The sequence below is a fragment of the Arachis ipaensis genome, chromosome B3, assembly GCF_059453495.1.
Source record: "Arachis ipaensis isolate K30076 ecotype BB chromosome B3, ASM5945349v1, whole genome shotgun sequence".
NCBI lineage: Eukaryota > Viridiplantae > Streptophyta > Magnoliopsida > Fabales > Fabaceae > Arachis > Arachis ipaensis.
In genome coordinates this window covers 131601016-131665675 of record NC_142438.1, presented here as the reverse complement: position 1 = coordinate 131665675, position 64660 = coordinate 131601016, and the positions used below count along the sequence as shown (strand labels likewise).

General features: G+C 34.2%; 3 protein-coding genes, 1 long non-coding RNA gene and 3 pseudogenes across 4 annotated transcripts; 5 read left to right on the top strand and 2 right to left on the bottom strand.

Annotated features, from left to right (window-relative positions):
* Positions 1-14275: 14275 nt before the first annotated feature.
* LOC110270338 (uncharacterized) lies at positions 14276-17896 on the bottom strand. The gene is made up of 5 exons (XR_002359760.2): positions 17767-17896; positions 17128-17553; positions 16263-16328; positions 15481-15526; positions 14276-14682 (listed from the first exon to the last, which is right to left on the bottom strand). It is a non-coding gene; the product is annotated as an uncharacterized LOC110270338 (long non-coding RNA).
* A 4747-nt stretch (positions 17897-22643) lies between these two features.
* On the top strand, positions 22644-24474 carry LOC107631048 (uncharacterized). The gene has a single exon (XM_016334365.2). It carries the CDS (start codon positions 22853-22855, stop codon positions 24329-24331), a length of 1479 nt encoding a protein of 492 aa, XP_016189851.1. The 5' UTR covers positions 22644-22852; the 3' UTR covers positions 24332-24474.
* A 17763-nt stretch (positions 24475-42237) lies between these two features.
* LOC107633637 (uncharacterized) lies at positions 42238-42894 on the bottom strand. The gene has a single exon (XM_016337244.1). The coding sequence runs from the start codon at positions 42892-42894 to the stop codon at positions 42238-42240; it is 657 nt and encodes a 218-aa protein (XP_016192730.1).
* An 8031-nt stretch (positions 42895-50925) lies between these two features.
* On the top strand, positions 50926-54623 carry LOC107634642 (oligopeptide transporter 4-like). Its single transcript, XM_088509456.1, has 3 exons — positions 50926-51542; positions 52750-53752; positions 53822-54623. The coding sequence occupies exons 1-3, from the start codon at positions 50926-50928 to the stop codon at positions 54434-54436; spliced, it is 2235 nt and encodes a 744-aa protein (XP_088365582.1). The 3' UTR covers positions 54437-54623.
* Positions 54624-55760: 1137 nt separating this feature from the next.
* On the top strand, positions 55761-57770 carry LOC107633638 (L-type lectin-domain containing receptor kinase IX.1 pseudogene; annotated as a pseudogene).
* Positions 57771-58991: 1221 nt separating this feature from the next.
* Positions 58992-60885, top strand: LOC107633639 (L-type lectin-domain containing receptor kinase IX.1 pseudogene; annotated as a pseudogene).
* A 1219-nt stretch (positions 60886-62104) lies between these two features.
* Positions 62105-64069, top strand: LOC107633640 (L-type lectin-domain containing receptor kinase IX.1 pseudogene; annotated as a pseudogene).
* The last annotated feature ends 591 nt before the right edge of the window (positions 64070-64660 follow it).

The window sequence follows — 64660 nt, the reverse complement described above, 5'->3', positions numbered from 1 at the left end:
TTTTTCCTTTATCTGTTATATTCATTGATTATATTAATCTTCTATTACAATATATATTTTATTTATTTCACACATTATTTATTTTACCTTCTTTTACTTCTTTTAATTGTTCTCTTTATTTTATTTTTAATTTTTTATTTTATTTTTACTCCTTATATATAAATTTATTATAATTCATCACATGAATGTTCTTTTTCAATTTAAGTAACTTTTTTAGGTTATATTTTATCATTGATGCTCTATATTGTTTAGTGTGTTTGTTTTTAATTTTTTAGTTATCTGTAAATATATTTATAAAAATATGATCTTATTTTGTCCAGTATTTACTACCACATTTAGTAGATAAATAACAAAATTTTTGTTTATTGTTACATTGATTGAGTTTGAAGATTTTATTTCTATTTTTATACATTTGTTTATATTGTATGATTTGTATTTGTGTTAGTGATATCACGACAGTTCATACATTTTAATATTTGTGTAACAAATCTTATAAATTATTTTTACAAGTTATAATTTATTTTTGTTTTATCTGGATATTCAATTTTTAATAATAATTTTTATTTATTTATAAATATATTATTTCCTCTTTTTATTTAAAAAAATTATAAAATAGTAAATATAAAATTTTTTATTTTATCCTTAATATTTAAATTTAATTTTATTCTTGATATTTTAATATGTTTCAGTTATACTACTAAATAAATAACATTAAATATAAATAATTAATTATACTAATTATTTGATTTGACCAAAATAAATATTAAATTATTTAATAAATAATGAATAAGAAAATAATATAAATGAATTTAATTTAAATTTTTTACCTATTATTTTATATATATATAATTAGAATGTATTTATACTTTCTTTTTCTCTTTTTTTTTGTACTTCCGTTATAATCTTTGTAATTTCTTTATTTTGCCAAAATTTTCTATGATTTTGTTTTATATATTTTTTTTTATGTATTTTGATTAATAGTTTTTAAGGGTGTTACTATTTTATGAGAATGATATAACTTGAACTTTGGTTATCTAGGAATTTACTAAGTGGCTAGAGTAGTTTTATGTCACAAACCAACAAATGCTAGCAATTGGAATGATAAAAAAAGACTAGCCAATTTGGGACTAAATGGGGATCAGTAAAATTTTTTTCACTTATAGACTAGGATAAGGACATAGGTACCTTTTTCAAGGGACCCATTAAATCCACATGAATATAAATTACTGATTTATCCATATATATATATATATATATATATATATATATATATATATATATATACACAGATTTATATCATATTTATTCCACCATTTTATTTTTATTATTCTTACCAAATATTGTATGCTTGAACATTCTTCATATGCTGCTGAATCATATTCCCAGGTCATAATCCAGCTTATTCCCATAGCTGCTATAAATGAAATGAATTTATACTCTTGTAAGAATGATGACTTGCTTTTAAAATATTCATACGCCATGCTGGCTTCTTTTGGGAAGAAGGCTTCTATTGGTCCAAAATTCTGGAACCATGATTGGAACCATTTGAAAAATTGTAATGAGATCCCTTTTCTAAACCATATGAACCAAGAATGGGGACTTGGTGATAGGAATAAGATATGGTTCCATGCTTCTTGGTAATCATAATAGGTATAGTTCTGAGGTTCGAATTTCAAAGAGAAGCTTTTAGACTGATATGGGGGTATTTCTCACTCTTGTAGAGATAGTATTTTCATGATTTTTATTTTTGAATAAACGGGCTGTTTTGTATTGGAGTCTCTATAATGTGTTAATTCGATAGATCCGGTGTCTACTAATATGAATTCATAGAATTTTTGGGTTTTTTGTGGGTTAATAGGAATGTAATGAAAGGTATTTGAGAAAATAGTCTTGTATAGGGTTTTCCTATCTTTTTTGAACCATTCTTTTTCAATGGTTAATATTTTAATAGGATTGGACTTTTCATAGTAAGGAAACTGTTCTTTCAAGGGTTGAGTGTTATAGAGATCTGATGGTTGCAATAATGTAAATTTGTTATTAGTAGTAATTAAAGAGCTCTTAGAAGGTAATGATGATGATGATGCTTTTACAACCTGTGACATAGTCATAGGTCTTAATGATAATGGTTTTGCTGGTACAGGGGTAATAGGTAATTTTGCTTCTTTTATTTGGTCAAAAGGTTGACCATAATCTTCATTGGAGGCTGGTTTTTGTTCCATCTTTTCCCTGCAAAAATTCTCTAGTAAGAAAGTCAGGAAGTGAATTTAGTTCTCCTTTTATATGTTCAATAGTAAAATCGAAACATGATAGGATAGCTTGCCATCTTGCAAATATTTATTTTGAAACTAGATTTTTGACATCATTCTCTAAAACATTTGGGGCTGCTTTACAATCAGTTCTGATTAAGAATGTTTTGTTAAATAAATCTTCTTGAAATTTTGAAACACATAATACTATGGCAAGTATTTCTTTTTTAACTGTTGGGTAATTCTTTTGAGCCTGGTTCCAAATTCCCGAATGATACTTTACTATTTGCTCTTTTGAACTATTAGGAGGTATTTGTTTAAGAATTCCTCCATATCCTAATTCTGATGCATCTGTTTCTACAATTAATTTAGCCGATGGATCTAGTATACTTATACAAGGTATTTCTTTTATTGCATTTTTTATCTTTATTATTATGGAAGTCATTTCCTTTGTCCATGGAGGTGGATTTTTCCTTAATCTCTTATAAAGAGGCTTGCATGTAACTCTTATTCCAGGTAGGAATTCTGCTACATAATTTAAACATCCCAAAAATCTTTGGAGTTGTTTTTTGTCAGTTATTTCATTTGGAAATTTGTTTGCAAATTCTATAGCTCTTTTAATAGGTATTATGGTTCCTTGATAAATTTCATATCCTAAAAATCTTACTCTAGTTGTAAAAATTTTCATTTTCTTTTCTGATAAAACTAATCCTTGTTCTTTTATAATATCCATAAATTTTTCTAGATGATGTATATGTTGCTTTATTCCTTTTGAATATACTAATACGTCATCAAGATATAGTATGGTAAATTCTATATGCGGGTAAAATATATTATTCATTATTTCTTGGAATTCGCTTGGAGCATTTTTTAATCCTTGAGGCATTACATTCCATTCATAATGTCCAAAGGGTACTATAAAAGCTGTTTTATATCTATCTTCCTCTTTTACAGCGATTTGATAATATCCTGATTTTAAATCAAATTTTGAAAAGATATTTGCTTTATTTAATCTTTTAATTAAATCACTTTTGTTTGGTAAGGGATATCTAATCCATTTTAATACCTTGTTTAGAGGTTTATAATTGATAACTAACCTTGGAGCACCTCTTTCTATTTCAGATGCTTTCATCACATAAAAGCCAGTACAGCTCCAGGGTGATTTTGAAGGTCTTATTAGTCCCTTATCCAGATATTCTTGTATTTCTTTTTTACAATATTCTAGATACTCTTTGTTCATATGTATTGGTTTTGCCTTTGTTGGTATATCTTTTTCATTAAACCCATCCTCATATGGTAAAGATATTTCATGTAATTTTCTATGCTGAAAAGCTGTGGGGTTTAGACTACATAATTCTTTCTTAATTTTTTCTTCAATTGCTTTTATTTTATCTTGTATTTCTGGAGTTTGTAATTGTTCTTCTATTCTTTTATGTGTAACTTCTTGGTTTAAATAGTTAATTTGTCTTGTCTTTCTTTCTATAATATTAATTTGGAGTGGTAGATTTAGAATTTCCTCTTGGCTTAAACAATTAACTTGTTTTGTTTCTGTTTCCATAACTCTAACATGTGTAGATAGGTGTTGTAACATATTGAGCTCATGGTGTTTTGGTCTCGTGAGAAATTCGAAATGAACAGGATGATTGGAAATTCGTGTACATGTTATTCCATCGATATCGACATTAAAGGGGTATAATAATAAAGTAAAAGGATTTCCTAATATAACTTGATGAGATATATTTCTTGCCAGAAAAAATGTAGTGGCAAAACATACTCTATTTTTACAAATTTTTGCTTTAGATAATTTATAGTCTATAGTCATCGTATCATTTTCAGCCATTAGGACTCTTTCTGTAGTTTTTTCGTAATATTTTGTAGGTATTAATCCTTCTTGTATACAATTAACATCAGCTCCTGAATCTACCATAGCTATAAAATCAAATTTTTCTTCTCCTACTATTAAAGTTATCGTAGTAAACCATTTTTGTCTTACTAATAAAGTTAGTACATTTATGTAATTTTCTGTACCTAAGTTAATATAATTCTCGGGGATTGTTATGTTACTAATTTCCTCTGGTTTTTATCATTATTTTGTAAAGTTTGTTCTTGGATTTTTATTATATTTTCTCCTTCTATTTTTAGTAATCTATAATCCATATTGATATTTTGTTGTTTTAATTCTGAAACTTCTCTTTTTAACTTTTTTATTTCCTCTTTGAGAGAATTAAGGGAAACTTTTTCCTGCGGGTTTTTAAAACGATCATAAATTTCTTTTATTTCTGTTGGTCTTATTTCCTGCTTACTTTCTTCTTCTTTTTTAACTAATTCAGCTAATTGTTTTATGAAATCATCTCTTAATGGAGTATCTTCTAACTTGTCTATTATTTTGACTAGTGTAGAGGTTTGTTCCCTAGTTAAAACATTTACAGTTTTTTCACAATTTCTACAGTTACATAATCCTATTCCTAAACAATTATTTTGTTCTTCTTTCCCACTATTTCCTTCTGAGCTTTCTTCTTCTGTTATAAGATCTAATTGTTGTATAAAATAGTCTTCAGTTTCAGAAGAATCCTCATAAATTGATTCTTCTTCTGATTCTGAATTGATTAATATTGCTGTCAAAGCATGTTTAATCTCTTTATTTTCTATTTTATTTATTTTCTGTTCTGTCGTACACTTATTAGCATAATGTCCTTGTTTTTTACATTTCCAACATGTCACTTGTTTTTTCTTATTAGAAGATTTAGGTTTTCCTTTAGGAGTTTTATGGAATTTTTTATAATATTTCTGTTCATAATAGAGGGGTTTGTCTATATTATATTTAGGTTTTTTATAAAATTTTTTCCTTTTAATTTTATGCTGTCCACTAGATACTTTTTCAGGAGTTATTCCATATTGATAACAAAAAGTGCCAAGCTCTCTTTTTCCCGTGATACTTTCTTGTTTTATTTTCTGTTGTATCTTGGTATCTGTGCATATTTCTATACCTGTTTATAATATTATATTATGCAATTGTCCAAAAGTTAATGATTCATAAGGAATCTGGGTCCCGAACTGTATTTGTAGTTTTTGTAAAACTTTTTCAGAAAATAATTTTGGTAAGGCTGCTACGAATCTTTCTTTCCAGAAAGGTGCATGCGCATCATCTCTTATCATAACTTTTGACATAAAGACATCTTTATACCATCTATAATCAGATATGGTCGGACATCTTAAATTCATTAGTTGAGTTCCTATTCTATCTTTAAAAGTACTTGGATCTCCTACAAAGTTCTTAATAATGGTATATATTAAAGTGGATGTAGCATCTGGTGACTGATCTTCTTGTTTAACACTATTAATAATTAATTCTTTTTCCTGGATGCTGAGAAAATTATCCCACCAACCTTTTAATTGTCCTGTAAATCCTTGAGTTATCATAATTGCTGCTTCTTTATCGGAAGCTTTTCTCATTTTATAGGCAGTTGCAGCCATAGTCATATTACACATTTGGTCTAAGATGGTTTGCTCACTTAATCCATCTATATTCCATTCTATTAAGTCTGATCCTGTGAAGCTATTTTGCACTAACTGTGTTCTTTCTTCTAGGCCTACATCTACTGGTGATGGTCTAGAGTAATAATTTCTTGTTTTAGGATAATCTCTTTTATGGGATATTTTATTTAGTTCTAATTCTTCTTCTCTTTGCAATGTATTAACTGTTAATTTTCCTAGACTAATACTTCTAAGTTTTTCTTTTAGTTCTTCAACTTCTGCTTCTACCTTAGATTTTAAACTAATATTATCTAAACTTTGTAACTTATATATAGGTTTTTCTACCTTAGTGACCTTTTCCCTATTTTCCATTCTTCCTAATTGGTTTTTCATTATATCTAACATGGTATTAGTAAAGTTTAATTGTTGATGTAATTTCTTAATATCTCCTTTTTCTATATTTTCTTTTGCATTGCTATCTTTATAAGGTGTTGCTTCAACTTCTAAGTCTTTTCCAATTGGTATTTTGATAGTTTCTTTAGGAGGATATTCAGATTCTATTACTGATCCTGAGCTTGTTTTCCAAACAACAGTTGATTTTGTTAAAGGACATAATTTCTTATCGGGTTTAGAGTAATAATTAACATACCAATCAAAGAAGTATAAACTAATTCTATTTTCTTTCATAAAATCATAGAACAGTTCTCTTAGTCTAATAACTTCATTTTCTGAATGATTGGTAAAATACCAATCTCTTAGTGGTTTATTATAATCAGCATTAAAATCTTGTTTTATCCATTCTTTATCAATATCAAATGGTTCTTCCTTAATAATTACTGATAAAACTTGTGATTCTCTTGGATCAAATTCTGAAGGTGATTTGTATACAGCAGTGGCTATATGTGGCCTTCTGTTGTCAATTCCTATGATATCATCCATGTTTCCTATTGATGAGTTATCTATGGAATTTCTATGACTAATAGTTTCAACATTATCAGGAATTCTTAATGATTGAGATCTATTCATTCTAATTCTGATATCTGGTCCTTCTCTTATTATTTCTCTTATTCTAGTGTTTTGTATTTGTGGTTCTTCAATACCATCGGGTATTACCCATTCTTCAGGCATTCTACTTTTTAATTCTTCATGTCTTAATCTTCTAGGGGTTTGTATATTAGATCTTTTAAGATTTGCATGCATAATTATCGTTTCTTCTTTTGAGGATTGTCTTAATGCTTTAAAATCATAATTAACCTTAGTAATTTTATAATATATTCTATAGATTATTTCGAATGGATCATATTTCTCATTTATAATTGTCTCATAAGATCTTACTTGTAATTTTAAGGCTTGCCATGTATATTCATTTTTTAAATTCATAGCATAATTTGGGTAACAATTAAAAAAAACCGGACCATCATGACAGTTGCTTTCTAATATTCCTATTAATGAATCACTGAAATTTTGGAATCTGGTATCTCTTAATGTTAATAATATAGGCAGATTAATTCCTATTCTAAAATTAGGTTTTACGGCTACTTGTATTAATCCTATATGAATGAAGTTATATCCTTTACTGCTATGTTCTTTCAACTTATCTTCTTCTAAGATAGTAATAATTTTATTACTACTTGTTCCTGGTTTACAATATTCTAACATATGAATTTCATAATTTCTTCCTTCCCAGAAGTTTCTCTTTTTATATACTTTATCTTTATCTATTATAGGTATATTCCAATTATGAAAACTTTCTTCTAGCTTAGCTATTTCTAATTCATTTTTAGTTCCAGAGGTGGATGCTTCATCATTATCTGTTTTTAGTTCCAAATGTGTAATATGACTATGGCTGCAACTGCCTATAAAATGAAAAAAGCTTCCGATAAAGAAGCAGCAATTATGATAACTCAAGGATTTACAGGACAATTAAAAGGTTGGTGGGATAATTTTCTCAGCATCCAGGAAAAAGAATTAATTATTAATAGTGTTAAACAAGAAGATCAGTCACCAGATGCTACATCCACTTTAATATATACCATTATTAAGAACTTTGTAGGAGATCCAAGTACTTTTAAAGATAGAATAGGAACTCAACTAATGAATTTAAGATGTCCGACCATGTCTGATTATAGATGGTATAAAGATGTCTTTATGTCAAAAGTTATGATAAGAGATGATGCGCATGCACCTTTCTGGAAAGAAAGATTCGTAGCAGCCTTACCAAAATTATTTTCTGAAAAAGTTTTACAAAAACTACAAATACAGTTCGGGACCCAGATTCCTTATGAATCATTAACTTTTGGACAATTGCATAATATAATAGTACAAACAGATATAGAAATATGCACAGATACCAAGATACAACAGAAAATAAAACAAGAAAGTATCACGGAAAAAAGAGAGCTTGGCACTTTTTGTTATCAATATGGAATAACTCCTGAAAAAGCACCTAGTGGACAGCATAAAATTAAAAGGAAAAAATTTTATAGAAAACCTAAATATAATATAGACAAACCCCTTTATTATGAACAGAAATATTATAAAAAATTCCATAAAACTCCTAAAGGAAAACCTAAATCTTCTAATAAGAATAAACAAGTGACATGTTGGAAATGTAAAAAACAAGGACATTATGCTAATAAGTGTACGACAGAACAGAAAATAAATAAAATAGAAAATAAAGAGATTAAACATGCTTTGACAGCAATATTAATCAATTCAGAATCAGAAGAAGAATCAATTTATGAGGATTCTTTTGAAACTGAAGACTATTTTATACAACAATTAGATCTTATAACAGAAGAAGAAAGCTCAGAAGGAAATAGTGGGAAAGAAGAACAAAATAATTGTTTAGGAATAGGATTATGTAACTGTAGAAATTGTGAAAAAACTGTAAATGTTTTAACTAGGGAACAAACCTCTACACTAGTCAAAATAATAGACAGGTTAGAAGATACTCCATTAAGAGATGATTTTATAAAACAATTAGCTGAATTAGTTAAAAAAGAAGAAGAAAGTAAGCAGGAAATAAGACCAACAGAAATAAAAGAAATTTATGATCGTTTTAAAAACCCGCAGAAAAAAGTTTCCCTTAATTCTCTCAAAGAGGAAATAAAAAAGTTAAAAAGAGAAGTTTCAGAATTAAAACAACAAAATATCAATATGGATTATAGATTACTAAAAATAGAAGGAGAAAATATAATAAAAATCCAAGAACAAACTTTACAAAATAATGATAAAAAACCAGAGGAAATTAGTAACATAACAATCCCCGAGAATTATATTAACTTAGGTACAGAAAATTACATAAATGTACTAACTTTATTAGTAAGACAAAAATGGTTTACTACGATAACTTTAATAGTAGGAGAAGAAAAATTTGATTTTATAGCTATGGTAGATTCAGGAGCTGATGTTAATTGTATACAAGAAGGATTAATACCTACAAAATATTACGAAAAAACTACAGAAAGAGTCCTAATGGCTGAAAATGATACGATGACTATAGACTATAAATTATCTAAAGCAAAAATTTGTAAAAATAGAGTATGTTTTGCCACTACATTTTTTCTGGCAAGAAATATATCTCATCAAGTTATATTAGGAAATCCTTTTACTTTATTATTATACCCCTTTAATGTCGATATCGATGGAATAACATGTACACGAATTCCCAATCATCCTGTTCATTTCGAATTTCTCACGAGACCAAAACACCATGAGCTCAATATGTTACAACATCTATCTACACATGTTAGAGTTATGGAAACAGAAACAAAACAAGTTAATTGTTTAAGCCAAGAGGAAATTCTAAATCTACCACTCCAAATTAATATTATAGAAAGAAAGACAAGACAAATTAACTATTTAAACCAAGAAGTTACACATAAAAGAATAGAAGAACAATTACAAACTCCAGAAATACAAGATAAAATAAAAGCAATTGAAGAAAAAATTAAGAAAGAATTATGTAGTCTAAACCCCACAGCTTTTCAGCATAGAAAATTACATGAAATATCTTTACCATATGAGGATGGGTTTAATGAAAAAGATATACCAACAAAGGCAAAACCAATACATATGAACAAAGAGTATCTAGAATATTGTAAAAAAGAAATACAAGAATATCTGGATAAGGGACTAATAAGACCTTCAAAATCACCCTGGAGCTGTACCGGCTTTTATGTGATGAAAGCATCTGAAATAGAAAGAGGTGCTCCAAGGTTAGTTATCAATTATAAACCTCTAAACAAGGTATTAAAATGGATTAGATATCCCTTACCAAACAAAAGTGATTTAATTAAAAGATTAAATAAAGCAAATATCTTTTCAAAATTTGATTTAAAATCAGGATATTATCAAATCGCTGTAAAAGAGGAAGATAGATATAAAACAGCTTTTATAGTACCCTTTGGACATTATGAATAGAATGTAATGCCTCAAGGATTAAAAAATGCTCCAAGCGAATTCCAAGAAATAATGAATAATATATTTTACCCGCATATAGAATTTACCATACTATATCTTGATGACGTATTAGTATATTCAAAAGGAATAAAGCAACATATACATCATCTAGAAAAATTTATGGATATTATAAAAGAACAAGGATTAGTTTTATCAGAAAAGAAAATGAAAATTTTTACAACTAGAGTAAGATTTTTAGGATATGAAATTTATCAAGGAACCATAATACCTATTAAAAGAGCTATAGAATTTGCAAACAAATTTCCAAATGAAATAACTGACAAAAAACAACTCCAAAGATTTTTGGGATGTTTAAATTATGTAGCAGAATTCCTACCTGGAATAAGAGTTACATGCGAGCCTCTTTATAAGAGATTAAGGAAAAATCCACCTCCATGGACAAAGGAAATGACTTCCATAATAATAAAGATAAAAAATGCAATAAAAGAAATACCTTGTATAAGTATACTAGATCCATCGGCTAAATTAATTGTAGAAACAGATGCATCAGAATTAGGATATGGAGGAATTCTTAAACAAATACCTCCTAATAGTTCAAAAGAGCAAATAGTAAAGTATCATTCGGGAATTTGGAACCAGGCTCAAAAGAATTACCCAACAGTTAAAAAAGAAATACTTGCCATAGTATTATGTGTTTCAAAATTTCAAGAAGATTTATTTAACAAAACATTCTTAATCAGAACTGATTGTAAAGCAGCCCCAAATGTTTTAGAGAATGATGTCAAAAATCTGGTTTCAAAACAAATATTTGCAAGATGGCAAGCTATCCTATCATGTTTCGATTTTACTATTGAACATATAAAAGGAGAACTAAATTCACTTCCTGACTTTCTTACTAGAGAATTTTTGCAGGAAAAAGATGGAACAAAAACCAGCCTCCAGTGAAGATTATGGTCAACCTTTTGACCAAATAAAAGAAGCAAAATTACCTATTACCCCTGTACCAGCAAAACCATTATCATTAAGACCTATGACTATGTCACAGGTTGTAAAAGCATCATCATCATCATTACCTTCTAAGAGCTCTTTAATTACTACTAATAACAAATTTACATTATTGCAACCATCAGATCTCTATAACACTCAACCCTTGAAAGAACAGTTTCCTTACTATGAAAAGCCCAATCCTATTAAAATATTAACCATTGAAAAAAAATGGTTCAAAAAAGATAGGAAAACCCTATACAAGACTATTTTCCCAAATACCTTTCATTACATTCCTATTAACCCACAAAAAACCCAAAAATTCTATGAATTCATATTAGTAGACACCGGATCTATTGAATTAACACATTATAGAGACTCCAATACAAAACAGCCCGTTTATTCAAAAATAAAAATCATGAAAATATTATCTCTACAAGAGTGGGAAATACCCCCATATCAGTCTAAAAGCTTCTCTTTGAAATTCGAACCTCAGAACTATACCTATTATGATTACCAAGAAGCATGGAACCATATCTTATTCCTATCACCAAGTCCCCATTCTTGGTTCATATGGTTCAGAAAAGGGATCTCATTACAATTTCCCAAATGGTTCCATTCATGGTTCCAGAATTTTGGACCAATAGAAGCCTTCTTCCCAAAAGAAGCCAGCATTGCGTATGAATATTTTAAAAGCAAGTCATCATTCTTACAAGAGTATAAATTCATTTCATTTATAGCAGCTATGGGAATAAGCTGGATTATGACCTGGGAATATGATTCAGCAGCATATGAAGAATGTTCAAGCATACAATATTTGGTAAGAATAATAAAAATAAAATGGTGGAATAAATATGATATAAATCTGCTGAGTAAAAGAGCTATTGATCAATGGTTATCAACATCACAAAAGCGTCCAGCAACAACAGCCTCAAGCGCCACCAATGAACAAATAGCATATAAAAAAGAAACTCAATTCTTAGCACAGAAGCGACAAATTATGGCAGCCCTAGCAGCGGCAACCTCGGAAGAAGATATCCAAAGCTCTCTGCAAGCAATACAAACAGTACCTCTTGGAGAAGACGAAGAGGTACAGTCCAGCCCAGCCCACTATTATCAAGATTCTCAAGATCCATTTGAAATGTAGTAAGAACTATATGAAATCCATGTAAAAGCCCAATCATAAAAGAAAAATGATCTCTGTAAAAAAAAAAAAAAGAGTAAAAGTAAAAAGTAAAAGTAAAACAGTAAATGTCGGCAAAACAGTAAATGTCGGCAAATAATAAAAGCAAACAGTACTGTCGGCAAATAGTACCCAAACAGTGATCACTTGGGGTCTATAAATACCAAAGGCCTCCTTCATTCATGATCATCATATACTTGAAAGCTCAAGGATTCTCTCTACTCTTAAATCTTCTTACTTCATATATTCTCTCAATATTTATAATCATTATCAAGTTTGTATCAACTTTGCAAGCAATAATAGTACAAGTTCATCTCTGTAAGCTTACTATCTTATGCTTTCTTTTCTTATAATTTCTTTATTCTCTTAGTTATTATTTCTATTCTTATAACATGAAAAAGTTTCAAAAAAGGCTAACTTCTTTAAAGCTTGTTAGAAGAAGAATGAAAACAAGAGTCAGGCAATAAGAAGGAAAATAAGAGAATTAATAAATGAATCTTCAGAATTAAACGTAGAAATAAAGAAGATAAACAAGAGAATTATTAGAACTATAAAGTTACTACAACAAACCAAAACCATAAAATCGATAAAAATCCTTAGAGAAAATATTAAGAATAAACGTATTCATCATGTTAGAAGGATGCATTATTTTCATGTTCAAAGTATGATACGTCTACATGCTATACAATCACAAATACAAGTAATAAATATCCAAACGATACAACCTGACCCTCAGCCTTTACAAGATCCTTCTTTACCAATACAAGATCAACCAATTTAAATATATATATATATATATATATATATATATATATATTTCTTAAATTTAGTAATCCTAATTTCTGTCTCCAATTTAAACTCTTTTTTCTTTCTAAACTCATTCTTAGTCTTAATTTTGTATCTATTCTTCCTCTAACTCACTTTTTCTGCCTCTTAAGTTCGTCATTATGTTGCTTAGTCTCGTTCTAAAATATTATATTATGTTATTATGTTGGAAGATGTTTTTATATTTTTTTAAGTGTTATTTTTTATAATGAATATATTGAGTTGTGTTGAATTATATTGAATTAATTATTTTATTGTTATTATTATTATTATTATTATTATTATTATTATTATTATTATTATTATTATTATTATAGTGTTCTTTGTTTTTTTTTTAAAAAAATTTTCAAAGAATGTCTATAAATAATCGTGGATATCTGCATTCGCTAAGGGGATAATTAAATAGGGGGACTTGCGACAAATATGGAGAGCAAACGGGGGATATATATATATATTTTTTAAACGGGAGCGAAGGACGGAAAAAGGGGTTCACCGTCGTACCCACACGAGTATCTATTATTATATCTAACTAACAACGAAAATTCAATTTGAGCCGATTTGAGATAGGACACATGAACTTTATCTGCATCGGGTTTTAAGACAATGAATCTAATTCGGATTTAAGATCCTAACAATAGACCTAGGTTGATCTTACTCACTTGACTTAATATTTTGAGTCATTACCACTACAGGAAACATCGTTAAAATCGACGGCCAAATCGACGGCTAAGCCGTCGATAATATTAAAATTCGACAGTAAAATAGACAGCGGAGTTGGTCGCTATTAAGCTTGTCGATTTTTCAAAATGCTAATAAAATCGACAGCCCTACTGTCTATAATATGAGTTTGAGAATTTTACACTCTTACTAAAATCGACAACATCGCCGTCGATAATATTATATAAAATCGACGCCATTTTTATCGATATTTGATCAAATAAAATCGACAATATTTTTGTCTATAATATGCTTACTAAAATAGACAACGTTGCTGTCGATATTGGATCCAATAAAATCAACACAGTTGCCGTCGATTTTATTATTCATATATCGACAAATTCTGTGTCTATATTTGGGTTTTCTTGTCTATTTTAAAATTAAAAAGCGACAACTATTCCGTCGATTTTAATAGATATGTTTTAAAAAATAGTAAACAATAAATAAATAAAATAGAAAAGCAGCATATTTTCTAGTACTCACTAAGAACTTTGATCAAACATGTGGCACGCATCAGTATCAGTGTAGCTACAAATTCAAACACGGTCTCCTATCTAACAACCCATTCATTATATTCAAAAATATTTCTACCATATTCAAAACAATTAGAAAAACAAGAAGAAGAAATTGTGAATGCTGGTGGTATATTTGACCTGGGAATATGAATTGAAGGCTCTTCTTTCTTGTAGAAGAAGAGAGAGAGAATAAAGGTTATTGAAGTTCATGGACATGGGAACAAAGGACTTGAGTATGTGATAGCATCTGCCACCGTCATTCCGAGGAGGAAACACCACACAACATGCTTGCAAACTCAGAAGCCATTGCCAACTGCCAAGTAGAAAAAAGGAACTCTAATAATAATAACAATATACTTAGCTTATAATATACTTAGCTTCCAACATCGTAAAGCTAATAATAAACCGTTTCAAACACCAGGAAAGACGCCAATTCCATATTGTCATGTTTGTTCATAGTTACAAAACAATTGCAGTGGACAAGCACAAATTCATCATCATCTCATCTATAATATAAATTGGAGAAATAGTAATTAACTAAATCCTAAATTCCTAATACTAATTATAATTGCCAAACTTTTAATAATTTCCTATATATTAGTAGCAGTCATCATCATATATACTTCCATATTTCAATTACATCTCTATTTTCAATTTTCATTCATAGATACTAGCCTTACTGTTTAGTAAAGCATCCAAGCAAGCCCATCTCATTAGATAAGGTTATGTGCCTTGAGATTAGAATTTATATGATACCAAGATGTTTTAGGCTTTTGATGGTTTTATTAAAAAAGCTGAAAAATTGTTAGCTTATAAAGAATGCATAGTATCTTTGGGATTAGAATTTATATGATACCAAGATAAGGTTATGTATATATATTATTCCTCTACGTAATTTAATTAATTAATTAATAATATTATTAGCTTATAAAGAATACATAGTATCATGCAAAAACAAAAGCAAATTATTAGATGATAAGAATTTATATGATGCAAGCCAGGAAAATCACAAAAAAACTAAAAAATAAATAAAAAAGCAACAGCCAATCCCAAATCAAAGCCAAAAGCAAAACCAAATCAACAGAGTCAATGATGCAAAGAGGATGCCTACCTTTGTCGGCAGCAGCAAGAAGGTTGGGAACTGGCAGAAGAAAGACCTTGACAAACAGAATGAAACATTCTAAGAAAAAAAGGAATAAAATAAAAACTACAAAGAAAATGTCTTCTTTCATGAGTCAACTTCTATTTTTTATAAGCTGCAATATCAAATAATCCATTGGAGATGCACAAAACTCAAGAAGAAATACAAGACTGAAAGGAACAAATAAAATGATACAATAACTAAGAAGGATAGATCAAATAAAAGACTGAAAGGAACTAATAAGTTACTTATTGCTTCCTAAGGTTCTATGTCTGTGTTTGACTATTTATTATTTCTTCATTCTTTTTTTCTTTTCTTTTCACACATACAAATGTAATACTACACCAATGCAATAAAAATTTACATTTTCTCATTCTGCATGTGGTTATCATTACTTTGACCAACATTGTGGCAGAGATACATACCATGTTCCTTTACACATGTCTAATAGTCTAATTTATACTGTCACCTATCTGAATTCCTAAGTACAATGATAATAATGTTTTCCTATATATCTGAATTACCCACTCCTAACTGCACAATTTTGATTGCACTGCGTCCTTATCAATAGCTTTGTAATTCAGCATCGCAATTAAATGAAAAAATATAAGAATCTACTATTGATTCCATGAACACCAAAAATAAGAATCTGCTGGAATGAAATGAAAAAATATAAATCCAAGCAAAGCAAAGCGAAAAGCGAAAACCTCACAACCTGCTTTATGCAGAGAGAGTAAAGAGAGAATACTTACGGTGTTGCTGAGACCGATGGAACGATTGTTGAGAGCAGAGGCAAATCAACGGCAATGGCGGTAAGTCTGTTGCCACGTGTAGCGACGGGATCCATGCAAATTAAGAGAGTATTGAAAGTTCAATATCATAAAAGGCAAAGTCCAGTATACATATAACATGCATGTATGAAATTAACTGTTCTACTAAAAATGTAAAAAATCTGGTGTCTATTTAATATGCAAAATTGCAAATAAGATGGAACAGACTACAATACTAAGGCAACAATGTGGGAGTGGGACATTCAGCAATTAACTAGGCCTTATCTCATTCGGGAGTGGGACATTTTAAGGGGTTTGGACTTCTATGTTTTATTTCTTCTAGAAACTTCAATATAATATAATATGATACATCAGTGTAAATCCTAAACCCTTTTAATGGTAGTTACTTATATGGAAGTCTTTTAATACCTTTTAAAAGCCATATATATGGATAATTGCAGAGAAATACTAAGAATGCAAGCATGGAAAAAGGGAAATTAAATTCAATCTCTTCTCTAAGTCTCAACTAACTTGATCTGTATTAATCATCATCCATGTTCTTAGAGTTTATTCAGTACTTCTCTGGAGCTTGTGTATTAATTGTTGGTCCCATACTCAAACCATATTCCTTGTACTAACATATAAAAAATAGTATGTTAATCTATTCTACTGTACATGTTTGAATCTAATATCTATTCCTATTTATGCGATCTAAAGCATAGGTTAAGGTTTGGAATAAATGGCAGTACTAATATTCCACCTACCCCAAATCTCTATCATTTCTTTGGCCTTCTATAATATCATTTAAATCTTCTTTCTAAAACACCAAATTAAAAGCCTTCATTACCAATAATTAAGTAGAAGATGAAGCAAGCTCTATTTTCCTTGTCCCTACTTCTAGTCCTCTTGATTTCTTCCTTGAATTCTTCAGTCACAATGGCACAGGCACCTGCATCAGCACCATCGCCTCAGGCTCCAGATTGCTGTGACTCAACCCTATATGACATAACCAGAATCCTTGAAAAGGAAAAAACATTCATAGTCCTAACCATGCTGCTGAAAATAACAGAGATCATGAAGAGCATCAACAAAGAGCTCATAGCAGCAAAGAGTAGTAATGGCCTAACAATCCTTGCAGCAGATGACAATGCCTTCTCAGAAGATAAAGCTTTTGCAATTCCACATCCTACCCGAGTGTGTTTCAAGCTCATCAGGCTTTGGTTCTCTGAGCAACTCTGTGGAAACAATGACAGGTAAAGGCACCAAAAGGCTTCTGCTGAGAGTGACAAAACATGGTAAGATGATCAGTGTCAACATTTTCATCGGGGTGGTGAATTATACGAGAACCTACACTAATTTTATATAAATAAGTGATTGATAATATGTAATTAATTAATGCTTTTAAATTGTAGTGTAATCTCGTACTCTGCAAAACCAGTGGCCAAATAGTAAAAGGGAAGGGATCTTTTGTGTCTGTTGTTTTTACCTTGCAGTTTTCACTTATTCAAATGGCCTCTTGGGAGCTATTCTTGGTAACTGTTGCCTATAAATTATACAGTACAGGGGACCTTTTGGTCATTGACTTTTCAGGAGCGACCAGAAACGCAGGTCAAGAAGCATGCTACAGGAAAGAGAGAATACTGTTATCACAACTAATACAAAGAATTGGAAAAATTTTTAAATGTATTGGTATATCATATTTTAATAAATTTTAACTCTTAATTTTAATTATAAAAAATATATATAATATATATAATTAAAATTAATGGTTAAAAATTACTGTCGATGTACTAGTATACTGAAAAATTTTTCCAAAGAATTAACACTAACCATTGGTATGTACAACTCATGTAAAAATAAAATAAACAAATAACCCTTTTTCTCTTTCATTTTGTATCATTTGCATGATACATATAACACACTGGTTTTTGACATAACTAGCAAGGAGAAACAAGAATACATCAATGGCCATGGGACACAGTTTCATGGTCGCTAGGGAGCATCTTTGACCCACATTACTTGCCAAATTAGGATAAACAGAGTCTAGTTTGGTAATTCACGAGCAGCTTTATTCCTTTCTCCACGGGCATCATGCTCAATAGTTGAACTTCATAGTTCATACAATAATAGTTTTTTCTTCAATTTTTTGGTTACGGAGCTGCATTAATTTTATACAAATTTGATTATGAATTTATGCATTGATGCCAGCCCTTTTGGTATCTTGGTGTAGGTAGTGTATAATTAATTAGGTTAAAGCTAAATAATTAGACTCTTCATAATTAGTTGTGTACAATGAAATTGTGTGAGGCAGTACAATCATTTATACAATTCTGCATAGTATTAGTTGACAAGTACATCAACGCTGTCTCACCTGTCTGCATAATTTTGCCGTCATTTAGCTCAAAGTAGGTTGAGATTCCATAATTGGGCCAGGTTTATTTGGTTAATGTCTGGGGCATTTATTAATAATGGAAAATTAGTACCAACGAGAGCTACGTGCGGATTCAGCTACATAATTGAGGCAAGCCAAAACAAAATTGACATGCCGTGCAGCAGTAACCAATCTTTCAAAATGTCCACAATGATCCAGGACTAGAACATTAACAAAAAGAAGAGAAAACCAGCAATACCAATTACCAAGTTTTCATTTTCCAGAACCACAGTCCACGTATTAATAGAAGCAATAGCAAAAAGAAAAAAGAGTAAGTCACATAAAAAAAATTTTGGATGACTAGACTAATACTTTTTCTTTGTTTTTACTTTACATTTGAATTAATATTAGCCAATTATCTTCTATTTTACACTAAAACTATTATCTCCTAACATTTTTTGAAATGATTAATCAATTTGAGCCATTGAACATGCAGGCAACTTGGTTGTAATTGTAGTTCTACTACTATAGATAATTATTATATACTAAATAAAGTAACTATTTAACTAGGCAAAAGAGGCGGATAAACTAATAGTTTGAATAATGAGATGCCAGCCTTACAAGGCACACAAACATCAATCAATAATAATGAATAAAAGTTCAGTGAGCTCTCTGTCTGTATTAGCATTTAGCACACAAATAATTCAAATCACTTCCACACTAAAAACACCCTCTTTCCTTATCCATTATAACTTAGGAGAACTTTTTTCCTTTTTTTAAGGGAATATGAAGATGGGTTACCCAATAATTTTGATATTTGTGAAAAGGAAATACAATATGGGCATACACTGAACTTTCAAACACAGTATCGAAATGAAGCTAAATTTCATGTGTTGCATGAGCGTGATCCACACAAGTTGCTTGCTTGCCCTGTAACTGAAGGCAAGGGCGCAACCGGCAAGCAAGAGTCTAATCCCAGTCAACAACACATCGATGGCACTCCTAGCTTATCTAATATATACATTATACATCCCTTCCTTTTCATAATCAATGCCATGAGGGTCCCTCATCCCGTAAAAAACTCCAGTTTCCAAACAGGCTATGCTATCATCACCACCAACAACACGCTTCTCCCAAACCCATTCCACTCAGTATTTTGCCACGCGTCCCAGTAACCTACCCCCCAAACCATATCATGTCTCAACTCAATGCAAAAATTCTTGAAAAAAAAAATAAAAATTTAATTATTATTATTATTTTTATTTTAGTAATTTTTTATTTACAAAATTTGACCTGATATTATTATATACATGACTAACAGTTTCACGAGCATGAGCATGTTGTGTCTAGACCCTAGTGTCTACATATTTTTATCTAAAAGTGTTTAATGCAGTTTGAATGAATTTTATGTCAAAAATCCATTTTATCTAAATATTAATTTTACTAGTAGCGCAATTTAGATTTGATCATTATTTTTAGATAATTCGATGTAATTTTAAGTAGTTTGAATTAAATTAAATTTGTGATTTATAAATTAAAAATAAATAAATATATATACATATAAATTTTTAGCAATATTTTTATTGTAAATTTGTGAAGAGAAAAGTCTTAGAATTGGCCTAAAATGGTTACTCCACTTCAGATATCAAGCAGATTGTTAATAATTTAACTTTTATTTTTAAATTAGAGAGGATGCTGGGTGGAGATGATGGTGAGTAGCAGCTAAAAATGTATAATGCTAGATAAAATTATAGATAGTTTGTAAAGAGAAAATTCAATTGGGATATTTATATCAGTTGATAGTGGTTATAGAATTTTAATATTTCTGAAAAAATAAAGTTTAACATTTATCTTGGGTTATATAATGTTCTTTTCATTGAAATTCTCTGTTACAAGCGGTAGTTGTCTAACTCAGACATTTGTCAAAGATGTAATGAAGCTCCAAAAACTATGAAATATTGTTTGTAGGACTGCAAAAAATCTATTTTAATTTGGCAAATATTAGATTATTCTTTAGTTGATTCAGTTGGTGGAAGGTCTCTTGTGTCTTAACTGCGTAAGGTTATGTCTGACAATGAATCAATTTTTGGGACGGGATTGTGGTGGTGTGAAAAAGTAGATACAATTACATTTTGAATGTTCAGAGTCCTTGATTTGATTACAAGGTGGTAGCGAATGCTAGATCATGACTAACTCTATAGGATTGCATGCTAAGAAGTCTTGTCTATTTCGATGTTTAAATCATAAGATATTTTAAAAACTTTCGTCAGCTAACTTTTTTTATATTAATTGTGATGTTAGTCTGGTTTGTGATTTTTAAGTGGCTGATTTTGGATGTGTAATGAGAGATTCTAATGACTATTGGGTAATGGGTTGTTCGGGTAGCATTTTTTCTTGGTTTATTTTAGATGTGAGTTATTTGCTATTTGAAAAGAAATTATTCTAATTTAAAAGTGTGGCATCAAATATATTGTCCGTGAAACTAGCTGTTTGAATATCTTGCATCTTCTGCACTAAATATAGTGCTTATGGTAACATGTTTGATATTTCTAATCTAGTTGCTAAGATTAAAGAGCTCCTGGTCAGACCATAAATCGTTCATTTTGAATAAATTGGTCGTGAAACGAACAAAATTGCAGATTGGTTAGTGCGTTACGGAGCTTTAGTTAATCCAAATCATGTCATTTGAAATTTTCCTAGTGAAGACCTTGAACAAATTATTTACTCGGACTCAATTGAGTTAGTTTGCTTTGTTTTTTTATTTTGTTTAGCCACAAAAAAAAAATAAATTTTAACATTAAATCTTAAATAACTAATAATGAGATAACAAATTTTAATAGTATTTTAAAAATCAATAATAACATCACAGTAAAAATAAATTTAAAAATTGATTAAATAAATAAATAAATTTTGAATTTATAAAATATTTATTAAATAATAATAATATATGAATAAGATAAAAATATATAACAAATTGAATATATTATAGGTAAATTTTTAAATATAATAAAAAATAATAATATTAGTATATTATATCGTGCAATTTAAATTTAAATTGAATTGGATCATTTTTGAAAAATATATCTAGAATCTGATTTTATTTATATGCTTTGCCAAAAATTCAAACAATCTAAATTAATGTTATTTTAATTGATTGTCGATTTAAATTAAATTAGATATGTGATTTAATTTAAATTATTTTAAATTTTGAACACCCTTATTTTAATCTTTAGAATAAAAATATACAGTAATATCTTTATTGTATTTGAAGTGATTTAGAAATTCTGTATTATATCTTTAGAATAAAAATATACCATAATATTTTTTTTTATTTAGAAACTCCGAAGTACATGTGAATATTTTGTATTCGGTATCAGGGGTGGTGTTGTGGCTGGTTGTAACTGTTATTTCTTATTTGGTTATTGTACTATGCTTGTAGGTTTATGTTGAACCGTTTTTCTTGTGCGTGTGTTCTGGAATTCCTTACCTTTTAAAAATGAAGGCTATTATTCTTAAGTCTTAATAAAGATGTATATAAGTTGATTAAAATGTGGCCAAAACAAAATTGTATGTTACACATATATTAAAATTAGTTATTAGTATAAAATATATGTTATAATATAAATATATATTAAAAATAAATTAAATTATATATAAATAATTAATTTTAAAAATTAATTTTAATATATAAATAATATTTTTGTTATTTTTATAAAAAAATTAAAATAAAAATAAGTATATTAATTAATAAATAAAAATTAAATATAAAAATTTTAATTAACTATTTTTAATTATAAAATTATTATTTTAATATTTATCTTTTAAAATTTTAAAATTAAAATTTAAAATAAAAATTAAAAAAATTAATTAATATACTAAAAAAATTTATATATAATTTATTTTTACATGAAATTAATATTGTAATGATTTAATAAATTTAACTAAATTATCATTTAAAAATTTTTAACTATAAAAAAAAATGCAAGTTTTCATCTAAAATTTATTCTTTAATTGAAGTCATAAATAAACTCAAATAAATTCGAAAAAGTCTAAACTATAAATTTAAAAATAAACAAAAATCCCACACTCACACGCAGAAGAGAGACTCTCTCTCTCTCACTCTCTCTCTCTCTCTTAAGTGAGTCACTCTCCTCCATTGAAGAAGTAGAAAGCTTAACTTCCTGGCACAAGATAGTCTTCGATGGAGAATTATACATATCCACCGTATCCTGAATCCAGCGAGTCGTCGCCGCGGTCGAGGGAGGTCGACTTCGAGAATCCGCCGCCGTGGGACGAGCAGCAGCCGCCGCCGACAAATTTCAAGGCCAAGTTCATGTGCAGCTACGGCGGCAAGATCCAGCCGCGCAGCCACGACAACCAGCTCTCCTACGTTGGCGGCGACACCAAGATCCTCGCCGTCGACCGCAACATCAAGTTCCCCGCCTTCCTCTCGAAGCTCGCTGCCCTCTGCGACTGCGCCTCGCCTGAGAACCTCACTCTCAAGTACCAGCTCCCCGGAGAGGACCTCGACGCCCTCATCTCCGTCACCACCGACGACGACCTCGATCACATGATGCATGAGTACGATCGCCTCTTCCGTGCCTCCGCAAAACCCGCCAGGATGAGGCTCTTCCTCTTCACCGCCTCAACTACCTCCGCTCCACCTAGTTTCTCCACTGATCGCGATCGCTTCGTTGAGGCTCTCAACTCGGGTCCCGTTCCGGTCCAACCCGATCCGGTCAAACCCCCTCCTGTTGCTCCTGCCAACGTTGATTTTCTATTCGGGCTTGAGAAGGCCGCGCCTCCTCCCCCTCAGCCGGCACCGCCTCTCGCCACCGTCAAGTTCCACGATCCTGTTCCGGAGCCTGTGGCGCCGCCACCGGAGTACCAGACGCGCGCAGCTGTGAACGATCGGGTTATTGGATCGGATCCCACCGTGAACCCGATCGACGTTCAAAGGCAGTTGCAGCAAGAGCTGCAGCGGTTGCAGATCGCGGAGGCTGATCAGTCTATGTACCGGAGGAGAAGTGAGGATGGCTTCGCTGGAGGTTATGGCGTTGCTGGGGGCGGCGATTATTACATGCAGAAAATGCCAGAGAAGGTTCCGATGTCGAATTCACCTGCTACTGTGCCGCACCCCGGGAATTACTGGCCGGAGAAGCAATTTTCTGGCGAAGGTTTCCCCACGGCGATTTCGACGGCTCCCGGAGGTGGAGACCAACAGTTTTACGTTGTTCCGGCGCCGGGCACGTTCTATCATGCTCCAGTTGTGCGTCCGTCGGCGGCGCCGGTCACTCAAGGTTACTACGCTGTGCAACGTATGAGTTCTGATGGATACCGTGAGCAGCCAGTGTACGGCGGCGCGCAGCCAGCTAAAGCAGCTTTTTCGTCTGCGGGAGCCACAAATATGGCACAGGCTCCACCGGTTAAGGCCCCTGGTTATCCAGAAGGATACGGCGTGGTTCGGCCAGCTGGAGTGCCGGATAATGTGGGGTCTGCTGCGTACGCGCAAGTTGCCTACGATAGTGGGAGTGGGAGACAGGTTTATTATACTGCGCCGGCTGGCGTCATGCACGCGCCGCAATATCAAGGAATTCCTCCACCGGTTACTGCTGCTGGCGGTTCGTTGGGCCAGGATGTTAGTAAAGTGGTAAACAAGGCTTCCCAAGGTTCTGTGTGATTATTGTTGTCTTTTAAGTTTAAGATTGTGATTATATTAATTTTGAAATAATACGCTTAATATGTGATTTTCATCGGCTTTTGCTTTATATAATACTAGTATGGTTAGCTTCTATAATAATCATATTTCTTTCTTTCTGCTAAGCTATGTCATACTTATGTGTCTGTTTCCCTCTTTCAAAGTGAAGCGATCTGTAATAAGATCCTGAGGATGATGTTTAAACACAATTTGTAAATTTCGAATCCATCTTCTTATTAATTACCATTAAAAGTGTGTAGATTTTTTAAGCTGGTTTTACCTTGACATAAAAATGCACCACCTACCTATGGTGAAAAGCTACTAAACAAATGTGATTCCGAAAGCAAAATAAAATAGCATCTGCAAAAACAGCAGAAACTTGTCCTTATTTGCAAATTGAAAGCTTTGTCTTGATCTCAATCATCCTTCTATTCGGCACTCGAGTGTGCATCGGAAGGCAGTGAAAACAAGAGAACAAAAATGCAACAATCATGCATCTTTTAAATTCCTCCATGGTATGATAACCAATTAAGATCATTTTGGATACCCAAGATCCCAACTAATACTAATTTCATGCTCCTATCCAAAACTGGTTTTTAAACATTTTGTATGTATTTTATTTTGATTTGGATACAAAATAAAGGAATAGAAGATGGAAGTCTAATAGAGAATCAAACGCCCATGATTGCCCCCACCAGTCCACCACCATCTTTCTAAATTCTAAGCTTTGAAATTAATTACGAGGGTCACCCTAATTTCCTGTGGCTTCGCACTAGTACACGACACCGTTTGATGACATGCTTTGACATACATTTCCAACGAGCGTACAGAGTTGTCATATTTTGACTTGCTCATCGTATCAGTGGACCACGTATTTATATGCCTAATTAACTAATCATAAGTTCATGGGTAAAAATAACAATATTTCAATGGCAAGTTGCAATCACAATGCACAACCTCCTTCATTTTGTTAAAAAAATATATATATTAAAGATTGGTTATAATGTAATTTTCACACGAATTGCTTTATTTCGTGTAGTCCGGTGATATTATGCCCGTTGGTCTTCACGTAATTGAGAAAATTAGCTAACACTTATAGGAATTACAATGTGTTGGTCTTTAGGGTCCTTTTAGGGACCTGAATAGGCGCTATGCATTGGATTGGGCCTTGTTGATGGTCACAGTGGTCATTGGACACGCAGCATACTTAAACATCTCATCCTATAGCCACTTATGTACGAGTTAATGTAAAAAATTGGATGTTAAAAAATTTATAGGACCAACGAACTATAATTCAAATAGTATAATTTTTTTTTTGAAGATCTTAGATTTGAGTTTTTTTTTTTTTATTTAAAGATCTTAGATTTGAGTCCTATTAATTGTAACCGATCAAAAAGATATCTTATAGAACACCTACATTCTTTGTCAATTTATACAATTGACACTCTAGCAATTAAAAAATAACAATCAATTTCCTGAGTCATTTTATAAAAATTTTTAATAAAAAATAATAAAAAATATTTACATATGACGTTAGTTTATATGATTATGGATAATAACCATTTGATTCATATTGTTTTCGCTTATACAATCATCAAAATGATATTGTAAAGGAATAATAATTATTTAATTGAGACACTAAACAGTCTCAATTAAATAATTATTATTCATATAAAATTTATGAAAATTAGGTCATATAAATTATATTATACGTAAATATTTTTCGTTATTCTTTGTTAAAATTTTTACAGAAAGACTCATGCGTCTAATAAAAAAAAGCAAGAGATATATTATCATTTTTCAATCGTTAAGATACAAATTATTTAAATTATAAAATAATAGGAACTAAAAAAATTTTACTCTTAATTTTAATTTATAAAAAAATATGTGAATGACACATGATAAATTTTTTAGATTTTTTTATTAAAAAGTAATTTTTATTCTTTAACAAAATTTCACTTTTCGTTATCGCATTATCCTTAGATGATGATAATCATTTTTCATTGGTAATGAATGGTAAGTTACCATAAGGCATGCAAGCAGATTTTAGTGATTTACAAGACAAAAGAAGAATACAAGAAATGAATACAAAAAAATGGGAGTAGGGGGACATCGAAATATTTTAGTAATATTTTAGCAAGCATATTTTACTAATTTTTAATGGTTATCAGAATTTATTATTTTTTGTCATTATTTTTAATTATTAATTTATTTTTTTTAGTATAGTAATTTAATAATATATTTTTAGTCCATATTTTTAAATATTAATAACTAATTACTAATAAAAAATAATAAATTCTGTTAGTCTTTTAATATTTTTTTTCTCTAATCTAATGTATTTTGTGAAAGAAAATTAAGAATAAGTTTGATTGGATTCATTTTTGAAAAAGGTAATTATTTTTAAAATTTTTTAAAAATATTCTTTAATTACCTATTTTCTGATGCTCTAAAAAATTAAGTTGCTCCCAAATAGACACATAATTCAGATGTAAAATTTTTTTCATCCAAATTATTAGTTCAATCAGAATCATTATAGGCAATCAATCGCAGATCATTAGTATTAAAGAATTCTAAACTATGAAATAATGAACCCCCAAAATATCGAAAGACCTTTTCATTACAGACCAATGTGATTGAAGAGGGCGATGCATATATTGACTTATTTTGTTTTCGGAATATGCATCTTCGGATCGAGTAACCAACTATAGCATATTGAAGATCTCCAACGATGAAACGATATAGAATTGGGTCTTTGAAGAGATCACCACCTCGATTTGATAGTTTTAGGTTGATGGCCATAGGTGTGGGCATGGGTTTTGTATGCGCCATCTCTGTCCGATTAAAAGGCTACCTAATGTACTTAGTTTAAGACAAGACAACATGATTAATTAAAGGGTTAAGTACTTTTTTCGTCCCTAAGGTCTTGACTCACAATCAAAATCGTCCACGACCTTTTTTTGTTATTAAAACCATCCTCAATGTTACAAAACATTATAACATCATCCTTTTGTCCATAAACAATATTTTTTGGACAATTTTACTTTTAAACAAAAATTAAAAAAATTGTAACCAAACACAGATCCCTCTTATCTTCCTTTCTCATTCACAACAACCACCCTTCATCTTCTTCTTCTCATAACAACCCTTCTTCTCATATCTTCTTTCTTCTTCATCTTCTTCTCCATTCTTCACGCAAATCTTAAACAACAACAATACCAACTATTTTTTTTTTAATTTCAAAAAAATCAAACAGAATCAACAATAACAATATATCCAGATTCAAAAATCCATCACAACAACACCACTAACTATTTTTTTAATTTCAAAAAAATCAAACAAAACTAACACAGAATCAACAACAACAATATATTCAGATTAAAAAATTCATCAACAACAACACTACATTCAAATTCAAGACAAAAAATTTAAAAATTCAATCCTTCAAACTTAAGAGAGAACAGAGAAAAAAGAGAGAACATGAACCCCAGAGGTTCTAGATATGAAGAACAAGTCTTCTCTTTTTCATCTCTTTCTTCCCAGAGGTTCCAGATCCACATGCCACATGAACCCCAAACCCTCTCTATCCCGAGAAACCCTCTTCAAGCAAAGAACATGAACACAACCCTCGATCTCTTTCGCTGAACGGCGATCATGAAGGAAAGCATTTGCTAGTCCTCGCCGAAACCTCCACCGTGACTCATGACTCGCGACCAAAGCAACGACGAAGACGATAGACAGCTGCAGCGACTCGTGACTACCTAAATCGTCCTCGCTAGAACCTCCACTCGTGACGACAGAAAGCTTCCTCCCTTCCCTTCCGTTTCCAGTTCCACTCCGGTTCAGTTCTTGCGGACAGATCCGAACTGTTATAACTTCTCCGGGTCGGGTCTCCGCTTCGAGTTGAGGCTCCACAAGAGCTCCACACAGCGGTGATTGGCGTCGATGACTCAACACCAGCTGTTGCTCTACTTTGTTTTCTTCTTCTTTATTTCCTTTTCTTTCTTCTTCCTCTCTGTTTCTCTTTTCTTTTGTTCTGCGTCTTTTGGTTTCTTTTTTTTTTGTTTTTCTCTTTTAGGTGGGAGGGGTAGGGGTAAAGAGTGGGGTGGGGTGGTTTATTTTTTTAATATTTTTTTGTTTAAGGATAAAAGTGTCCAAAAAAATATTGTTTATGGACAAAAGGATGATTTTATATATAGCGCATATCAAAATTCAATCGATTGTATCATCATACCAATCGATTGAATGCAGGAAAAAACTTTATTCACGTCACATTTAAATCGATTGAATGGTCATACCAATCGATTGAACTGGAAAATACCATTAGTCGCCTACAAACTTCAATCGATTATATTATCATACCAATTGATTAAACTTTCATATATCATTCTAATAGCGTAAGTCAATCGATTGAGTAACAGAACCAATCGATTAAATTAACTAAACCCAGATTACTGTGATGATTTTAATAGATTGGGTAATATGACCAATCGATTGAATAAGAAAAACCCCACATACCTTACAAAATTCAATCGATTGTGTATCAATTCCAATCGATTGAATTTCTAGCAAACACGATTTTTCCAATCTAATACGTATGTAACGGATCAATGATAAAATTATGATTGATTAAGATTGTAAAATATTTATTACGATTAATAGAAGATCTAATTTGTTATTGTTTTAGTTTTTTTATTATTAATAAACATGATAGATGAATGATAAAATAATAATTTATAAAATAAAAAAATAGATTTTATAATTAAATAATATATAAGGGACTAATTTATAATTAAAATTAGATAAAGACTATTTAGTAGTTATTAAAAAACTTCAAAAACATGTTTTGTTTTGGGACCATCGAATCCAGTGCCGAACTCCTCCTCCTTTATTGGGTCAAGAACTTGCTATAACTAATTATAAAAATAATAGCAAGTTATATAAAAATAAAATCACATGTGAAAAAATAAAATTAAAACTGAGATTTCATACTACACAATGTTAAATATAAATTTAATAATAAAATTAGAATGGTAAAATAATAATAAAAAAAACCTGAAAGGAATATATGTGGATGGAACATTATCTGAAAATGGTGATGGAGGGTCAATACTTCCAGCAGATGAATTGTTACTCGAAAATAGTGGTGGAAGGCCAGTACTTCTAGCAGATGGATCCTTGCATGAAAATGATGGTGGAAGGCCAGTATTTTTAACAAAATAAAAAATATTTTTTACAAAAATAATAGAATGACTTATCGAAAATGGTGTCAAACACGCGTATCATGAGTCTTCATAATTCAAAAGAAAAAAAAAGAGCTTCTACTACTTTTTAGCTCAAAGTCAGAAAATAAAAAAAAAAATAAGAAATCAACTATAATATAAAACTAAGTAAATTAATTTCTTTTTATTTTTTATTTTAAAATTCAAAAACAAGACTAACTAATATAAATTGACTCTAACGACTATAAAGAAAAAAAATGTAACTATCTCCTAATAACACTACTTGTATAATACAAATGAAATCCAAACTTCTACTTTCAAAGGTTAAATAAAAGGTGTTCTATTTGTGAACAATAAAAAAAAATTTCTATAAACCATAAAAGCAAAGAAATTAAATTCGCACAGATTTTTGGTATACAACTATAGGTATATACATCTCTTTTTATAATATTTTTTTCTCATTTCTTATCAACAATTTCAATATCAAAAGTAAAACAAAAAATGTATATAAAGGTACACCATATAACATTTCTCGAAAATAAATTATCAAAATCCAATATATATAGAGTAATAATAACCGAACCACAAACCAAAACCAACAAAAATAAATAGGTTCAAGCTAAGAAAACAAAAATTATTTTATCTTAAACAATATTTAAATACAAAATTGATTTGTTCAATTTCAAGATAAACAAATAAAAATGTTTGTGTTTTAGATTAATAACTAATGTCAAACTCGTGCGATGTACGGACTTACATTTAAATTTGACATGGTTAGTGTTCATACTCTGGACCGAGTTATAAGGTCCAGGTTGGACGAAGACAAAACGACCGATCTCTTTAAAGCTTGATCTACTGTCGACCTCTTCACAAAGAACTCGGACGAATCGCCACAAAAGCCCAATAAGACCCAAGAAATAAGAGTCACCGCCTATTAGAAGGTGGCTGGCCAAAATATAGGTGATCTCACCCTCAAAAGATAAGATAAGATAACAAACTTATCTCAAGGAAGGTCACTCAACACTGCTATAAATACACTGGAGCACCCAGGTATAACTCATACTCCAATTCTACAAAAAACCTGCCTAAAGCTCGTACTGACTTAAGCATCGGAGTCTCTTGCAGGTACCACCCCCCTCCGGTGAACACGGACCAGCAGCATCTCCTATGCCAACAAGTCGGACGCGGCAGCCCAGTCCAGATCTAAAGATCTCATCCGAGATCGACCTCCCTGTTTCAGGTAACCCTCGGAACATTGACGCCGTTGCCGAGGAATCTGGAAGTCATCCCATCACTATGGCAAGCAACCCTGCCAACGACCTCAACTCGGGATTAGAAGAAGGAACGCCACTTAAGAACACGAATGCCACACCGAACTCCCCAAAGGACACACATCAAACCGAGGGAGACAAGCAGACTCAGACCACGGAAATATTAGATGCCATTCGTGAACAGCAGGATCGCCTCAAACAACTCGAACAAGAAGTCGAACAAGATCTTCGGAGAGAAACAAGACGGTGTCGAGAACTGGAAGACAAACTCTTGAAGCTCGAAGCCGACCTCAAAACTAAAACCACCCGGTCCAACTGTGAAGATAGCACCCACAAGGACCAAGACCCGTTCAGAAAAGAAATCATGAAGGCTAAAGTCCCAAAGGACTTCAAAGCCCCTGACATGATCCCATACGATGGCACGTCCGACCCAAGTCATCACCTCAGCAACTTCAGAAGTCAGATGTACCTCACGGATGCCTCAGACGCAACCCGTTGCAAAGTCTTCCCGACCACCTTGACCAAAACGGCGATAAAGTGGTTTGACAGCCTGCCACCAAGGTCGATCACAAGCTCTGATGACCTCACCAAGAAGTTCTTAGCCAGGTTCTCTATCCAGAAAGACAAAACCAAACACGCTCCAAGCCTGCTAGGGATTAAACAAGGAGATCGGAAAAGCCTCCGCAGTTATATGGAGAGATTCAATAAAGCATGCCTCGACATACAGAATCTCCCTACAGAAGAAGCAATTATGGGACTCATCAACGGACTGCGGGAAGGACCCTTTAGCCACTCCATATCCAAGAAACACCCAACATATCTGAATGAGGTACAAGAACGGGCAGAAAAGTACATCAATATGGAGGAGAACTCCCGATTAGGAGAAGCCTCAAAGACCGGACTCTCCAACCCACCTCGGGACAAGGATAAAGAGTCCAGGAAAAAAGAAGACCAACCTACTGAGAAACCCAGGAAGTACCACAACTACACCCCTCTTCGGGTGTCCCTTGTAGATGTTTACCGAGAGATATGCAACACTGAGAAGATCCCACCTCCTCACCCGATTAAACACAAGAGAGGAGGAAGTCGGACAGAATATTGTGAATACTACCAAATCTATGGGCATTCTACCAACGAGTGCTACGACCTGAAGAATGTCATAGAAAAATTGGCACGAGAAGGGAGACTAGATCAGTTCTTAGCCAATAGAGCGGATGAACAAAAAAAGAGAAGAAGGGATGAAGAGGGCGAATGAGCTGAACGTCCGCCTCACACCCCTGAGAGACATATTTACATGATAAATGGAGGGTTCGCAGGAGGTGAGATCTCTAAGTCATCCCGCAAAAGACACCTTAAAGAGGTGTACCATGTCGGAGGAGGGGACAGGTCGGTTGACCTCCCCACTATTACCTTTACTCAAGAAGACGCCACAGGCATCATCCCAGGGCATGATGACCTCGTGGTCGTTACCATCATACTCGCCAATGCCAATCTCTACCGAACACTGGTAGACCAAGGAAGCTCTGCAGATATCCTATTCAAATCCGCCTTCGACAAGCTCGGCCTACAAGAAAAAGAGCTCAGAGCATATCCTAATAGCCTATTCGGGCTCGGAGACACCCCAATCCAACCACTTGGGTACATCCCGTTGCACACAACCTTCGGAGAAGGAACACGATCTAGAACACTAAGTATAGACTACATCGTAGTCGATGTGAGCTCAGCATACAACGCCCTCATAGGTCGGACAACGTTAAATAAGCTCGTCGCGGTAGTCTCCACTCCGCACCTATGCATGAAGTTCCCAATGCCAGAAGGGATCGCCACCGTAAAGGGAGACCAAAAACTCGCGCGACGCTGCTACAACGAAAGTCTGAACCTCAAGGGTGACCCCAAAGGAAAAGAAGCTAACACTATTGAACTCGGGGGAACCCGAGCTCACGAAGAACTTCGGCCCCAACCAGAGGGCGAGACCAAAGAAGTCCAGATTGGAGATACCCAAGACAAAACAACAAACATAGGGGCGAACCTAAGAGGAGACTTGGAGCTACTTACAAAGTTCTTAAAGGCAAATTCTGATATATTCGCCTGGAAGGCTGCGGACCTGCCCGATATTGATCCCGGACTAATGTGCCATAAATTGGCAGTATACCCTGGATCTTGGCCAGTACAACAGAAACGCAGAAAGCTCAGTCCAGAGAGATCGCAACCCGTGGAGGAACAGGTACAGGCCTTATTAGAAGCAGGGTTCATAAGGGAGGTCAAGTACCCATTATGGCTTGCCAATGTTGTACTGGTCAGAAAGTCAAATGGGAAGTGACGGATGTGCACTGATTACACCGACCTCAACAAAGCCTGCCCAAAAGATCTCTATCCACTCTCGAATATAGACACCCTAGTCGACGCCTCATCGGGATACAAGTACCTTTCTTTCATGGACGCCTACTCAGGGTACAACCAAATACCGATGTATCAACCTGACCAAGAGAAAATCTCGTTCCTAACCCCAAAGGCAAACTACTGCTACGTAGTTATGCCGTTCGGACTCAAGAACGCAGGGGCTACATACCAGAGGTTGATGAACAAAAATTTTTCCAACCACATTATAAAACTGATTGAGGTCTATGTCGATGACATGTTGATAAAGACACAAAAGGAAGAAGTGCTACTACTCGACCTTGCCGAAGTGTTTGACACTATAAGAAAGCACGGGATGAGGCTACATCCCACAAAGTGCACTTTCGCGGTAGAGGCCGGCAAATTCTTGGGCTTCATGCTCGCCCAGAGAGGAATTGAAGCAAACCCAGATAAATGTCAGGCCATACTCAACATGAAAAGCCCGACCTGTGTCAAGGAGGTACAACAGCTCAACGGAAGACTGGCAGCTCTGTCTAGATTTCTAGCTGGATCGGTCTTAAGATCTCTTCCTTTCTACGCAACATTAAGGAAAGGAAAGAGGTTTGAATGGACCCTAGAATGTGAACAAGCCTTCCAAGACTTCAAGATATTTCTGGGACAGCGACCCATCCTAACTCGACCCCGGCAAGGAGAGGAATTAATCCTTTACCTCGTCATGGGAAACCGGGCGATAGCCTCAGCCCTAGTCAGGGAGGATGAGAACGGACAACAGCCCATCTACTTTATCAGTAAGACTTTACAAAGGGCTGAACTAAACTACCAAAAGATAGAGAAGTTCGCCTACGCCCTCATACTCACCTCCCGACGACTCCAACCATACTTTCAAGCACACACCATCATAATACGGACCAACCAACCCATAAGAGGTATCCTACAAAAAACTGACTTAGTTGAAAGAATCCTACAATGGGCAGTGGAGTTGTCCAAATTTGACCTTAAGTACGAAGCTCGGACAGCTATCAAGTGCAATACATGGCCAACTTCGTCGCAGAGTACACTAACACCCCAGGCACCCCCCGCTAACTGGAACCTCTATGTTGACGGCTCATCAAACAAATCCGGAAGTGGAGCAGGTGTCATCCTGGAAAGTGACCATGGAACCCAACTCGAACTCTCTTTAAGGTTCAAGTTTCATGCCTTAAACAACCAAGCCGAGTATGAGGCCGTACTGGCTGGTTTGAAACTGGCTAGGGAAATTGAAGCTCAAAACCTTACCATATTCAGCGACTCACAAGTAGTCACCTCACAAATAGAAGGGAGATATCAGGCCAAGGATCCCACCATGAAGAAATACCTAGACAAAACCAAAGAACAGCTCAGGAAATTCATGGAATACGAGATTCGACATATACCTCGGGAACAAAATGCCCGAGTTGATGCACTTTTGAAACTAGCCAGCACCAAACCAGAGGGCAATAATAGAAGCCTCATCCAAGAAACACTGCAAAATCCGTCAACCTCAGAAGAAGAGAGGGTCCTAATCATATCGAACTAAGACCAAGGATGGATAAAACCCATAATCAACTACCTCAAATCTGAAATACTTCCTGCAGAAAAAAAGGAAGCAAAAAGGTTCATAAAGGCGGCACAACACTACACCTTGGTAGGCGACATCCTATACAGAAGAGGGATATCAACACCCCTCCTCAAGTGTATACCGACCTCTGCCACAAAAGAGGTCCTGGAGGAAGTCCACAATGGCATGTGCGGCAACCACCTTGGTGCACGAGCTCTCTCTAAGAAGGTACTCTGAGCTGGTTTCTACTGGCCGACCTTACAAAAAGAAGCAACAGAGTTCGTCAAGACGTGCCCCCCATGTTAGAAGCACGCCAACTTCTATATAGCTCCGCCTGAAGAACTCATCTGCGTTACTTCACCCTGGCCATTTGCAAAATGGGGGCTCGACCTTCTTGGACCATTCCCCCAGGGATTAGGACAAGTCAAGTTCCTTATTATAGGAATAGACTACTTCACAAAGTGGATTGAAGCAGCGCCACTAGCTACTGCCACCGCCTAAAGAAGTCGGAAGTTCCTATATAGAAACATTGTCACAAGGTTTGGAATTTCATGCTCCATCACCACAAACAATGGTACTCAGTTCACAGACACGGGCTTCAGGAACTTGGTAGCCGACCTAAAAATCAAACACCAATTCACCTCTGTAGAACACCCATAAGCCAATGGACTGGTGGAGACCGCCAACAAAGTTATATTAGCCGGGTTAAAATGGAGGCTACAAAGCGCAAAAGGAGCTTGGGTTGAAGAGCTCCCACAAGTCCTATGGGCATATAGGACAACGCCACATTCCACCACCGGGGAGTCACCTTTCCGACTTGCTTACGGAATAGAGGCAATGATTTCCGTAGAGATAGAGGAAAGATCCCCAGGGTGATCCTTTACAACGAAGATACCAACTCCCAAACACAAAGGGAAGAGCTCGACCTACTTCCAGAAGTCCGGGAAAGAGTCCGGATTAGAGAGGAAGCGCTAAAGCGTCGAATGGATTTAAGACATAATCGGAAGGTAATCCAGTGAAGCTTCACCACCAATGATCTTATCTTAATCTGAAATGATATCGGGGCAGGTCGGTCAGGAGAAGGGAAGCTAGCAGCCAACTGGAAAGGGCCATACCGAGTTATAGAAGTACTAGGAAATGGTTACTATAGAGTGGCCAACCTCTAAGGTCAGGAGCTACCAAGGTCATGGCATGCTTGTAACCTAAGAAGGTACTATAGCTAGAAAAAAGATCTTAGGCCAAGGCGCACTCTTTTTCCTAAAAGGTTTTTTAATGAGGCACCAGGCTAAGATCTAAAAGCTGCCCGAACTAGAAGGGTAAGCACTCACATGCATAGTTGTCAGAACCGGACCGGACCGGCTGGTTTGACCGGAAATCCGGTAAACCAGACCTAATACCGGTCCGGTCCAAGCTTGCGACCGTTTCAGGCAGAGAACCGGTACGAACTGGTGTGAACCGGTGAAAACCGGCAAAAACCGGATCGGTCCGAGCCAATCGGTCAATATTGAAGGTGAATGTACAATAAACCAGCAATCTGCAACTCCACCATGCTCTATACCCTCCAGCGCTGCCAAGTGTCAGCTTGTGATGATTTTTGGTTCGAACCCCTTCCTCCAGCATAAAGCTAGCATGCTTCTACCACCAAGGTGGAGTGATTCTCATTAATTAGTATACAAATTATAATACATATAGCATTCTTGCTTTTCACTTATATTCAATTTATTTTAATTTCAAAGTCTCTCATTTTTAAATCAATTACATTTTATTTAACTATAAATTTTATTAAATATATACAAATTAAAAAGATAAACAAAAAAATTTAATTAATTACAATTTATTTTTTCTTTTCATGATTATATGATATCTATTAATATTATTATTTTAATATATTATTTTATTTTTTGTCTTCATATGAAGTTGATAGTTAAAAATCGTTAGATGATATTTAGTTAAACTAGTCAAATCATCTAACAATTCTTAAATATCAACTTCACAAAAAAATAATTTTACGTGACTTTTCACCTATAATAATATAATAAAAAAATGAATATAAACTAATTAATAAAGCATTAAAATTTAAAAATTATAATTATTTTTATAAAAACAAAAAAAATACAAATGATAAAAAATAATTAAATTTTATATAATTATTTAATTATACCGAGTTAACCGGTTCGACCAGTGACCCACCGGTTGAACCAGTGACTCAGTGACCCAGTAACCTCACCGGTTCGATCACCGGTTCGGTTCTGACAACTATGCTCACATGTATACGCTCTTATTTATATTTTTATCTTATTACTTGATTAAAAGTTATCAATTCCCTAAAAAATTTCCTATCAAGACGCATTAATTTACGCTAAAAAAACGCAAAATTCATCGCTCGACCAAGAAAAAAGAGGTCGGCAAGGTGAAGCGACAAAGCTCGAGTTAATGCAAGAAGTTATAAAAAGTAACCCATATAAAGCGACCTGACGAGGTCAGACTAGAAATGGGATTACTAAAAATAACTTGAGAAACCCCGATAGAGAAGTCGGACCAATAAAAGGATCACTAAAAAGGGAACAAGTAAAGGCCAAAAAAGGTTGAAAAAAAAAACTAGGCTCAAAGTGCTTAGCTAAAGGGTACAAGTCCTAAACAGAGACACTACTTAAAAAGTGAAAGCACAACCTCAAGTCAGAAGAAGACTAGGAAGTCGTCCAAATAAACTAAAAAGAAAAAGTTCCACATGAGAACACTACCTAAAAAGTTATTTGAAACTTGACTAGAAAGTCCGGACGGCAAACCTTGGGGCGACATAAGCAAAAAAGAGCCAACAAAAAGATCATGCCGCCAAGACACATAAAGGTTGAAAGAACAACCTAGGAACCAAAAGCATCTCTCAAAAGCTAAATCGACATATCAAGCAACACACGCTTAAAAACATTCAAGGCTCAAGGGTTGCTTAATAGCAACCCAAGAGCCAAAAGGTGTTTTTGATTAAAAAGCAAAAGTTTCCAAGAAGCAACTAAGTGTCAAGCAAAGTCATTCACAAAAAGCTACATAATCATAAGGTCCACAGGTCGGACCAGCAAAATATTAAAGCAAAATATAAAGAGAATATTATGAAGGATCCAAGTTCGCTCCAGAAGCTACATCCTTAGGAGAAGGAGGCATGGTTGAGATCGGGGTGGCATTGACAACTCCATCTGGCCCATTTAAAATCTCCAGGTCAGGCTCGGGCCCAGGAGGGACCACCTCGGTAGAAGGTGCTGCAGTAGTAGAAGCTGAGGAAACCTTAGCTGGCAGCGCAAGAGGAGGACCCTCATCATCATCATCTCGGGCAGGCACGATCTTGCCATCCTCCACCACGTTGTCCATACTGAATAAAGAGAGGTCAACGTCAGGAGCAAGAACCCGAACTTGGGCCTTCAGATTCTCGTACATGTCGGTCATACTACTCACCATATGGCCTTGGAGCTCGGCGTAATCATCCTGGGCAGATTGAAGCCACTCCTTAGTCTCCAAGAGCTCGCCATATGTGCGGGTATAACTCTCCTTGGACTTCTTGGCCATCTTCTCAGCCAGGTTAGCAGTCGCTTCTGCAGCAGTAGCTCGAGCCTGCTCCCTTTCTACATCAATCTCCAACTTGGCGACCTTGGCATCCAGCTTGTCCTTCAGACCTTTCAACCTATCGTACTCAGCCTTGGCCTCTTCTATAAAGGCCTTCGTAGCATGGACCGGGGACTCCTAGACAACCCGAGATAAGGCCACGCTAAGATTGGCCATCCGAATACTGTTGCTTAATATAAAATCAAGATGGTGGAGGATTGACACGTCGTCCAGAGGAACCTTTCCATGAGGAGCAATCAATTTCGTGGCAAAAGTTACACCATCAAACTCTTTATCTTTCAGATTATAAGTCCCAATAATCTTTTGCTTCTTAGGAGGGGGACCAGTAGGAATAGGGGAGGAGGCAGCACCAGAGGTCGTCTGAGGCGGGTCAGAGGAAGCCGTCCAAACTTACGGGGTCGAGATAATCTTCCTCGGACCCTGAGAATCAGTTGCCGGTTTCTTCAGAGGCAACTGTTCCGAAGAACCCTCCCCTGAAGTCTTCTTTGAGAAGTTCTGGGTAGCCACTGCCTTCTTCGCTTTGCAAAACATCTTCATCGAATCTGACGAGGACACCATCTCTGAAAAGAAGCCAGGAAAACAATCACACATCAAAAAAGGACAAGACCACAAACAATAAAAGCTTTTCTATAAACAAAGAGGTCGGATACTACCTAGTTCGGAACGGAGGAGGGAAGGGTCTCCTAGAAATCTCTTTGTGTCCAGATGAGGAGGCTTCCCCCAATGCTCCTATAAAACACTCACAAAGGCATGTTCTACCTCATCCAAACTCTCCCAGGGGTACTTAAGAACTACTGTATCTTTTTGCCACAAAAAAGGAAAGGTCGGCTCATCATTTTCATCCAGAAAGAAAGGGTGAGCAGCCTCAACAGCTCGGACTTTAAAATAGAAATTTTTAAAGTCACGAAAAGAGTCATCGTACATGGAAAAAACCTTCCTTCCTTGGGTAGCCCGAAAGAAAATCTAAGAAGCCTTCTTCTTGGCCACTCCAGATTTGGTCAGCACAAACAAGTAAAGGAAAAGGGACTGGGAAGGACGAACACCTAGTTTTTGACATAGCAACTGGAAAATCTTAATAAAAGTCCAAGAATTTGGATGAAGCTGTGAAGGGGCCACAATACAGTTCCACAAGAGTTTGGTTTCGAAAGCAGTAAAAGAAAGGGTAATACCTAGTTGACTAAAGAAATAGTCATAGGCATAAAAGAAATGACGCTCTGTCCGATCTAGGGGGGAAGCTAACTCTCTCCTCAGGGTCAAGCGACACCAGTTCATAGTTCTTCTCATCCTCCCTACACTCACAGATCCTATGAAATCTCCTAAGTTTCTCACAATACTCCGGGTCGGCCACAGCGACACATATCAACACTATCGAGTCTAACCAGTCAGCCATACCAGAGGGAACCTTTGTAGACATCTCGACAATATTTTTATGTGAAGACATAAAACAACTACACCTACAGTAAGAAAAATGAAAAGGGGTCACTACCAAACAACTCGGCCAGAAATAGAACAAAGAAAAAAACCAGCAAACAACAGAGATAGTAGTAAAAGGGATAACCCAGGATTCACAAAAGCAACAAAAAAAATCATCATAAAAAATTCAGGGGCACCCTTTGGAGGCAACAGCACAGAATACAGAAGGAAAGAATTGTGGCAAAAAACCAAAGCCCTAGACCTCCCAACATTTCTTCAAATAATGAGCGCGAAATAAAATGGTCAAAGCTTTGCAAGGAATAAACAACATGCAACATCACCAGAAGCTAATTCAAGGAAGAATCGCAACTATCAAAACCAGAAAAATAAGAAATACATAAAAGGCACCAACCTGGAGAAGAGAAGAAGGCAGGAGGACAAATGAGCAAACAGCAAGTCACGAATAACCCCCACTAAGAGATGGAAACTCCGAAAATCCAAGAAAGAAACAATCTTGGAGTGCTGGGGCTACCAGAGGACGAATGAAAGGAAGCTTCTTTCGCTAAGCAAATGAAACGCATGACAAAAGACACAAACGATCCATGAGCAAAATTCCAGAAAAGAAATGAGCTTGGGCAAAATTGAAAGCGTCAGACGAACGAAGTTTTTTGCAAAGAAGCAAAAAAATAGGGAAGCAGAAGAGAGAAGGAAACTGAAAAAGCAAAACCTCTTCTTTGATTTCAAACAAAGTTTAAAGAGGGAAAAGAAACGGAAAAATAAAATAAAAGCCCAATCAATAGGCATTAAAAGCACGTGCATATTTCCAAGGAGGTAAACCCCTCGAGGAACAAACGCAGCAATAAAAGAGCGAAAGCAAAAATGCTTCGCATTTAAAAACAATGCAAAACTCGCGAATGGAGGAGCAGATCGGACAAGATGCTTGAGCACGACTTCCCCAAAGAGATCGAGGCTCAGAAAGCATGATCTCACGGAAAGGTTCAAGCTCAAGCAAGGGCACTGTTCATACCCTGGACTGAGCTATAAGGTTCGGTTGGACGAAGACAAAACGACCGATCTCTTTAAAGCTTGATCTACTGCCGACCTCTTCACAAAGAGCTCGGACGAATTGGCACAAAAGCCCAAGAAGGCCCAAGAAAGAAGAGTCACCGCCTATTAGAAGGCGGCTGGCCAAAAGATAGGTGATCTCACCCTCAAAAGATAAGATAAGATAACAAACTTATCTCAAGGAAGGTCACTCAATACTGCTATAAATACACTGGAGCACCCAGGTATAACTCATACTCCAATTCTACAAAAAAACCTGCCTAAAGCCCGTACTGACTTAAGTATCGGAGTCTCCTACAGGTACCACCCCCTCCGGTGAACACAGACCAGCAGCATCTCCTACGCCAACAAGTCGGACGTGGCAGCCCAGTCCAGATCTAAAGATCTCATCCGAGATCGACCTCCCTGTTTCAGGTAACCCTCAGAACAGTTAGTAAAATAACAATTTATATTCATAAATTTTTCGAGTTTAATATAACACTATCATCGTCATTATATAACAAACGTACTGAATATGCTATTTTATCTTTATTTAAAGTAAAATGCAAATGAAACAGTTTGAAGTCTATAATATTCTTGAACATCATACAGAAGGAGACTTGAAAAAATAAAAAATATATAACTATAATAATAGCATGTCAATTTTATACCAAAGTTTATATCAAAAGGCTAATGAAAATTTATCGACAACCTAATACCTTATTACTAACCTCATTAGAAAAGCAATTGGCATATAATATTGTGCTCCCTGTTATACATAGGGGTGTTCAAATCCAAACCGATCCAAATTAAACTGCTCATCCAATCCAATCCAAATTGAAAACCAATTAAAACCGCACTAATTTGGATTTGATTGGATTCTATTTTTTGCAAACCACTAGATCAGATTGAATTTCAGATTTACTTTTTATAACCGATCCAATCCAATCCAAACGGCACAATGTGCTATAATATTATTATTTTATTATTATATTTACAATTATACTTTTAACATGTTCAATTTTTTATACATTTTTATATTATTCATGTATTATTATTATTTAATAAATATTTTATGTTTAAAATATTATTTATTTATTTATTTTATCTAACCTATAATTTTATTTTTATTATTATGTTATTGTTAGTTTTTTAAAATATTGATGAGACTTGTTATGTCATTGTTGATTATTTAAAATTTGATGTTGAGACTTGTTATATATATTTAATTTTTTTAATTTATTTTTTTTAGAACCTTGAGGCCACTGTGACTCTTAACTCTTGACAAAGTAACGTAAAGTTGTCCATGGGTAAACATTGATTTGGCAAGTAAAACCTTACATGCGATAATGATTGACCTTGACTTTTGTTGATGGTCATTGCAAAGCACACTGTTTATAGAAATTGTCTCCGTTGAAACTTAAATGGCAATCCTGAATCTGAAGGAACCAAGTTCATTCTCGAAATGTACACTTTGTCGTCAATATTTCTACCGGTCACTACCGTCGCTCCAATTACGTTATTGCCAAGTTCATTAACTATTAACTTTGTCTCGTTGCATAAACCTAAAGTCTGGTCCATGTTTCGCAGTAGCATTATAGAGATTCCAGGCTTCAAAGTCAACTTGTGGTTGGGTAGTTCCGAACATTTGATTTCATTTAGGAACTTTGGTGTGAACCACTCTTGTTGCACATCTTCATTCTTATCAACTTGACATGTTGTGTTAGAACTTAGACACTCCTTTTCGATCCCTGAGAAGATTGTCAAAATGAAATTGTTTACCTTCTCGACACTCTCAAGCGGGGTGAAAATTGCCCTACTCTGTAAATACATGTAATCTGGAATGGCTTGTAACAAATCTGGATAAGAAAAGTCTACCAAATGAAAAAGATGGTCATCAGCAGTTGTAATCAGCAGATCATCTGAAATTTCAACTTCTGACTTGTCACCAACAGCAGAACTAATATTTTTATTTTCAACATCAAGTATACAATTAGCAAATCTCTTCATTTCACCATCATGTTGATCCGAAGAAGACATTAGAAGCTTCATGTTTGTATGCAGCTTCAGAACCTTACAGAACGATCACAGATGGGATGTGTTAATAGCTGATGACAATATATCGTGTCTATTCCTTTTCGGAATCACCATAAGTATTTATCTGAAATCACCTCCTAGAACTACAACCTTACCACCAAATGGTTGATGTATCTTATGTTGATCAGTAATTGACATATGATCCTTGAGCGTCCGATCAAGTACTTTAAAGCACATTTTATTGAGCATTGGAGTTTCATCCCAAATTATTAAGCTACTTTGGATGAGCAGCTCAGCCTTCAAACTGCCATACTTGATGTTGCAAGTAGATTCATCAGTATTATAATGGGTATTGAAAACCTAGAATGAGCCGTTCTGCCACCAGATAGGAGTAAAGACGCAATTTCACTGGATGCGACATTTAAAACAATGTTTTCTCTAGACTGAATAACAGAAGAAAGTCCATTCTAAATAAATGTCTTACCACACCCACCATGCCCATAAATGAAGTAAAAATCACCAGAGTCTGCAATAACAGCATTGAGTATTTCATCAAATACAAACCTTTGCTCATGAGTCATATGCTAACTCCTCCTCTATTAGCTTATTATGGAAAAGGAGAATATCAGACAACTCAGGATATGTCATTGATATATAGTCTCTTAAAGATCTCACATTGTTGTTGAGTATATTCTTAATCTCAATAAGGCAGAAATTTTTTAATTCGTCATCAGTCATGTTTAGTCCTAGTAAAAGCACATGATGATTTTATGAAATATTTAATAAGTAATTCCAAAATAAAAATTATTAATATTTTGAATAAAAATAAATATAATAAGAGAATATAATCTTTATATAAAAAAAGACATAGTGAAATACCTTAGTTTTTTAATGCTTTTCTCCTTTCGTATAGTATCCTGTCAGCTAATAATGTCGAAGTTGCATTTCAAACACGATCTGATTTGCGAACGCAATTAGATATCATCAGTAGCATCACAAATAGTTTTCTCAATTGATGACCAGATGCAAGTTCAGCTACCTCATTAATAGCTGCAATGAATTTTTTACCGTCACACAGTAGTCTCATGGAATAGCAAGTATTTTGAAAGCTAGAATATGTAATCCCATCAACTGTCCTAATAGACTCATATGTTGTGCAATCTCTCTAAACAGTTAACAAACTTCTCATATAGTAGATATCACCTGTACCTGGTGGAACATAGTTTAACCTCCCTGATAGAATATCCTCTTTTACGGGATGTCATTTTCTTGCTTCTCTATCGTAAACAAATTGATTTAAAAACTCGGCATACATCAAAGTTTGACCTATTTCAAATTTTTTATTGGCCTCCATCCATGCTAAGAAAATCTTACATTTTCGTTCCTCTTCTTTCACAATCTCCTCAATATCGTCATCATCTTTAAAGATGATATTTTGCTCTTCAAACAAATAAAAGGTTAATCTCATCCCTGAAGACCACCTCTAATGAATATCATAAGGCAAAGTTCTCCACACAACCTCATATGTAGACAAATATCTATAACCATAAAATAGTATTTACAGAATGTGAACATGTGGCAGACCTCCTTTTGGAATTCCACCACGTAGATCCTTTATAATAAAAAGACAAAAAATATATATTATAAATAAATAATCTATTTTATATATGTGCTTTGGTAAATTAAGGGTGATAATAAAAAATCAATAATATGTTAAAAATAAAAAAAATAACTAAAAGCTCAGACGTTACTTACCTCTAAACCTTTTTTATTTTATACTATCTTTATTTAATATTGAGCTTTCGTGAATATGAACCGAAATTTTAGTCAAGAAAACGAAGGGTCTGTTCTTTAAACCATTTAATCAGAAATATATATATATATATATATATATAGCATTATATACATAGACTTATTCAAAGATCCTCAAATACAAGTCTTACCCCTCTAAAAACCAAAACAATAAACGACGAGGGAAAAATAAAATTTAACAACTCAACTAGTAAACATAATCTTTTATGCTACTGTACCTCCGCACTAAACCTTCACACCTATAGCTGAAAGGGGTACAAATAGGAGATAAGAACTGGAGAGTTCTTAGTAGGATTGGGGTGCATAGTTATATTCATTTTATTATTAGCTACACAAAAATTCCACAACAGCATACTTACAATCTTCCGTTGGTCAATAGCAATAAATCTCATAATACAGACAACTTTAACAAACCAGAGATACAGAAAAAATCATAAGTCAAGAAGCACACACACACAATCACAGAAACACATATCATAGAGAAGTATGCACAAACAAGTATGATGCATATCTGTCCTATGGCTAATAAGCTCATTTGAAGGTTATATTGCCAAACCCGATACGTCTAGTAGCTAACCCGGATACTGTCTCTCTGTTGCGCATTAATACCATTAAAGGGAATACATTCCTGTTACCATTAGAGGGATTATGTGCCCTGTCACCATTAGAGGGAATAGGTCCCCTGTCACCCTTATAACCAGAGATAAAACACAGACATACTTGTCATCAATCAACCTCAACCATATCTCATTTATCATATTCATTCAATTTCATAATCAAACTTAGTTTTCATCATTCTTCTTCCTCATATCTTCCTTGGAGCAAGTGGGCAATACCACTGCCTCTTACCCGCAATCTCAACTCTTAATCAAATTCAAATATAATAATATTTTCTTAACAAAATTCAAAACATAATCATGTTTTTTAATAATTCAAAATTAGCTAATATAATTCTTTAAATTTTTGAAAATTCTATTTTGATTCCCAAAATAATCAAAACACCCGAATTGGCTGTTCATACATAACCGAATTAAAATCTCAAGCAAACAACAATAATTTAACAATAACTCAACCTAAACTTGATCAAACTCAAACAATAATCAATTAAAGTAACATTCACTTATCAAATTCACATTTAATTACTATAATATTACCAAACCTTACCTCCATACGAAATTAAAACAACGGAAATTTTGGAGAAGCTTTTTGATCGAATTGCTAAAGAAAAAAACGTCAGAAATCGTTTGTGCCTCCTAGAACTCTAATTGACGAAACTCAAGGAAAAGGAAAACTATGTCATCGTCAACTTCTATCGAACAAAAATGACACCAATATATAAAAAAGAAAGATACAAATATTTTAATTGAATTAGATTTTTTACTACGATTACAAATCACAAAAAATCGAAATCAAAAGCTTAAAAAAATTATTTTTTATTACGATTACAAATCGCAAAAAATCGAAGTCAAAAGCTCAAAGAAATCACGGTTTCCTTCCCTCACCCACGGTCTCTCTTTCTTTCTTTTCTTTCTCAAGTTCGATTCGGTCATGAACAAAACAATAAAGATATGTGTCATGCTTATGCTTTTATATATATATATATATATATATATATATCTTAATGGCTTCGGCAAAAAAAAAAAAAAAAACTAAAAAAATGGTATTAGATAGTGATGATTTAATGTTATTGCTAATAAAAGTGACCCAATGAATAAGGAACTTAAATAATAATACTAATAATTATAATTTTTTAAATATTTTATTATAATAAAAATTATTTAAAAATTTTAATAAATTTTAAATTTAAAATATCATAAAATTTAATTTAATTAATTTTAGAAAAATAATTTTTTTAAATAAAATAATAAATCATGAATAACTCATTATTTAATTTTCAAAACTTAAATTGTTATACATATTCATGATGTGTAATCTTAAAATTACTCACATTGTGATCAATACTAAAATATGTATTTTTTCGTCCTAGAATTGATAAACAAAATTCAAAAAAAAAAATTTAAAATGAGATAAATAAACACATTTAAAATATCAATAATATAAATTTAATATTATTTAAAAAAGTGATAGGAAACTCACGTCTTCATTAAGTTAAACCATCTCAATTGAGTATAGCAATGGAGAATTTTTATAATTTATTAGTATTTATAACCTTATCAATCGTCAATGTCGCATGGGTTTAACACTAGTTATTAAAATAAATTTAAATTAACTTTTTCGAAAATTTTAATTTATGAGCGAATAACTTAAAATTAAAAAGTAACAACTTAAGCAAATAATAATTTATGATTTAAAAGAGTAATTTATAAATTATTTAAAATTTAAAAAATAACAACCTAAACAAATAATTTAAAATTTAAAAAATAACCACCTAAGCAAAACAACTTAACATTTAAAAAATAATAACCTAAGCAAAACAATCTAAGCAAATAACTTAAATTTAAAAAGTAACAACCTAAGCAAATAATAATTTATAATTTATAGCCAATGAGTTATAGCTCAAATGGCATATAGTCTCTCCATACTCACCTAAGAGGTCGCGAATTCGAATCTCTCTATCTTTAATTAAAAAATATATATAATTTATAAATAAAATTTTAAAAATTTCTAGTGACGACACTTAAACAAATAACTTAAAATTTTTCTTAATTAAACTTTCATATCTTTTTTCTAAATTATTTTCAATTCTTATTTTTATTTATCTTTTTATCATATAAAAAATCTGTCTAATTTTTCATGTTTTTTAAAATTGTGAGTATAATTTGTTTCTGATAATTTTTTATGTCACATGAATAATATTTTCAAACCTAGACATAATAACTCTTCAAATTCATCACTTATGAATGATTTTAATTAACAGGGATGCTACACATCCATGTAACCATGTAACCAAGTTGGCTTAACACCAAAAAAATCTAATATCGTTAAATGAAATGTGAAATACACGCGCCCAATACACACGAAATCGCTCTTGCCCAACGCTTCTTCTCTCCCACGCTTCTTTTTCTTCTACCGCGCTTCTTCTTCTTCTTCTCACGCTCGTTTACGCACGGAGCGTCTTCTTCTTCTTCGCGTTCCTAGCTCCTTCTCCTCTTTCTCCTCCTTCTCCTCATTTTTCGCATTCCTTCTTCTTCACGTGTTTTCTCCTTATAGTCATTCTTTTGTTGTTGTTGCTGCTGTATTTTTTTTTTTATCTTTTTCTCCTTCTCTCTCTGGTGAAGAAGCAGTAGAAGGTGAGGAAGAAGAGTTTCGAATAGTGCAGAATGAACCGAACACAGTACTCATGATGAATCGAACACAGTACTCATGGTGAACCGAACATAGTACTCATTGTGAACCGAACACACTACAATTGTATAGTACTGAGTGAACGAAACATAATCCATTATATAAAATCAAATTCAAACAGCTTTCTGCAGAATGAACCGAACACAATACTCATGGTGAAATAATTGTATAGTACTGAGTGAACGAAACATAATCCATTATATAAAATAAAATTCAAATAACGCTGCCTACAATTTACATATTATTAATTCAATTCAATTCAATTCAGTACATACACCTCCATCCATTTAATTCAATTTAAATTAGCAATTGCATTCCATTCAATTCGATTCAAAATTGAATAATCCAAAAACTTTGTCAGTTTGATTCATTTCAGAAGAGTAATCCAAATCGCTCTCCTGTTTACCAAAAAATTATGAACCCCTGCACACTGAACCCTAAACCCTAAACCCTAAACACTAAAACCAAAACCCTGAACACTGAACCCTGAACTCATAAACCCTAAAACCCTAAAATCTAAACCCTAAACCCTACACCCTAAAATCTAAACCCTAACTCCTAAACCCTGAATCCAAACCATGAACTCTGAACTCTGAACCCTGAACGCTAAACCTTAAACCCTAAACCCTAAACCCGAACCTTGAACACTGAACTCTGAACTCTGAATGCTAAACCCTAAACCTTAAACCCTAAACCCTAAATCCTGAACCCTACTGTAAACCCTAAACCCCTAAAACCCTGAAAACCCTAGACCCCTAAACCCTAAACCCTCAACCATGTACACGGTGAACCGAAATTAATACACGGGGTGAACCGAAAGTTTGAAACACACTGAACCCCTGTACACTGAACCCTGAACCCATAAACCCTAAATCCTAAAATCCTAAACCCTGAAACCCTATCGTCATTCTTTTGTTGTTGTTGCTGTTGTATTTTTTTGTCTTTTCCTCCTTCTCTCTCTGGTGAAGAAGCAGTAGAAGGTGAGGAAGAAGAGTTTTAAATAGTGCAGAATGAACCGAAAACAGTACTCATGGTGAACCGAACACAATACAATTGTATAGTACTGAGTAAACGAAACATAATCTGTTATATAAAATCAAATTCAAATAGCTTTCTGCAGAATGAACCGAACACAGTACTCATGGTGAACTGAACACAGTACTCATGGTGAACCGAACACAGTACTCATGGTGAAACAATTGTATCGTACTGAGTGAACGAAACAGAATCTATTATATAAAATCAAATTCAAATAACTCTGCCTACAATTTACATATTATCAATTCAATTCAATTCAATTCAGTACACCTCCGTCCATTTAATTCAATTCAAATTAGCAATTGCATTCCATTCAATTCGATTCAAAATTGAATAATCCAAACTTTGTCAGTTTGATTCGTTTCAGAAGAGTAATCCAAATTGCTCTCCTAATTTGAAGTTGTGTCATTTATTGTTTCGATTCAGAAGTGCAGATCGAAGAAGAAAACGAAGAAGAATAGGAAGAAGATAAATGCAACCAGATTGAAATAAGAAAACGAGAAGATGAACGCGATCAGAAAAGAACGACGAAGGCAATGCAGATTAATAAGGAAGAACACGAGCAGAGAAGGAGGTTTACGTTGCAGCAGAAGGTTTACGTTGAGCAAAACTTTAGGTTGCAGCACGTTATATGTAACGCGTGTATGACAAATGAGTGAAGGATAGGGGACGCGTGTGTGAAAAAAATTACTTAATTAACAATTATGTAAAAAATACATAAATGCAGAACTTTTCTGTTTAATTAATACTTCACTCTCATACGAGGTATTGATCCACGCAAGTATATCGTCTAGAATTTATTTTGAAAATGGTCGAATTCTTAGCTAGTGGTATCCATTCCCTTAATTTAATGATATAAAATTATTTTCATATCTTTTATTTTTTATACTATTTAAAAAAGCTAACTTCCTTTTATTAATTGGTTTTAGAAATAGTTTAATCGAAACATAGTTGTTGTGAGAATAATATTAGTTATACTAAAATATTATATACGTACAAAAAATTAATTATTATTTAATTATAAATATATATTATTTAATTTATTTTTAATATATATTTTATATTTAAATATATAATTAATTATTTATATATACATAACATAATTGAATGATATATATAGATAATTATGATCCAAATTAGTAAAATGTCTAAGTGGATGGTTATCTTTTCTTTTGTTGATAAAAGAATGATAACAACTTAATCTAATCTGTTTTTATCTCAACGAGATCAAAGTCAAATAAATTTTAATAAGAGAAAGTATAAAGAATAACGTTTTTTTTAACTAACTTAAACAATAATTTAAAATAAAAAAATTAATTTTAATTTTAAAATTTAAAATTTAAATTAATTAGATATAATTTTTGTTAGTGTACCTGAAAGGCTGAAATACGATCCATTATTGACTTTGTTAGCATATCTCTCGTATATATGTAAGGTAGCGTTTGGTAGACAGATAGATATCAAAAGACTGAGACTGAGAGATAGAGAGTAAGACAGAGACCGAAATAAATTTTAATATTATATTTAGTGCAAAGTGAGAGAAAGAAATTAAAACAAGAATAAAACTCTAATTTAATTTGCACAAAAGATAAAATTAGAATTAATTAATTGAAATATGGGTATTTTAGGTATAAAATGTTATTAAAATTTAAATCTTCGTCTTTACAAATTTCAGTCCCTGTGTCCCTACTTTTTGGAGGTACTGAAATATTAAAATTTTAGGGACAAAGACAAAAATTTTAAATTTTAGTACTAATCTTTGAGCCAACAAATATGATACTATGTCTTAGTCTCCCAATGTCTGTCTCCTTACCTCAAACAAACTGTACCTAAGTATACATCTTATACACTCCTTCAGCGCAGTTCAAATCAGAAGGAGTGACACACATTATGGCTTCAGAGACCATGAAGAACGTCAACACAGATCCAGAGATGGCGAAATCAGACAAGGAACTGAAACAAGATGAAGAAGAAGTTTCTCCGATTGAGGAAGTGAGACTCACTGTGGCCAACACGGACGATCCAACCCAACCCGTTTGGACCTTCCGTATGTGGTTCCTGGGGATTATCTCTTGCTGCCTCCTCTCCTTCCTGAACCAGTTCTTCGCCTACAGGGCGGAGCCCCTCGTCATTACGCAGATCACGGTGCAGGTGGCCACACTGCCGATAGGGCGATTCATGGCCAGAGTCCTCCCCACCACGAAGTTCGGGATAGGGTCAAAGAAATTCTCCTTGAATCCGGGACCTTTCAACATGAAGGAGCACGTGCTGATTACCATATTTGCGAACGCCGGCACCGCCTTCGGGTCGGGGTCGCCATATGCGGTGGGGATCGTGAACATCATCAAGGCCTTCTACGGAAGGTCGATCTCGTTCATGGTTGCATGGCTGCTGATCATCACTACTCAGGTGTTAGGATACGGTTGGGCAGGGTTGCTGAGGAGGTACGTGGTGGAGCCAGCCCATATGTGGTGGCCCGGCAACCTTGTCCAAGTCTCTCTTTTCCGGTACCTATCTCTTTCATTCACAATTTCTCTTAACTAGCATTAATGGATTATACTTTCTTTCCAATCCAAAACCCTAAACTCCTCTACTCTTCACTGTACTGGTACATTTTCATTAACACTGAAATTTGAATTTATTCAAATAATATAGCAATTTTTATTATGTGATAGCTTTGACTGGTTTTTAATGAAATAATATTGGTTTCAACTCATAATATTATAAAATGGAAAAGTCTAGGGGGCAGCAATTTTATTGCATTTTGGCCAGCACGTAACCAGCAGAGAAAGGTGAGCTATCGGATGAAATCTCACACCAATCTCATACCATCAAATCATCATTGATGGCTAGTTGATGGCTACCAATCACAAATGTTGCTGGTTCCCTAGCATTGCTCTTATAAAATATAAATAAATTAATTAAATTAATTGAAATAAAAATATCTGTTCCTGTATTATAGAAAATAAATTCATCAAATATAATTATCTTTTGGTATTTATTGCGAGAATGGATATGATTGAAAATTTTAAAAGTAAGAGGGTAATTAGGCGGATAAGCTGGAACTTTCAATAATTTTTTAAGAATTTATTTAAGTGATTCCTATATATATAAACAAGAAAAGAATAAAATAATAACAAATATAAGTTTTAAAAATTAACATGATATATTTTAAAATAATATGAAATTAAAATTATAAAAATAATGCTACAATAATTTTTTTTGTCAATTAAGTTTAATTAACTTGGTTTTAATTAACAAAAATGATTTTTTTCACTCTCACTCACCTAAATTTTATTATTCAACTTAGTTAAATTTGGTTTAATTTATGTGTGTAATATTTCTCAATTATAAATTTTCTTTTATAGATAATAATAATAATAGTCACATATATATAAACATATGCTACATTTATTTGGAAAAAAAAAAAGATATTTTAGGATCATATATTTGGATAGTCATCTACTACTAATTCATAAAAGTACACATTTTTTATATGAATTAGTGTGTATATAGAAAAGTACTCAAACTATGAGTTAGTATATAATTTTTTATAGATAAATTTAATTTCTATACACTTAACATTATAAACAGAATTTATACAAATATTTAATCATATATTATGATATTATTATATTTGAATGCAATAAAAGGAGTTTGCCCAACGTGATATTGTGATGTTGTGGTTACTGACACATGATTAAACTAACGCAGAGCTCTGCATGAGAAAGAAGATGGGCGCAGAATTTCAAGGGCAAAGTTCTTCTTCATTGCTCTACTCTGCAGCTTCTCATGGGCCGTGCTCCCTGGATACTTGTTCCAGACCCTCACAAGCATTTCATGGCTCTGCTGGGTGTTCTCCAAGTCAGTCACCGCTCAACAGATTGGCTCAGGCATGAACGGTTTGGGTTTGGGAGCCCTCACTCTCGACTGGTCCGCCGTTGCCTCCTTCTTGTTCAGCCCTCTTGTTTCACCATTCTTCGCCATTGTCAACGTCTTTGTGGGCTATGCATTAATCGTCTATGCCGTCATCCCTATTGCTTATTGGGGCTTCAACGTGTATGGTGCAAATAAGTTCCCCATTTTCTCCTCCTCCTTGTTCACAGCACAGGGCCAAGAATACGATATACGCTCCATTGTAAATAACAAATTTGAATTGGATGTTGAAAAGTATCTCAAGACGGGTCCAATTCATCTTAGCGTCTTCTTTTCTCTTACTTACGGTTTTGGATTTGCCACCATTGCCGCCACCATTACCCATGTCATTTGCTTCTACGGAACGGAGATTATGGAGCGGTATCGTGCTTCAAGCAAAGGCAAAGAAGATATCCACACGAAACTGATGAAGAAATACAAAGACATACCATCTTGGTGGTTTTATGTGATGCTGTTGGTAACGCTTGTGGCTTCTCTTTTACTATGCATCTTAGGGAAAGAACAGGTTCAGATGCCCTGGTGGGGACTTGTGTTTGCATGTGCCTTAGCCTTTGCTTTTACTCTCCCAATCAGCATCATTACTGCCACCACAAACCAGACACCCGGGTTGAATATCATTACTGAGTATATCTTTGGACTCATTTACCCCGGAAGACCAATAGCAAATGTGTGCTTCAAAACATACGGTTACATAAGCATGTCTCAAGCAGTCTCCTTCCTTAGTGATTTCAAGCTTGGCCACTACATGAAAATCCCTCCGAGATCAATGTTCTTAGTTCAGGTATGTATGCATACACTATTTCTTTTCTTTTTTGTTGTATATTCATTGACTTGTGAAAACTCTGTACAGTTCATTGGAACAGTTCTTGCTGGAACCATCAACATTGGTGTGGCATGGTGGTTGCTAACTTCTGTTGAGAACATATGTCACAAGGATCTACTTCCCAAAGACAGTCCCTGGACATGTCCCGGTGACAAGGTTTTCTTTGATGCATCAGTTATTTGGGGTCTAGTTGGACCTAAGAAGATATTCGGTTCCAAAGCAGAATACTTTGCAATGAATTGGTTCTTCCTTGGAGGTGCAATTGGCCCCGTCATAGTTTGGTTATTGCACAAGGCATTCCCCAAGCAGTCATGGATTCCCTTGATCAACCTCCCAGTTCTCCTTGGGGCAACGGGGATGATGCCACCAGCCACGCCAGTGAACTACAATGCATGGGTTTTTGTTGGAACGGTGTTCAACTTCTTTGTGTTCCGTTACAGGAAGAAGTGGTGGCAGAGGTACAACTATGTTCTATCAGCAGCGCTTGATGCTGGGGTTGCCTTTATGACTGTGCTGCTTTACTTTGCTCTCAACATGGAGAATAGGAAATTGGATTGGTGGGGAACTGGTGGGGAGCACTGTGACTTGGCAACTTGTCCCACTGCTAAGGGCATAATCGTTGATGGTTGCCCTGTCTTTTAATTTCATCACTCAAACAAATCACCCTCTCAGCTTCCATTTTTAGTTTGCATAGTTTCTATTTAAATTATGGATGATGTTTTTTAACTCTGATCTTGTTATATTGTGCGGCTCTAATATTATTGCGGACACAACTAAAGATGTATATATTAAATAAATAGTGGCCGAATGTTAATGGTTAGAAAGCTGGAAATTGGCAACATATGAGGAGGCGGAATATTATTGCCATTATTAACAGTGTGTCGATTGTTTAAACTGGTTTTATTACCTTGACATAAAAATGGACCACCTACCTATGGTGAAAAGCTACTAAACAAATGTGATTCCGAAAGAAAAATAAATAGCATCTGCAAAAACAGCAGAAACTTGTCCTTATTTGCAAATTGAAAGCTTTGTCTTGATCTCAATCGTCCTTCTATTCGGCACTCGAGTGTGCATTGAAAGGCAATGAAAACAAGACAACAAAAATGCAATAATCACGCATCTTTTAAATTCGTCCATGGTATGATAACCAATTAAGATCCCAACTAATACTAATACCAGCTTCTCACGACTCCCATCCAAAACTGGTTTTTAAACATTTTGTATGTAATTTATTTTGATTTGGATACAAAATAAAGGAATAGAAGATGGAAGTCTAATAGAGAATCAAACGCCAATGATTGCCCCCACCACCATCTTTCTAAATTCTAAGCTTTGAAATTAATTACGAGGGTCACCCTAATTTCCTGGGATTTGAATTCTCTAAAGTTTGAATTTTACTTTAGAGAGTAAAGTGTGATCTCTCACTATTTATTTTATAGGTGGAACCAAGAATAAATTTATCCTCTAAAATACAAATTTAAAATTTAGAGGATCCAAATTCAATTTCCTGTGGCTTCGCACTACTACACGACACCGTTTGATGACATGCTTTGTCTTTTTATCCTTTATTACTCATGCCCCCAACTAATGATTGGTTGACAATTAAAATCATAATGATGCTGCCGGCATGAACTATAACTTGAGTTTTGCAAATTATTTTCAATAAGAGCTGGAGAGTAAATTCCAGCAAGTTAGGTATTCACACGTACACCGGTATGATAGTTTTAAACGGCAGGAAAAAGATAAAAAAATTGAAACTGGAGTTAAAAGAAATATCCATATCTTAAAGAACAAAATTGTTGTAGTTACTAGTTAGTGAAGGCCGTTCCTGACAAACAGAAAATCCAAAACAAAGATATACAATGCAATAATGAGTATGGAATGACATCACTTCCAAGCTTTAAGATTGGCTTGTCCTCCCCCTTCATATATCGAAAATTGAACTGATATTTCTCACTTTCAGATGGCTTCATGGCATATTCATGTACCATCTCTCCTGTCGATAATTTTCTTTCTCCAAATGGCCCCTTTTGCAAACCCACTTTCATTTAACTTCACAAGCTTTAAGGATGGTGATGTTAATGTAGAAGAAGATGCTGCTGTTGTAAGAGAAGCTATCCAAATCACCTTGAACAGCATGGACCAAAACAACAACTACAGCGTTGGCCGTGTCACCAGCAAATCACTGATTCAGCTTTGGGACAAGAATTCTGGTCAGCTCACTGACTTCATTACCACATTTTCCTTTGTTATTTACTCACAAAAGTCTAGTTATGGAGATGGAATGGCTTTCTTCTTGGCTGATCCAAATCTCCCACTTCTGCATCATGTTACACAAGGTGGTGGCCTTGGCCTTGTAGATGGCAACAGAGTACTGAATTCAACTCAGCATTCATTCGTCGCCTTGGAGTTTGACACCTTCCACAATCCATGGGACCCTCAAGGTAATCATGTAGGCTTGAATTTCAACTCCATGAAATCTAATATAAGTAAGACATGGTTGGTGGATATTATGAAATGGAGAGTATATAATTGTAGCATTAAGTACAATTCAACCACTCTTAATTTAAGCGTTTCGTTCACTCAGTACACTGATAATTCTTCATCAGAGGATTATGTCTCATACAAGGTTGATCTGAGAGACCACTTGCCGGAGCACGTTATTGTTGGCTTCTCTGCTGCTACAGGGAGGTTGTTTGAGGTGAATACTCTCAAGTCTTGGTCATTCAGTTCAAGTTTGGATATTCTTGAGAATGTCAGAAATCCGATGACAGCACCGGCAGCATCACCAACTCCTAGTCCTGATTCTGAAAAGGGGAACAAGTTAAGACTGTTGGTGGGGATTGGAATTGGTGCAGCCTTGATTCTTAGTTTGTTAGTTTGCGCTTTAATATTGTGGAAGAAAAGTAGAGGGAAAAAAGAGGACTTAACTTTTGATCTGACCATGGATGATGAATTCCAAAAAGGCTCTGGACCAAAGAGGTTTGGCTACAATGAACTTCGAAGTGCAACTAACAAATTTTCAGATCCGAATAAGCTTGGTCAAGGTGGTTTTGGCAGCGTGTACAAAGGTTATCTGAAGAACTCAAACACCAATGTTGCCATCAAGAAGATTTCAAGAGAGTCTAGCCAAGGGATAAAGGAATATGCAACTGAAGTGAAGATCATTAGCCAACTGAGACATAGAAATCTAGTACAACTCATAGGTTGGTGCCACAGGAAGAATGATCTACTCCTCATATATGAGTTCATGCCAAATGGAAGCTTAGATTCACATTTATATGGCGGAAAAAGCCTCTTGACTTGGCCAACAAGGTACAACATAGCTCTGAGCCTGGCTTCAGCATTGCTTTACCTACAAGAAGAATGGGAACAATGTGTGATTCACAGGGACATCAAACCAAGCAACATAATGTTGGATTCATGCTTCAATGCAAAGCTTGGTGATTTCGGTCTGGCAAGGCTAGTGGATCATGAGAAAGGTTCAAGAACCACGCTAATCGCAGGAACAAGAGGCTACATTGCACCAGAATATGCTACTTCAGGAAAGGCTACCAAAGAAGCTGATATATACAGCTTTGGAGTTGTGCTATTGGAGATTGCAAGTGGAAAGAAACCAATTATTGGGCTAGATTCCAACAAGGAGGACATAATAACTGTTGTTGAGTGGGTCTGGGAGCTATATGGAATGGGAAAGTTGCTTGAAGCAGTGGACCCAAAGCTATGTGGAGAATTTGATGAGAATCAAATGGAGAGCGTGCTTGGAGTTGGACTTTGGTGTGTTCATCCAGATTACAAATTCAGGCCATGCATGAGGCAAGTCATCCAAGTTCTTCAATTTGAGGCTCCTTTACCAATTCTCCCAGAAAAGATGCCAGTGCCAACATATCTTCCTCCAGATATAAGAGCAATCTTTCGTTCAATTTCACCTCATTTTGCAATTGACACAACGGAATATTGCATGGGTGACTAGTGAGAGTTGTTTAACTAACATCTTTTGTATGATCAAAAGTCTAACACAAATTTGTCTTTATCTAGAGACTGCACAGTATCTCTGGTGGTACTAAGTAACAAGAAAATACAGTTAAAAAAGTCAGCTCATTCAAATAAATATATGTATCTCACAAAGCGTTTATTGACTTCTTTATTCCTAAAATGACAAATGAACAATGCTTTTGCACATTGTTGCTAGCCAAGTTTGTCATAACAGGACAAGGATCCGAATATTGCCGTTTGTGATGGATATTGCCCATGTTTAACAGAAGTGGAACATTCAAATTCAACTCTCACAAACGCTAAGCAATCTGCATGCTAAATAGTTTTGATGCTTCTGCTACCCTATCAGTATTCACTATTCAGCACTTTGATTACTGATTTGGTTAGAGTTCATTATTTTGGCAAAGAGAGATGCCGCATAATTTCTTTTTTTAAAAATGTTGTAACACTTTCAGTTTTATATCATGGGAGAAAAATTACAAATTGGTTTCCTTAACTTTCATAAAAAGCTAAAACGTATGTTGTTTATAATTATTTTTAAAAAATAATTTGTCTTTTTCATTCTGTATTATTAATAAGTTTAATAATTCACTTAGTAATACTACATGACTGATAAAATTTATTATTTTTTGCCAACACTTGACTAACATTCTATCCTAAATACTAAATTTCAATTTTAAATACTGGATTATAAATCTTAATAGTATAAAAATAAGGTGCTGACTAACTATTAGTTACAAATAAAATTATATATATTTGTTACGAATGAAATTTAAAAACTAAGGGTAGTTCAGTTGTTGTAGAAATCTAAGCTAATGTTTTCTTATTTATATTAGTATATTTCCATTACCGTGAAAATCTAAGCTTGTATATGATTTTTGTCATTATAACATATATGTCTCCGAACAAAGAAGCTGGACAGTATTTCTTTTTTACAGCAGAGGTACATTCATCACAATGTAATGGCAATGTTAAATTAGTTGCTGTGTGTATATAAATAGGAAACTGTGCTACAGACTCCAACAAAAATGTCTTAGAATAAAAATCTACCAGAAGTAGTGTTTCACTGTCTCTGTCCTTATTTCCCTATCTCCAATAAGTCCTTATATTTTTTATATTGTTTTTATTTTATCCTGTTTCAGTTACCTAACACAACTTTACAATGGTTAATTGTAATCTCCATTTTGTTGTGCTGCTTGTAATAGTAATAATAATGCATGTTGCAAATGCTCAGATACGATCTTTTAACTTCAATAAAAACTTCAACCCAGCTCAATCTCCTGAACTAAACCCAGATGGAGATGCAACTTACTCACAGTCTTTTGATCATATCCAACTCACAGGAAAAACAGATAATGCCAAGGGATTAGGAAGAATCACAACCAAGCCTATGCATCTTATGAAAAACAATTCAGAACAAAGATATGACTTCACTACCAACTTTACCTTTGTTGTTATCTCAAACAAGACCTACCATGGAGAAGGTTTGGCATTCTTCATAGCAAGCCATATGCTGCCAATTAAGAAACATGGTATGAACGGTGGAGGGCTTGGTCTTGTGGAACCTTGTCACCCTCACCCAGATGAGTACTCTTTTGTGGCTGTGGAGTTTGACACTAAGTCAGATCCTTGGGACCCAATAGGCCCAGAGCCACATGTGGGAATAGATGTCAATTCTATGATTTCCACCAAGCACAGCAAATGGCCTGCAGATTTCTCAGACATAACCAATGTTTACAACTGCAGTGTCGTATACAGCGCCGGAAGCAGGCGTCTCGACGTTTACTTCACCGGAGGATCCTTCAATGGCCCTGTACCAAAAAACCTTTCAAGCCACTTGGATCTCACTGATTACTTAAATGATCCTGTTACTCTTGGCATTTCAGCTTCAACACAGAATTATACTGTTCAATTTAGACTGCTTTCATGGTCATTCATTGCAAAGTTATCGACACCAAGTAATGCTGGTGATGACAACAGAAAACGGGAGAAATTGAAGCAAGGACTAGAAATTGGCACTGCTTGGTTTTTGAGTTTGTTAGTGTTGGTCCTGGTCTTGGATTTCATACGCAAGAGAGGAAGAAGAAAACATGAACTCGATCCTATGGATCATGAATTCCAAACTGGACCTCAGAGGATCAGTTACAACATATTGGTGTCTGCCACAAATAACTTTGAAGAGGCGAAGAAGCTCGGAAAAGGTGGCTTTGGTGGTGTTTATAAAGGATATTTCAAAGATACAGACTCTTATGCTGCTGTAAAGAAGATATCAGCAGATTCAAGGCAAGGGATAAAGGAATATGCAGCTGAAGTGAAGATCATCAGCCAATTGAGACACAGGAATTTGGTTAGACTTACTGGTTGGTGTCACAAGAAGAATGACTTCATCCTGATATATGAGTACATGCCAAATGGAAGCTTGGATTCTTGTCTTTTCGACGGCGTAGGCTTCTTGTCTTGGCAAGTAAGGTACAGCATAGCTTTGGGATTGGCATCAGCATTGCTGTATTTGCAAGAAGGGTGGGAACAATGTGTGCTTCACAGGGACATTAAATCAAGCAACATAATGTTGGACTCAGATTTCAATGCTAAGCTTGGGGATTTTGGATTGGCCAGGCTTGTGGATCATGAGAAAGGTTCAAGGACCACAGTGACTGCTGGCACACTTGGTTACATAGCACCAGAATACATGAAAACAGGAAAAGTTGGGAAGGAATCTGATATATACAGTTTTGGGGTGGTTTTGTTGGAGATAGCATGCGGCAAAAAGGCTATTCATCACATAGAGATGGAGGGTTGTGTGACTCAAGTTTCATTGGTAGAGTGGGTTTGGGAGCTGTATGGGTTGAGAAGCATCACAGCAGCAGCAGATCCAAATCTATGTGTTGCATTTGATGTTCAACAAATGGAATGTATGCTTGTTGTTGGTCTTTGGTGTGCTCATCCAGATTGCAAATGCAGGCCTTCTATAAGGCAAGTGTTGAAGGTTCTTAACTTTGATGCTCCTTTACCTATTCTTCCACAAAGGATGCCTATTCTACCACCCTATCTTCCTCTATCAACAAATGAGGTCTTTTTTACTGCTATATGAATCCAGAATTGCTATATAGATAACTGAAGGATGTCCAAGACAATAATTTTAGGAAGTTGTGTATGCTTCACAACTTCTTAGCTGTCTATAATCTATATATCTCTTTAGTTTTTGTCTTTTTATTTTTTTTCCCCCTTTTAGGATAGATTAAAGAGAAATGTTTAGATAACTCGTCTTCTTATGTTTATTTACTTGTTTGTTGTAACTATAAGATTGAATGTGGATTTTACAAAAACTTTACTCCATGTTATAGTGATAGAATAATGAGTATATAATGAATCAACTATGTTAGATATATACTAAAATCAGCTACTAATATAAAATATATGTTAAAATATAAAATATATATTAAAAATGAGTTAAACAATACATTATGAAATATTCGATTATTGATCTAATTAGAAATGGATAGATTTTTCATATTTATTAGTATCATGAAAACTATATTTCATATATTTAGTAGAGTTGGATGCAGTTGCTATTTATTTTTTTTTTTCAAAGTTAAGAGTGAGACTCGAATCTGCCACCTCTAAGTAAGTATAGGAAGACTATGCCATTTGAGGTATAGCTCGTTGGCATTTAACATACAAATAAATGAATAATGCTATTAAAACAATTTAACATTAAAATATTCTTTATTTTCATAGTGAATAATTTTGAGTTAAGAAATATTTAAAAAAGCAAAATATTCTAAATAAATATGATTTTAATATTTAATTGAATTCGTTTTCTGCTCTTAAAAGGGTTCATGGGTGTTAAAAACTCAAGATTAGAGCCATTACCTTTGACTTAAATTCCCCTATCTGTCAACTGTCATCTAGCAATATACTTGTTGAAAGTTGAAATGAAACCATCGATCTCTCAGACAAAAAGAGAATCATCCATATCTACAAAGGCGGCACGAACACAATAATGATTAGTTCCAAGAAATTACTATAAAAAAGTTACACATTAAATAGTAGAGTAGATGCAACATGCAAGTGTGTCTCTTTTTGGAATGTAGTATATATTTCTTTGTTCCTGAAGATTAAGGAAACAATGCTATTGCCCTCATCTAGTTTATTTCCGTTAGCGAGCAAATCTAAGCGTGTTTCTAATCTCTAATTCTTGTATCATGTTCAATCCGAACATTTAGCCGTTTCCATCCCAATGTGTATATACACATGAAAGTGTGTCATGGGCTCCAAATTTCAAAACGGACTCTCAATTATTAATTAGCAATGGCTGCTTGTGATTTCCAGTGCGTTGCATTGCTGCTTATAATAATAATTCCTGTAATTGCAAATGCTGAGAGTCTATTATCTTTTAACTGCACCAACTTCACCCAAGGTCATTGTGCTGATGAACTAACCCTGCAAGGTGATGCTAGTCACGCACAATCTTCTAACGTTATCGAACTCGCAGGAAGCAAAAAGAATGCTTCAGGATTTGGAAGAGTGGTAACAAAGGCAACACATCTTAAGGTAAATAATTCAAGATACGACTTCACCACAAACTTCTCCTTTCTTGTTTTCACAGAGGATCCCACCTATCCTGGAGATGGTTTGGCATTCTACATAGCAAGCCCGAAACTCCCGATCCAAGACCATATAGACGGCGGAGGCCTCGGCCTTGCCAAGTCTTACCACCACCTCCCAAGTGGTTACTCTTTTGTGGCTCTGGAGTTTGACACATTCTCAAATGGATGGGATCCAAGTGGTCCATTCCCGCATGTAGGACTAGATCTCAATTCTGTTGTTTCCAGCCTCTCTGAGACATGGTTGGTAGATTTTTCAGAGAGAAATAAAGTGTTCAATTGTAGTATTGAGTACAACTCTGGAACCAAGCGTCTAGATGCTTTCTTCACTGCAAGCTCCTTCAATGGACCTGTAAAGAAGCAATTTTCGTTTCCTTTGGATCTCGATGAGTTCATACAAGATCCTGTTACTATTGGCATATCAGCTGCAGTTGCAGAAAAAAATTATACGGTGGGATATAGCTTGTTGTCATGGTCATTCAGTTCAACCTTACATGTGCCGAGTAATGCGGCCGGTTCCTTTCCTTACAAGGCACATTTGGAGAAAGCACTAGAAATAGGGATTGGTTTCTTTCTGTGTTTATTTGTTTTGGTATTAGTCCTACTCCTCATTTTGATACGGAGGGGAGGGAAAAGAGATCCTGAATCCGCGTTTGATCCGATGGATCATGAATTCCAAACGGGCACTGGACCACAGAGGATCAGCTATGACAGATTGGTGTGTGCGACGGATAACTTCCAAGAGGCGAAGAAGCTTGGAAGAGGCGGCTTTGGTGCTGTGTATAAAGGATATTTCAAAGATACAGACTCTTATGCTGCTGTAAAGAAGATATCTGCAGATTCAAAGCAGGGATTAAAGGAATATGCAGCTGAAGTGAAGATCATTAGCCAATTGAGACACAGGAATTTGGTGAGACTTACTGGTTGGTGTCACAAGAAGAATGACTTCGTCCTGATATATGAGTACATGCCGAATGGAAGCTTGGATTCTTTTCTTTTCCACGGAGTAGGCTTCTTGTCTTGGCAAGTAAGGTACAACATAGCTTTGGGATTGGCATCGGCATTGCTATATCTGCAAGAAGGGTGGGAAAAGTGTGTGCTTCACAGGGACATTAAATCAAGCAACATAATGTTGGACTCAGATTTCAATGCTAAACTTGGGGATTTTGGATTGGCCAGGCTTGTGGATCATGAGAAAGGTTCAAGGACCACAGTGACTGCTGGCACACTTGGTTACATGGCACCAGAATACATGAAAACAGGAAAAGTTCGAAAGGAATCTGATATATACAGTTTTGGGGTGGTTTTGTTGGAGATAGCAAGTGGCAAAAAGGTTATGCACCACATAGAATTGGAGGGTCGTGTGACTCAAGTTTCATTGGTAGAGTGGGTTTGGGAGCTGTATGGGTTGAGAAACATCACAGCAGCAGCAGATCCAAATCTATGTGTTGCATTTGATGTTCAACAAATGGAATGTATGCTTGTTGTTGGTCTTTGGTGTGCTCATCCAGATTGCAAATGCAGGCCCTCTGTAAGGCAAGTGATGAAAGTGCTTAACTTTGATGCTTCTTTACCCATTCTTCCAGAAAGAATGCCTCTTTTACCCTATCTCCCCTCAACCACAAATGAACTCTTTTTAACTGCTGTTTCTTCGTTTTCTGGTACCTAAATGTTAGTTGGAAATCACTAGTATGTTATCAGTACTTTGATTTTTATCAAGTTTTGGAACCTTCACCTTATGCAGTTAACTAACCTTAGTGTATTTTATGACTTCAATTTCTGTACATGATTCATATTTGTTGGGAAAATCTCAACAAACGTTAAAAAACAAGAACCTGTCTAACAGCAGAAGCACCAAAAATAATTTTCCCACAATCTATGCGATTAAATAGGCAATACCAAAGATACTCCAAGCAACAATTATAATGGCAGAAATTAAATAATCAGACACCAGAATTTTAACGTGGGAAAACCCCCAAAAGAGGGACAAAAATCCACGGGACCTAGTCCAGTAAAATCTTCCACTATCAGAATAATGGGTACACAAACAGTCTTCCTAGTGACACTAGGGCATCTCAACAATCAACAAAATACATCATCAAAAGTGATGGAATCAACATAAACCCTCCACTAAGTGGGTATCTCAAATCAGGCAAAAGAGAAGACAATATAGCTAGCAAGTTATATCCTAATGTTCATCTCTACACCAGGAATAACATACTAAAATTTCATAAAAAATGGAGCAAGTTTACCAAGTTAA

Excerpts from the sequence above, each read along its gene's own strand:
- LOC107634642 (XM_088509456.1), top strand. The coding sequence starts at position 50,926 with ATGGCTTCAGAGACCATGAAGAACGTCAACACAGATCCAGAGATGGCG. Across the intron at positions 51,543-52,749 it reads GTCCAAGTCTCTCTTTTCCG|AGCTCTGCATGAGAAAGAAG; the intron begins GTACCTATCTCT and ends AAACTAACGCAG. Across the intron at positions 53,753-53,821 it reads GATCAATGTTCTTAGTTCAG|TTCATTGGAACAGTTCTTGC; the intron begins GTATGTATGCAT and ends AACTCTGTACAG.
- LOC107631048 (XM_016334365.2), top strand. The coding sequence starts at position 22,853 with ATGGAGAATTATACATATCCACCGTATCCTGAATCCAGCGAGTCGTCG.
- LOC107633637 (XM_016337244.1), bottom strand. The coding sequence starts at position 42,894 with ATGAAGCTTCTAATGTCTTCTTCGGATCAACATGATGGTGAAATGAAG.